General features: G+C 48.0%; 2 long non-coding RNA genes across 2 annotated transcripts; one reads left to right on the forward strand and one right to left on the reverse strand.

Annotated features, from left to right (window-relative positions):
• Nucleotides 1-28822: 28822 nt before the first annotated feature.
• On the reverse strand, nt 28823-47903 carry LOC144375213 (uncharacterized). The gene is made up of 3 exons (XR_013434742.1): nt 47426-47903; nt 34212-37359; nt 28823-33851 (listed from the first exon to the last, which is right to left on the reverse strand). It is a non-coding gene; the product is annotated as an uncharacterized LOC144375213 (long non-coding RNA).
• On the forward strand, nt 45359-52819 carry LOC144375214 (uncharacterized). The gene is made up of 2 exons (XR_013434743.1): nt 45359-46636; nt 50504-52819. It is a non-coding gene; the product is annotated as an uncharacterized LOC144375214 (long non-coding RNA).
• The last annotated feature ends 18905 nt before the right edge of the window (nt 52820-71724 follow it).

The following is a 71724-nucleotide window of genomic DNA, read 5'->3' on the forward strand; positions in this document are numbered from 1 at the left end:
GGGTGGCAGGGAAGATGCTCCCTCCCAGGGAACAGTCCCCATCCTGTGACCCACCTCCTCCAGCCACCCCCCACCTGCCTACTCATGGTCCACCCTCGCTGAGTCCTCTCCCGTCCTCTCCCACTGGTTATCACCCAGTCAGTCCACTTCAACTAGGATGGACTGATTAGGTCACAGCTCTCAGAACCCGATGGTTTCATCTCTGAACCTTCCTGCATGAATGGGAGTTTTGGGGGGCGGGGCAGACACCTCACATCCAAACCCTATCAAGGCCTTTACAGAGGTGATCAAGTTAAAATGAAGTCATGAGGGTGAGCCTTAATTGGATGTGATTGGTGTTGTTATAAAACAGGAGAAATCTGGAGACAGACAAGTGGGAAGATGTCATGTGAGGACAGAGGCAGAGATCAGGAGGACTTGTCAGCGAGGCAAGGGGGGCCAAATAGCAGTTGACCACCAGGAGCTAAGATTGAGGCAGAGAACAGACCCCTGTCACCTTGCTCAGACCAAACCAACCCTGTCCACACTCTGCGGTCAGACCTCTGGTATCCGGAACAGTGAGATAACACACTTTTGTGTTTCAGCTGCCCAGTTTGTGGTACTTGGTTCTGGTCACCTAACAAACAACCCAGTGTCTCTACAAAATACCCTCACCCTTTGGACAGGCCAAGGGAACTTTTTCTGCTTATGGCTCCAAGCACTGAACCAGCTCACATGCCAATAAAGGGTTTGGAGGTGGGAGGGAGGATGGGGCCGTGGCTGACAAGGTCCCGGGCACCTTTTGCATGCAGCATGAGAACCAGAGGCCTTTACCCCGCGCCCACCCCCGGGGGACCCTGATCTTGCTCCCTTCCCCCACTTCGCAGACGGTGAGGCCCCAGAAGCCCTGTGTCTGTGGTTGCCTGCGTTATTGAATATCCATGAAATACAGAATGGCACCGTGACCCAAGGAGGCATTAACCCTGCCTCATTACCACACATCAACCGTGGAAACAGGCCCTCCTTGGCCAGGACTATTTCAAGGAGATTTAAGAAATATTTGAAGCCACTAGAAGAACAGGGACTTTTCTTTTTATTTATTTGTTATCATTTATTATAATTATGAACTTATATTGATTGTACAGATTAAGGGGTTTTCCTGTGACATGTCCACACATGCATATATCATGCTCTGTGCAAAACCACCCTCCCTGAGTCCTCTCCTGTCCTCTCCCACTTGTTTTTCCTCCCCTTAGGTCCCCTTCATTTTTTCAAGGGCTTTTCAAATGGACTAGGAAAGCACAGGACAGAAGTAGCCCAGAAGCCCCCCAAACCTCTAGGGGATCCCTCCTCCCTGCTCTGCTTCCTTCCCACCCCTTCTAAGTCCCATCCAATGTTGAGAAAAAATAAGGGAGATGTCAATAGATCCGAGGTCACATCTCAGCTTTCCCACCCTGAGACAGGACACCAGGGCCTCCACCCTCCTGAGCCCCCTCCATTTCCTCTTCTGTGAAATGGGGATGATTATTGTAAATTCCCCTCAGCTCAGTGAGACCCCATCCTGTGTGTTTACCTTCTCACCCACATATGGAGAGGACACTCTGCCTCACAGTGGACTCATGGTGACTTGGAGCTTCTTCTTTTTTTTTTTTTTTTTGGTAGCAAGAATCAAACCCAGAGGTACCTAACCGTTGAGCTGAACCACATCCCCAGCCTTTTAAAAAATATTTTGTTTAGCAATAGGGTCTCCCTGAGTTGCTTAGGGTTTTGCTAAATTGGTGAGGCTGGCCTCTAACTTGCAATCCTTCTGTCTCAGCCTCCTGAGCCACTGGGATTACAGGTGTGTGCCAATATGCCCAGCTAGGAACTTCTTGAGTTATTTGCTGTTGCTTTTCTTATTCTGATTTTGGGGTCACATTGAAAGGCAACTTGGGTGAGGGAAAAATCTAACAGTGTCAACCAGACCCCCTGAATGCTGCTCCTCCAGATAATGGAGAAGTAGGAGTTCAAGATCCAATGGCCACCGTTGATCTCCTGCTCTGTGAGCCACCGTGTACGTCTCCCTGCTGTTTCTAGCAGGCCGTCTGGAGCCGGTATTATTGGCCTTGCGGAGGAAGCCACGGGTCAGAGACGTTACAGCCCCTGCCTGTGTTCAGCAGTTGCCCAGAAGTGGCAAATCCAGGATTTGAGCCTTGTTCACATGCCATCAAATGCCACGTTTTGTCCATGACACCACACCGGGACCCCTGTTCTCCCAGCACCTTCGTTTTTATCATTCCCGCGGGGAGGAGGTCAGGGGTCCTGGTCTCTAATCCAGTGCTTGGTCTGGTTTTCCTAGGAGGGCTTTTGATCCCCTTGTGTGTCCACCAGTCCCGGCCCCAGTCGTTGGGAGGTCAACGTCCCCCACTACCTGGGGACTCCAGAGGCCAGGAGCTGTGTGGGCTGAGCCTGTAAAGCAGTTTGATGATGTGTTAAATGTCACTGCTTAATGAGCTGCAGGACCAAACACTCAAGGTAGGGACCGGGGAGGCCAGCGCAGCCCCCAGACACATGCTCCTGCCCAAGTTCAATCGTAAACGTCACGACCAAGTGTGGGTCTGGAGCCGCCAGCTCCGAGAACCCGACTCCCATGGCCCCGTTGGTTTGGGCCTAATCCACCCTCCGCTTGGCAGCTCACCCTGGTTCCTCCTCCACCTTCCCCCTCCCCAGCCCATCTTCAGGGCCGTCACCCTGGGAGGTCTCCCTCAGCAAGGTGAAGCAATTAAGGCCAGACGGGGTGAATTAAACCAGAGAGCATGAGTTTCCCCCAGCACCAGAGGGACACTTGGGGTCTTAGTTTCGAGGGAACCTGGGGGGAGAGATGAATGGCGGTTGGAGGCAAGAGGGAGCGTGGCTTTGGAGGACATAAGTTCAAATGGAGAGAGCAGGTCTTGGGAGAGAGGCAGGGCCTGCCATTCATTCATTCTTTTCTACATCAAACCTGGATCTAGGTGTTTGGAACAAACTGGAGACGAGAGTGCATGGGCCAAGAACGGAGGCTTTGGAGCAAGATAGACCCAACTGGTTTCATCTTTCCTTAGCTGGAAAACTCTGGGCAAGGGAACTCATCCCTTGAACCTCGGTTTCCTCATCTGTCAAATGGGGATTAAGTGCATTTGTTTTTCTAGGTCTTTGGGGGAAAGACCAAATGATGTAATTTATAGAACAAGAACATAATAGATGGTCATGAAAATGAATGCACCTGTCCAGAGTCCTCTGTGTGTCTGTCGAATAGTTGGAGCTTTTACTTATTTTTCTCAGTATTTTATGCATAAATATGTAGTTCTTACAAACATACCAAGAAGTTATTTTTATCATCTTTTCTTTAGAAACGAGAAGCCTCGGCACCTAGAGGAGGAGTGGCTTTGCTGAGTTACACAGCTATTAAGTAGCCCAGGGAGAATCTGAACTCGGGAGATCAGCTCCAAAAACTCTGTGCCTAAAAGCCAAACCACACTGCCATCTGGTAATGCAGAGAGAGAAAAAAGGAAAAAGTAATTATACCTTAAGCATTTAAGAGCTGGGAGTTGGGTCAGAGGGTCCTTGCAAACCTCTGAAAAGAATTCTATTCAGTGTCTCTCCTTGCCCTTGGCTGGGAATGGACACACACACTCGAGCACACAAACACACGCTTGTGTGTGTGCGCGCTTTGGCCTCTGCTGACCTCCAGCTGCTACCCGGTGCATGCCCCGCAGCAGTGGCCATTTCCTGGGAAGGGGTGGATGGAGCCGCTGTGTGGAGGCCTGGAGCAAAGGCTGCTGACCCCTGTCACCCCAGCTCCACCCCACACTGCCCTCCCTCCTCCCCACTTCCCCCCTTCCTTCCCTCCCTCCAGGGCCTGGCGCAAACACAGCCTCCAATTTGTTACCTACACAGGAGGCCAGAGCCCTGCTGCCCCCTGCACTTTTCTCAGCGTGGGTCTCTTGACTGCGGCCTGCTTAGGTTTCTCTCTGTTCTTTGAGAGAGTGGATGGGGAGTGGGGAGGGAACTGGGCCCAGATGGTGACTTCAGCGGTAGGACTGTAGGCTTTCCTGGAGTCCCCTGAAGAGGTCTCAGAGTTGTCTAAACAGGGCCATGGGGGAATATTTTGATGTGTCCACCATGGCAACAGGACACACTGCACCTTTTTTGCTAATTAGGCTTCACCAAACTCTATGTGATATTATGTGTATGTGTGTGTGTGTGTGTGTGTGTGTGAGTGTGTGTGTGTATACACTTATATGTGTGCCCAGATGGGCATATTTTTTCTGGCCAAAGTGTTCATAGGTGTCATCAGAATTTCCAGTGGGTTGGAGTCCCCATAGGTGTAAGATCCTCTGCCCCCAATTCAAGGGGGATCGAGGGGAGATGTTCTAAACCTGGGAAACTGAGACACTAAAAACACATGTCATGAACTCGCGGAGTCCAACTAACCACCTAGATTCCCTTGTCCAAGTGGAAGAAAAATCACAGTGTCTGGGAGATACAACCTGGAGAGTGAAATCATGGTAAACCAGACGGCAGAGAGCACTGTGTGTCCCCAATGAGGAGCCACAACCCAGCTGTGCGTGTCGTCGCCATATTGGAATGTCCACCCAGGCTTGCGGGGTTCTTCCAGGGTTTTTGAATGAAGTCAGGAATCCAGATTTTTTTTTTATCTGAAATAGTCCAAGTTACAAATGTTGGCTCAAGTGAAAAACAGAATGTTGGGAGAGAGGGAAGGAAAAAAACATCGTGCAGGCCAGAGTCAGCTTGTGGGGGCCTCTGGGTGTCGGCACCCAAAGGGGTCTCCCCCATTTTCTAGGAAGAGAAATTGAGAATCAGCAAAGGGAAGGGGTGTGTCTCCTTAAGGGCACATAAAATGTGTGGCAGAATCACAACTCAAGATTCAGGCTGATGCCACAGCCTTCCCTTCTACCCTTCGAGGCTGCTCGGGGGACAGCACCCTGGTACCCTATCCATACTCTCAGCTTCTCCAAGGACAGCCAGCAATTGTTCAGGCTTCTTGTTTATCCACTGTGTAGACTGATATGAGTGTTTTTTTCCTTTGATGTCCTTAACTCTTCTCTTTTCATTTAAAGTAAAGGCTTTTTTGGATTCAGATCACGATGGAGGCTTGGTCATAGCAGAGGTCACGCAAGCTGAGACTCAAGAAGCACTGAAGTGGCTGGTTGCTTTGCTCACTGTAGGGTCCCACCATCATCCTATGAACTAACAGGGGCTCCCCGAGGAAAGCAAGGAGGTGCTGGAGAGTCCAGTTGTCCCAGTCAAGGCCAGTCTACATCAGCCAGTCCCCAGCCAACCCCCAGCCAACTGTACCCATAAAAGCAAGGCCACCCTGAGTCAACGGATCCCTGCCAAGATAGACAGACACACCCAGCCTTGATGCTGTGAGTTCCTGAGAGGCCGAGAAGACATGTTGGCATTGGTACGCTCTGGAATTGCAGCCATGGAGAGGAAACGATATTGGGAAGCAGCCTGGTTAGCCAGACAATGGTGCTCTCCACAGTGGCCAAGGGGGCCTGGGTACAGTGGGCATTTGAGAACTGGTGCTCTGCCCCACGATGTAGCTCCTTAACTTTGCCGCTTGCTAATAATGCTAAAGGGAAGGAAGAGATTTTTTTTTTTCCTGTACCATTGTAAGATAGAGTAGTTTTAGAGATTTTTCCAAGTCATAGGAGAACATTTTCTGGACTCATCATGTCCTACCATGGTCTGGAGTCATGCATCCCTCCCCCTGGCCCCAACTTTGGGGTCCCTGTGTCTCCCTCACTCCAATCCTGTAAGCCTGGTGAGGCTGCTCATGATACCACTTCACCACCTCTCGTATAGTTCTTTATTAGATGGCCAGTGCAAATCTGGTTATGGACCCCTTGGTAAACACAGGGAAATGCAGATTCCCCAGGCCGGAGGTACAGGGATCCTGGATCAGGGTGGGGAAGCTGGGAGGAAACGAACCTTTCATTCACACCCGAGAAGGTGGTCTTTGGAACACTCTTTGGAAAACCTTGTTCTAGGATCCTGAAGCCCAAAGCGCACATGCCTGGAGCCCATGTTGCATGGAGGATGTTGGAGGGCAAGAAGAGATATGGAGGCGACCTTCAGAACAGCAGGGTGCAGAGGCCCGGGGACAGGGAGAGTATGGGGAGGAGTCGTTAGACCCACTGGGCTAATTTATATAATTCAGATTATTTCTTATTCCTTCCCAGACTTTGAACTTCAGTTTCTTTCACTTCATGATACCCTTCCTCCGTAACTTCCTCTGCAGGTCACCTCAACATTCCTTGTGCTCACAGGATACTGATCATCCCATAAGGACAACAATTTGCCCTAATTCATAAAGCTCAGGGAAGACCACCCTAAAAACACAATACCCATCCTTTGATTCCCCAGCCCAAGTTTTTGCTTATGCTCTTGGGCTACTCTGTAGCTATGGGGGAAGTGGAGAGGTATACAATAATATGCCAAGGGGAACTGTTTTATTTGCCAGGTAAATCTCTCTGAAAGGATTATCCATGACATTCTGGGTGAAGATTGAATTTAATAACACCAAGTGAATTGGGCAGAATGGGCTAAGCTCTGCTGCTGTAACAACAAGCTCTAATCTCAGTGGCTTAGTATAAAAAGAGATGAGTAAGCTGAGGGCTTTCTGCTCCTTAAAGAATCTTGGAAGTTCAGATTGATAGGGTTTGTCTGGGCATGTGCTTTCCTTGTCTCCAATAAACATGGCAAATCTCTTATCATGACTGTCAAATTTCTGTTCCAAAATGACACATTTTTAAGTCCTTTGGGTATAGACTGAAGAGTGGGACAGCTCGGTCAAATGGTGGTACCATTCCAAGTTTTCTAAGGAATCTCCATACTGCTTTCTGCATTGGTTGCACCAATTTGCAGTCCCACCAGCAGTGTAGGAGTGTGCCTTTTCCCCTACATCCTCGCCAACACTTACTATTGCTTATATTCTTGATAACTGCCATTCTGACTAGAGTAAGATGGAATCTTTTTAGTTTCATAGTTTTAATTTGCATTTCTCTAATTACTAAAGCTGTTGGATATTTTTTCATATATTTGTTGATCAATTGTATATCTTCTTCTGAGAAGTGTCTATTTAGTTCCTTAGCCTATTTGTTGATTGAGTTGTTTGTTGTTTTGGTGTTAAGTTTTTTGAGTTCTTTATATGTCCTGGAGATTAGTTCTCTATATGATGGGAACCAGTAAAAATGTGTTCCCATTCTATAGGCTGTCTCTTCACCTCATTGATTGTTTTTTTGCTGAGAAGCTTTTTACTTCAAATCTGTCCCATTTATTGATTCTTGATTTTATTTCTTGTACTTTAGGAGTCTTATTAAGGAAATCAGGGCCTAATCAGTCATGATGAAGTTTTGGGCCGACTTTTTCTTTTATTAGGCATAGGGTCCATCTGTGTACAATGAATTGAAGAGCATTCTGCTCTCACGTATAACTGATTAGAACAAAATTTTAAAAAAGATCAAATAAAAGTCTAATGATTAAAAAAAAAGATCTATTTTCCTTCTGCTCATATTTCATTGGCTATCCAAATCACATGGTCATGACTAACTTTAAAAAGCAGAGAGAAATATATTCCTTCCAGCCTCCTAGAAAGCAGAGAATGAGAAATATTTGAGGTGTAGTATATCTGGCCACTATGGTGGTGAAATATAATAATATTAAAGTCTGAATAAAAACATAAGCTAGAATATATTGACAGCCTAATGTTGGCCAGACACTTTGCATACCCTATGCCTAAGGCCAGGTAGTCATGGATGTTCATGACAGGTGAAGGGGAATGCTCAGGTTGGTCCCTGGTCAGTGAGTGATGGTTTTAGTTTCCAAATCTTACCTTCTCTTCCAATCCTTACTATTTATCTACTTATTTATTTTTGGTACCAGGGATAGAACCCAGGCTTAATCACTGAGCCACATCCCCAGCTCTTTTTTAAAAATATTTTATTTACAGTTAGCCTCTCACTAAGTCCCTTAGGCTGGCTTTGAACTTGCAATCCTCCTGCCTCAGCCTCCTGAGCTGATGGGTTTTCAGTCATGTGCCACCACGTCCTTCTTCTTAATCATCAAGTTTTTAAAATGTATTCAACACCTTCTTTGAAAAAAGCACCATCTATTTTCACAACTCTGCGAGGAGTAAAGTAGTATTAAGAAAGATAAAAAGATAACTCTTTACGAGCTCACTGTCTGGCCATTAAAATATTTATAATGTGTCTTCCATTGGATAAGAATTCCCATGAAAGGCTTTTCTTAAAATAGAGGAATCACCAATAAAACCAGAGAGCTGACATGAACATAATACGTGACTTGGTTTTCGCAGGGATTTGGTCAGGCGTTCAAGAGCTTATCAACTTTCTCTAGTGAGAACCTGATGTATAGCCTGGCTGTCAAAAAGGGCTTCTGTTTCCTCCTAACCCTTATTAAAAGGGTTATTGATAATTTTAAAAGCCATTTTTTTGTAGTTTTCATTGTTCATCAAATATTCCATGTTCCTTGCTCCTGGATTGCTTTTCCCAGGCCACTGACTTTGGACTTGGGTTGATCAATAGGAGCAGCATTCTTAGAAGACCCTTGCGTGCTTTGGCTTGGTTTGGAGTTATCTTAACTTTTCTTTCTTTCTTTTGGAAGTGCTGGGGCAAACCCAGGGCCTCATGCATGCAAATGCTCTACCACTGAGCTCTCTCCTCAGTCTCTCCTGAGCTATCTGAGTCCACCATGAGAAAAGCATGGCTGGCCCAGTCCTCCATATTCCCACCAGAGTCCAAAATCAACACTCTCATGGCAGACGCAGGACCATCAGCCTAGCCAGGTCTGCATCCACTGAACCCGGATTGGTCCAGACCTGCTTCTTATTCACCGTGGCTGGTAGAAGGATTCATCATGCAGCATTATTATGGCAACACTGAACTGTACCCTGGACCCAGGTGGGAGCCGAAAGATGGCCACTGGGACGTTGCCTGGGTCATTTATTTAGGTCTATTTAATCTACAGAGGTGGAGTGGATTTTCCGAGACCAGGGGACATAAGGAACCCGAAGCTCCTTATTCTGTTCCAAGATGGCCAGGTCACCTTATTCTCTCTGGATTTTGTTTTATTTTAGGTAAAAGGGATCTGCTCTAGATCCAAATGGAAAGTAGGTCAAAAGGGTCCACTAAGGTTGATTAAGGATGGTCACCTTGAGCATTTACAGATTTGGAGGATGCATTCAGGCACAGGATGAAAGTTCTGTGCTTGACTATTGATGTCTGCCACGGGCCCAGGTGTGTGTGGGGGGGTGGGGGGGTTGTGTGTCCTTTTCTTGACTACTTCTTACATCTGAGACTCTCGGGGTCTAAGAAGTCAGCCAGTTGTCCTTATGCCCTTGTGTTCGAGTCAGGAAGAAATCGGATCTCCTGTGAAAGAATAGGAAAGAACAGGAGGGACCGAGTTCACAGACAGGGTGAGGTTAGGGTGACCCTTTTGTCAAATTCCTTGCATTTCCGCAACAGAGGGTCTACGGAGGGCTCCAGCTGGGTTGGTGACGCTGGCGGGCTGCTTGGCATACACCCCCTGCTGCCCTCCAAATGGTGGGGAATCTAAGCTGACCAAGTCCGAGGCTTTAAGAATTAAAGCTGATCCAGGAGCATTCAAAGGGGGTGAGGGGAACTGGCAGCTTTGGTTCCTTTAAGGGCAGGTGCGAGTCCTCACGCTGGGGTGACAGGTACCATTTGGCCAACTCAGTGAAAGAAGCCAAACCTGTGGCCAATCAGAGTGCAGCTACCATCACAGCAGAGGCTCCCAGTTTCCCCATTTGCCCACGTGCTGTGCATCGGGCAATCTCATTGGCTGCTCCCAGGTGCTGGTTTTGAGAACGACTCCTCCTTTTTCAAAATGTGCTTACACCTGGCACCAGAGCTCTTTCTGCAGCTTTTTGGGTTAATCGCCGAGCAGCATATTTTAAAGCAGCTTAGAGAACATAGATTCAAAGATTAGCCAGTGCATAAGGTGGCTGCTGAAAAGGCATGCTCATCTTTTCATGTGGGTGAAAAAAGAAAATCAGCTGAGGTTTGCTGTAAGATGAAGAAGCTCCTGGGTCCCACTTTTCAGTTTTCAGATAGACCACCTGCTGATACATTGCCCCCCCCCCCACCGCTACCTCCAAGGTCTGCTGGGTGAGTGGCCACCCTGGAGCAGGACATGTACCTTGTTTGGTCCTGCAGGTCTGGATCCTGGCACCATGCCTGCCTGGTGGGAATATCTGGATAGTCATTTGCTGATGGAATGATCGCTTGCCAGGCCAGCTGTGCCCAGGACTCAAGCAGGTCTGGGAACAGCAGGAAGCAGAGGGAGAAATAGAAACCCCTGTTGTTTCTTTGATTGGTGGTGGGGGAGTGTAGGTGATGGTTGGGTGCCTGAGGATGAAGATGGAAACTGGGGACATTATAGTGGGTGATGGTGGATTTTATAAAGGGACAATAACCAGGATCAACAAATATCAATCAACAAATATCAAACCTACTGTGTAGCAGACCCTTTAAGATTCTAGAAACAATTAGAGTCTTTGAACTCAACAAGTTCACATTCTTTAGTGAAAAACATTAAACATCATTTATTGACGCTGATTTCGCACACAGGCACTAAATCACACATTTTGCTGATATTTACAGTTTACTCTTAGTAACAACTCTGTGAGTTCGTACCAATATTCTTCCCATGTAACAGATGGTAAAACTGCGTTCCACAGAGATAAAACGACTCACCTAAAATCACTGAAACCTGAGTCTTGATTACTCCCAAGCCTCTTTTACTAAACCAGTATGTTGCACACCATTGTCTTGTTTATTAATTGGAACACTAGATTTCTTCATTGAACTACCGAAGGTTTACCCGTTAGCTGCTGCCACACAACAATCACCAAATCTCAGTGGCATATAATAAGCATTTATTGCTCTCCTCTCTGAGGGTTCTTTGGGGCATCCCTGCTGATTTTAAGTGGGCTTGCTCCTATGTAGCTGCAGGAGGGCTGAGGTGGGCAGAGATTGGCTGGGCTCAGCTGAATGGCTTTTGCTGCAAGTATCAAGTCCTCTGCCTATCTGGGTAGCTCTGCTGTCTGTGTTGCTTCTTTGGGGGACCAGTTATCTAACTAGGACTCCCGCTTCCCCCTGAGGTGGTGAAGATCTGTCAACATTCCTTTGACTGAAATCAGAGTCCATGAGTGAGCAAGTGACCCTGGCGTGTGCGCCGAACTGCACAGTTAGATGACAAGGGAGACAAGTTAAGGGGGGAAAGTTAGAGTTTAGGGCCAATAATTCAATCAACTACAGAGCAATAAGTTCTTTGCGTTCTAAATGTGAAGCAGGAATTGGCCAAACATATGTATCAACGAGACACCTCTGTTCACACCAGCAAGCAACTGGAAATGGCTTGGAATAAAGTTAAGTGTGATCATTCACAAGATGGGGTACTTTGTAGTCACAACAAAATTATTTCACGTTTTTAAAATATTTGACAGCACAAAACACACATGATTCGAAGTTGAGTGGGGAAAGTACAGAATGTAAAACTGCAAACATGTGATTAATTGGTGAATCTCTCTCTCTCTCTCTCTCTCTCTCTCACACACACACACACACACACACACACACACACACACACCCCACAGTGAAATAAAGGAAAGTAACCGTGACTATCTGAAAAGATGCATTTCAGGTTGATATGAACTCTTTGCTGGATTCTTCCTAATGGCAGCTTTTCCATAATGAACAAACACTTCTGTCTGTGAACACAGATGTGCTATTTTAAATACTCTGCCGACGACACATTCTTTCTGAGTTGTCGGAAACCTTTTTCTATCAAGAAAAGTAAAATCACCAGCAAAGATTTTATGGAAGAGAGAGAGAGAGAGAGAGAGAGAGAGAGAGAGAGAGAGAGAGAGAGATACATACAAAGTGGTATCAATCAGACATTTGAAATATTTTTAAAAATCTCGTGACACATATAAATAACTCGAGTTTTATGGCTTTACAAACGTCTGACCATAGTGCCCATATAAATAATTTTGATTACATGGCACAATTATAAATGCAAAATTTTGGAAGTCTGAGATTGATCAATGTTATCTGGATTGACAAGAAGTCCATAATGTAGCATAATGGATTTTTTTTAATGCAGCATAAATCTGCTTTAAAAAGTATCTAACCCAACCCAAGGACAAGGCACATTAAAATTCGCCACCAGCTCCTGGGAGGAGCCCACATGCCCGCAGCTGGCGGGAGCTCTCACGGTGAGGACCCTGCAGAGATCCACTCACGGGCTCTGGTTAGAGGACACTTCTATTCAAGGGGAGGGACGGGGATTATTTTCTCCTTCTAAAATAAGAAAGAAGATGGAAATGTTCATCTGGGCCCTTTCTCCCAAAATGTTGAACCATTTTAAGGAAAAAGTATGAAAGGCACGAGCCGCCGAGACCCCATCTTAAGTACAGACAGGCAGCCGGCAGGGCGGGTGGACAAATAGATTGGGGATACGTCAATTAGCCACAGCCTTTCATTCTAGCAATTTCAAGCCTTTGTCCCTGTGGAAACAGGGATTGCTTTCTGAGGCCAAAGCAAATAAGTTGGATGGATTAATCCCTGAGTTGGACGCTCTGGAAATAAAGAAGTCAATGAGGGGGCACATTACTACTTGGGACTGCCCCACCCCATGCATCTCTGAAAGGCAACTTGGAATTCTGCTGAGTTAGTCACCATCAATATCAAAAAATTATTAACAACAACAACAAAAAACCCATATAAGCTAAAAAAAAAATAATTTAAAACCATCCATCCATGAATTTGTTCAAGTGTTAGCGTGAATGTGTAAGTGTTGTATCTGTTTGTTCCTGTCCCTGCCAAAGCAGACTGGAAGGATGCTTAGTGTACTATTTAGTTTTAAAGTTCTCACTAAAAACGGGGACCATAAGAATAACTCAAGGATGGATTTTTAAAAGCAAGGTAAAAATATCAGTACAATCAAAGGGAGCTCAACGGTTCTCTTCCAATGCATTGGAGCACTTTCGATTCAATCCAAGGATGTAAACTTGGAAGTCTTTAAATAACTTTAAATGACATTAGGAAAAAAAATATTAAGTCTTTTATCTATCAAGTACTTGTCCAGGAGCATGACCATATAAATTTTGACTGTGTTGGGAAGGCTGCAATAGGGAGTAGATCTTTGCTATATATTTTCCAAACTAAGTACATGGATGAAGAAATAAATGGAGGATAAATACTATTGATAGATCCCAAATACCTTAACAAAGTGCCTAGGCAAATGACAGCATGTAACACAGAAGTAGCAGAGTAATAGCAAACAATGACACGCGTTGAAAGAGTTCTTATTATGTGCAAAGCATTGTTCTAAGTTGCTTGGCAAAAACTGACTTGTTTGGTCCTCACCTAAGAGCTCCATAAAGGATGTACTTGTATTATCACATCCGCATTTATTGTTGGAGAAATGGACACAGAGAAGGGTGCAGGATGTAGACCGTTGTTACCGCCCGTGGTCTTAGCCATGAACTTATTATGCTTCCTCTCGTGACTTCAGGTTCGTGACTCCAATAAACATATAAAGTGGGACTTAACGGAAGAGAAAAGCAAGGCTCCGAGAGGCAGGAAAGATGGCACTGGAATTCGGGGCTAAGTTGAGTCCCACGCCTGTCCTCAGGAGGGTTCTCTTCATTCCAAACCTGTGATCCTTTATGGAACTTCCTACAGCCAAATTTAAAGTCATCCGTTTAGAAGAAGGTTTCACAGGAGATCATTGTCCTCCTGGGCACCTTTGAGTTCTTCATACAAGAAACCCACAGGGTGACAGAGTCCATCTGGAACCATGGACAGCAGCCAGGTTTCCTGATGTCATCTCCAGGCTGCAGGAGTGAGGGGGTGGTGGACGCTCTTTTGGACAGGAAATGAACCAATAATCGCAGATTCAACCTTTCTGGTGAGAAAGGAGGTTGTCCCACCTGCAGATGATGCTGAAGTCACCACTTGACATCACGAATTGTGGGGTCCTTGATGTTGACATTCCTTGTCCGTGCCATCGACAGACACATCTGGCCAATCAACAGCTGTTTTCTGGGTAACTGGATAATGCAGTTTCCTAGGAATCAAACGGGAGGTCCCATGAGTTCATGACTCAGGTCTCTCGGGGTTTCATGGATCTCCTAAAACCACTAGCATAAGGACTCTTAGGAAAAGTTTCCAAAACTGTACAAATGCTTGGGATAAGTGACATATTTCCTTACACTTTAACGTTCCTTTGTCAAGGGAGCTGTAAGTGGAAGAGAATCCATACTCTTCACATGAAGGAGGAGAAAACAGGGAATTCAGGAGCACCCACACACTGAGATTTGTAATTGAACCCAGGAATAGCCCTAAATTAGACAATTTGGGTTTCTTGTCCCAGAAAATTGGTATGCATTAATTCTTTCCCTTAAAATGATTTACTGGGGTTCTCTGGAACTCACCACTCCCTCCTCCTTCTTGCATTGTTCAATGTCCTTAATACAGGTCATCCTGTGATTTCTTATTTCTATGTGCTCCTTTTTAGTTTTACATGTAAGCTCGAGGACTAGGTATGTTATCTTATCCTTAAAGCACCTATCATACTTTCTGTCACATGCAAAATAATGCAAAAGTTATTTTAACGTTCTATTGATGAATCAAATAATTAATGATTTTAGCTGAAATTCATTGATTTATTCACACATCCATCTGTGTGTCTGTCTCTATGCTTGCCCATCAAAGTATTCATCCTTCTGTCTGTTCATCCATCCTTTCATCCATCCATCCATCCATCCATCCATCCATCCATCTAACCTCCCATTCATCTACTCATCCACCCATCCTCCCATCTATCCATCCACCCATTCATGCATCCATCCACCCATCCTCCCATTCATCCATCCACCCATCTTCCCATCCATCCATCCATCCATCCATCCATCCATCCATCCATCTTCCCATCTATCCTTCTATCCTTCCATCCATACATTCTTTTCTCCAACTTCACCCTGTTGACAATCTGAATTAAGTAGCTAGAAAACCTCACCAAAAAGATAAGAGTGAGGATTTCCCACCCACTCTCTTTTCCTGTTTATTTTTCTTTCATCTACTGTTCTTCCCTTGTTCTGCTGCACATCTCTTTCTTTCTTTTCCCCCAAGAGATTTATAGGAATGGAAATAAGATGGGTCCTGAGAGCTGGTGAGGGGAGGAAATTGCTTGGTGACAGCTTGGTTTCAGGGACAGATGAAAACCTTCGCCTTAAGGAAAGTTCAGGGAAGCCTAAGAAAAGAGCTGATGGACAGTCTGACTTGTCGAGGGTGAAATCAATTAAAGTACATCCAATCCAGAGTTCATGCTTTCTTAGAGTGACAAATCTATGCTGGAAACTGAGAAAGACGAAGGGAGAAAAATGCCTTTGACCTCTTGGAGACCGGCTGTTCCTCCTGTCAGGGGAGTCAGGCCTGGGGTAAGATGCGTTCATGATGAATTATAACAGCCAGCCAAGCCACCTTAAAAAAGAATGGGGTGAAAAGGTTACCAGAGAGACCCAAAATGTGAGGAATTCCACCAAACATCAAGATAAATCAACTCAGGGCTTGGAGTATTTGTGCCATGCCTCTTCAAAAGTGCTGTGGATAAACTCAGTTTGTTAGCCAAAGTTTTTTGAGCAGATGTATACACACACACACACACACACACACACCCCACTGTTTACCAAGACATTGGGAAGGTCATGAGAAGGGAAGAGTCACAAGATTGTCAGACTACCCTGAGAATGTGGAAAGCATAATGTTTCGGGGTGACACCATCCACAATGGCTGTCTGCAGTGGTGGAGATGTTTCTTCACTGAGTTATCCAATATGGTAGACATTGGTCATAAATGCTGAGCATTTGCAATGTGGCTAGTGCCATTGGGAACTAGGTTTCTATTATTTTATTTTCAATTTTAAAGTTAAAGAGTCACAGGTGGCTAAGAGGCACTGCATTGGATGGTGAATCTCTAGGATGTTTTTACCTCCAAGGATACCATTAGACAGGAAGGGATGGATTTCATATCAGATGGCAATACAATTGCTTGGATCTTTGCAGAGTTCTTGGCAGTAACCTATTGCACTCACTTGTAATTCTTGATCATAAATTTGATTTTTTTCCCCCATAAAATGCAGAGATTGAATCTTGTTTTGAAATTACCTCTCAGAGAGCAGTTTCCTCATCAGTCAAATGGGGCTAAGATATTGAGAGGGCTCAGTAATGTAACATATGCAGTGTGTCTAGCTCAGTGTCTGACAACACTCAGTAAAAGGCTGCTGTGGTTGATGTTATTGATATTGTGATTAAAATCCAAGTAGTTACTGAGAAACAGAAATCCCTTGCTGAACCAGTGTCTTCCTGGTTCCTCACCGAAATGAACTTTCCAAATAACCATGATTCATATTCTTCAGCATCCAAATTAATGTTAATATTTCCTGAATGAGAGACATTCTGCCTGGAAAACATTTTTTTACAAGTTTTAGTATTTCTTTCCTGGAGAAAAAGAAAATATAGAACCAGACTTAACCTTTTTGATGTTTTTTTTTTTTTTCCTGAAGCGAATACACATGCACCCATAAAAATTCATATGACATGAAATTAAGCATTTTAAAGTGAACAATTAGGGGCATTTAGTATGCTCAAAAGTGACACATCCACTTCTATTTGGTTTTCAACACCTTGAATGGAAACCCTGTAGCTGTCAGGTACTGGTTCTAGTATTTTATCCTCACTGTCCCCCACTGGCAAGCCCAGAGCAGGTTTCTGTCTCTCTGGATTTACCTACTTTGATTATTTCACATAAATGGAATCATGTACCATGTGAAGGTCTGGGTTCTCTTGCAGAGTGTTATTGGGCTCTTTCAAGATGTAGCAAGCATGTTCCCTTTCACAGAAGAGCATTCTCCGTAAGCATATATCACATTTCATTTATTCATTCACGGGTTGATAGACATTTGGTGTTTTCAACTCCTAGCTACTGTGAACAGTGCTGCTATGAACACTTGGGTGTAATAATTTATTTTTCTGTAGCTATTTTTCAATTCTTTTGGATATATACCCATAAGTGGAATTGATAGGTCAAATGTTAATTCTTCATTTAATGTTTTTTTTTTTTGCAGAACTGTGAAACCATGTCTCATCAGCGATGTATGAGAGTTCCAGTTTCTCCATAGATCATTAATATTTGTTATTCTCTTCTTTCTATTGTAGCTCTCCTAATATGTCATCATAATCATGGCTTGGATTTCTTTAATGACTGGTGATGCTGGCCATCTGTACATCTTCTTTGGAGAAATGTTCACTCAGAGTGTATGTCTATTTGTAAGTTGGGTTGTTTTTCTGTTCTTGACTTAGAAGTTCTTTATATCTTCTGGAGACCAGACCTTTGTCATATTAAATATTGTATTTTCAAATATTTCTCCCTTCCGTTTCCCCTTTTCTTTTCTTGGTAATGCAACTTGATACACAGAAGTTGTTAATTTCGCTGGATTCCAATTTATCTGTATTTTCTTTTATTGCTCATGTTTTTGATGTCGCATGCTAGAATTTATTGCCAAATCAAATGTCATGCCTATATTTTATTTTAAAAGTTTTATGGTTGTCATTTGTATATTTAGGTCAATAATCTCAATGTTTCAAGTTCACTTTTGTATATGGTGTGAGATAGGAATGTAACTTTATTCATTTCCGTGTGAATACCCAGTTGTTCTAGCATCTTATGTTGAAGAGACGATTCTTTTCCCATTTAGTGTTCATGATGTTCTTTTTGAAAATGAATTGGCCATACCCGTATGGGTTTGTTGGTGAACCTGAACTTCATTACATTTTCTTGTCTATGTTTATCCTTACACCATTGCTATACTCTTGTGATAATTGTGGCTTTGTAGTTAAGTTGAGAAATCCAGAACCACAAGTCCTCTAAATTTGTTTTTTTCTTCTTAAATGTTGTTTTGGCGACTCTGGAACCCTGGAAATTCTTTGTTAGTCAGCGTTCCATTACTGTGACACAACACCTAACACAACCAACTTATAAGAAGGAAAGGTTCATTTTTGACTCACAGTTTTGGAGTATTCAGTTCATAGCTGGTTTGCTCTGTTGCTTTTGGGCCTTTGAAGAGGTGGAACATCATGGCATGAAACAGGCAGTCGTGCAAAGTTGTTCACTTATAGTGGCCAGGAAACCAAGGGAGAAGAATGTAGAGAAAGGGCCATGGTACCAATATCCCCTTCAGGATCACCTCCCCCACCCCCGGGGCCTGACTTCCTTTCACTATGCCCCATCTCTTAAAAGTTCCACTGCCCCCAGTAGTGCCACCAGTTAGGGACCAAGCTTTCAACACATAGGGCTTTGGGAGGCATTTCTGATCCAGACTACAGCAAATAGAGGTTTATGTATGGGTTTCCACATGAATTTAAAGATAGATTTTACCTTATACAAAAAGACTGTTGGGCTTCTGTTAAGGATTCTATTAAACCTGTCAATTTGGGTAGTATTTACATCTTAGCAATATTGACTTTTCCAATCTACAAACACGGACAGTCTTTCCATTATATTTAGCGCTTCTTTAATTTCTTCCAGAAACTTTTCACCTCTTACTTCAAATTATTCCAGGGTATTTTATTCTTTTGGATGCTATTGTGACTTGTATTGGCTTCTTAATTTTCTTTTTTTTTTTTTGATTATTGATTGTTAAGGTACAAGAGAAGCCCAACTGATTTTTGCATGTTAATCTTGTGTGCTAAGTTTTCCTGAGATTGGTTATGAGTTCATATCTTTTTTATAGAGAGAGAGAGAGAGAGAGAGAGAGAATTTTTTAATATTTATTTTTCAGTTTTCAGTGGACACAACATCTTTATTTTATTTTTATGTGGTGCTGAGGATCGAACCCAGTGCCCCGTGCATGCCAGGCGAGTGTGTTACCGCTTGAGCCACATCCCCAGCCCCAGAGTTCATATCTTTTTTATGAAATAGTTTGGATTTTAGATATACAATGCCATTTGTGAGTAGAGAGATTTTAACCCTTCCTTTCCATTTGAAGTTCTTTTATTTCTTCTTTTTTATAATTGTCAAATTGCTATGGCTAAAATTTTCAGTATGGTATTGGAACCGTAGGTATTGTTATCTCATTTGTGATTTTAGGAAGAAATCTTTCAGTCTTTCATAACTCAGTGTGATTCTTGCTGTGAGGTTTTTTTTTTTTTAGTAGATTTCCTTTATTAGTTTAAAGAGGTTATCTTTTCTGAGTTTTTTTTATTAATCATGAAAACTTGTTGGATTCTGTCAAACTATTTTTCAGAATCAATAGAGATTATCATATGATTTTACACTGAATTCTGTTAAACATTTGCATTATGTTAGTTAATTTTTTTTTTTTGGTACTAGAGATTGAACTCAGGGACACTTGACCTCTGATCCTATTTTATATTTTATTTGGAGACAGGATCTCACTGAGTTGCTTAGTGTCTTGCTGTTGCTGAGGCTGGCTTTGAACTCAGGATCCTCCTGCCTCAGCCTCCCAAGCCACTGAGATTATAGATGGGCACGACCATGTCCAGCATATTAGTTAATTTTTACCTGTTGAACCACCCTTGCATTCCTGGGCTAACTCCCAGTTGGTCAAGGTGTATAACCTTCTAATACAAGGTTGATTTTGCTTTGCTAGTATTTTTTGAGGATTTTTGCATTTATATTCATTGCTCTATAATTTCCTCTTTTTCTGATGTCTTTGGTTTTGGTATGAGGGCATTATTGACTTCAGAGAATAAGTCAATGTATGTTTTTCCCGCTTCTATTTTTTTTTTTTAAAGTTTGAAAAAGATTGATGCTAAGTCTTCTTTAAATGTTTGGTAGAATTTTCCAAAGAAGCCAAGATTCAGTGGGTGTTTCTTGTTTGTTTGTTTGTTTTTAACTGAGTCAGTTATAGTTTCTCATTTTATTAGAAGTCAGTTTAGATTTTCTATCTCTTCTTAAGTCAGTTTTGGGTTGATGTATTATCAAGGATTTTTATACTTTGTTGAGGTTGTTTAATCTGCTGGCCTGAAATTGTTCATGGTGTTCTATTATGATCCTTAGTGATTTTATAAGGTGGGAAGTAAAGCCCCTACTTTTATTTCTGTTTTTACTTATTTATGTATTTTCTTTTCTATCAAAGTAACTACAGGTGGGTCAACACAGCTGATCTTTCTGGTGAGCTAAAGTTGGGTTTTATTAATTCTCTATTATTTTTCTAGTTTCTTTTGTTGATCCACTTTTTTCTTTTCCTTTTCCTCCTGCTCTTATTTTTACCTTTTACTAGTTTCTGTTTCAGCTTCCCCGGGCCAAGTTTCTTAAGGTTTAAGCTTGGTTACTAACATACGAACTTTCCTTTTTCCGATGTGGGTTTTATGACCATACATTTCCCTCTCAGCCTGATTTCACTGTATCCCATAAGTCTGGGTAAGTTGTGCTTTTTGTTCTCATTTATTTCAAAGTATTTTATCATCATCTTGGGATTTGTTCTTTGTGTTGTCTAATTCACACACATTTTGGAATTTCCCAGTCTTCTTCCTGTTATTAATTTCTAGCTTTATTCTTTTGTGGTCAGAGAAAATACTTTTCATGATTTCACCATTTTAAGATTTATTCTGTTGTCTGTGGGCCCCCCCCCCACACAGTCTTTCCCAGAAAATGTTCCTCGTGTGCTCCTGCTCCTGTTGAGTGCCATGTCCTCTGTGTGCCGGTGAGGTACGGTTGGTTTATGGTGTCATTTAGGTAGTCTTAAGAATCATCTACTGGTCTTCCGTTGGAGGTTATATCCATACTTTTGAGCAGGGCATTGACATGTCCAACAATTATTGTGGAACTGTTCATTTCACCATTCATTTCTCTTAATGTTTTCTTCACGCACTTTGGGGCTTCGTTTTTTGGTGTATATATGTTTATTATTGTTATATTCTCTAGAAAGATTGACACATTTGTCCATACATAATAACTTCCTTTGTATCTTGATTTTTTTTTTTGCCTTTAAGGATCTCTTATCTGATATTGGCATAGCTACCTCAACTCTTTTGATTACTATTTCCAAGGAATATCTTTTTATCCATCCTTTCCCTCTCAATTTACTTGTATACTTAGATCTAAAGAGAGTCTGTTGAAGACAATGTGTAGTTGAAACCTGTATTTAAAAATCCATTGTGCAAATATTTGCTTTTTTGACAGGAGATTTAAAATCATTTACACTTAAATTACTGATAAGGACTGGGATGTGGCTCAAGTGGTAGTGCGCTCACCTGGCATGTGTGGGGCGCTGGGTTCTATCCTCAGCACCACATAAAAATAAAGATATTGTGCCCACTGGAAACTAAAAAATAGATATATCAAAAAATTCTCTCTCTCCCTCTTTCTCTCTCTCTTTAAAAACAAATTACTGATAAGGAAAGACTCCTGACTTTTAGATATTTGTTTTCTCTGTCCATTTCTGACTTTCTCTTTTTTTCTGGAATTTAATTAAAATTTCATAATGTCCCATTTTGATTTCCTCCTCATTGCCTTTTTTCTGTTTTTTAAATTTTTTTTCAATATTTATTTTTTAGTTTTAGGTGGACACAACATCTTTATTTTATTTTTATGTGTTGCTGAGGATGGAACCCAGCGCCCCGTGCATGCCAGCAAGTACGCTACCACTTGACCCACATCTCTAGCCTCTATTTTTTTTTTTAAAGATATTTTCCTAAGACATTCTATGGATATTGCAACTAACATTTAATCAATCTAGATATAACAGTGTAGAAAGACTCTGTTTCTGTAGTTTTTCCTCTCTTTATTTTATTATTGCCATAATGTGTATTTTTATATATTGTTCATCATTAATGCAGATTGTTTTATACAACTCTATAGGATACAAAATGAGGAGTTTCAAACCCCAAAACACATGACTAGGTTTTATATTTAATTATGTTTTTATCAATTTTATTGCTTCATATGGCTTTGAACTGCTTTCTAATATCTTCAGCCTGAAAGATTTTTGTTGTGTTTTTCTGTAGGGCAGATACGCTAGTGACAAAATCCTTCAGCTATATTCGTCTCAAAATGTCTTAATTTTTCCTTCAATGTTGGAGGATAGCTTTCCTGAATGTGGATTCTTTGTTGACTTGCACTTGAACTTGAGTCCCTGTGGATTCTTATGAGAAATTGATGCTCATCTTTTTGAGGATCCTTGATAATGTCTCTGTATGTTTTCTGTTTTTTTGAGACATCTTTCCTTTGGTTCTCTCTAAATGTTTCACCATGATTTTCTCGGTTCCGCCATATTTAAGAGGGTTGAGTTGAAGTCCCTTTCCAGCTGAACACAGATTCGAGTCCAACGTCTGTGCTTCTGCGGGGACCGTTTCTGCAGGGTCCTCTCCACCCCCGCCCCGACTCTCTCTCACTTCTAACATGTTTAGAAAATTTATGTCGAGTTTATTTTATTCTGAGTTTGCCTTTGTCATTTATTGCTGGGGTTATTTTGTGGGTGACCTTATTCTAAACTATTTATGTAAATGTGTAGCCACTGCTCCTTCAACTTGTGATCAGCTACTGTTTTCAAAGAGATTTCTTTAAACCACTAGGACTCTGTCTCCTCCCAGAGCCCCTAAAAAAGAAAGGAAGAAAAAAAAATAGGAAGAAAAGACAAAAACACAAATCTCTCCGTCTTTGCAGATTGGCTCTATACTGGGTCACACTTTCAGTGAGTAGCCTGGCCATTAGTGTCCACCTCCTGCTCATGGCAAGCCTACAGAGCAGCCAGGGGTTAAAGCACATGACCTTCCTGAGTCCCTTCTGAGCCTGAGCCCTTCCCTACTATGCACTTGGCTTGGTCAATTCCCTAGTCATTGTGGCTGCCTTTCAATGACCTCATTTCCCAGAGAATCCCCCCACTCCTGACCTCCAGGTGTCCCCACTTATTGTTGGGCTCAGCTGCATCTTTTGTCCTAGGCAGCAGTGAGTTGCTCCTCTGTTTTATAACATTTAAGAGAATGTCTTCTGAGTGGTCATCTTCTGTCCTGAGATGGTTCCCTGCTGGAAAACACTCTGACGGCAGAGACACCTTGGTCACATCTTCAGGGTGTCCTCAGACAGGTTGGAACACACACACACACACACACACACACACACACACACACACACACACATTGCTTTTGATCTCAGTAGCTCATGGAGCTGACTGCGTTTTGGAGATGCATAATACAGTTAGGCTCTGGATGGGACTTGGGGGTGGAGACCTTCTGCACATGGCTTCAGGGCTGTCCTCTACACTGCATGACAGGAGCTTAGCCAACTCCAGGCGCAGGTGTGTCCCAGACTCTTGTGTGGGTGGGCCAAGGGGTTCCTTAATGGGACTCTCATGAGAAGGGCGTTTACTGCAGAGAATCATGTGCTTCCGTCTTCCGTGGAGATGAAGATGCTAAGTCGTCCTGTTTGGATTCTTCTACCAGAGTTAGATTTTGTTCTCATTCCCAGTAGGAAATCTGTTTGTCTCTTCCCACTATCACCCAGACTGACCGACTCTAGACCACTCCACTGTAACCTGACTCCGAACAGTGGTTCCCAATGGGAGGTGGGCAGGGGACATCTGGCATTTGGGGTCATCATCACAGCTCGGGGGAGAGTGCTGCTGGCACTGAGTGGGGACGGGTCAGGCCTGCTGCTCACCATCCTGCCATGCAGAGGACAGGCCACCACAGCGAGTTCCCAGACCCCAATTCCTAGGGTGCCCAAGGCAAGGAACCTACTTGAGGAGAGTACATTAGGATATGCCAGGTTGGCAAGATGGAGAAATTTAAAAATACTCACTGCAGTATCTCCCCTATTTTTAGCTAGTTCCATATAAAACAACTGATCGACTCGAATATGCTCTGGCCTCCAATAAAAGGCATTATTTTGGGGCTTTGGAAACTCAAACCTCAGATGTAGTCGGACCCCAATCAGTTGCCCGTACTCTCTCTCTCTCTCTCTCTCTCTCTCTCGTCAGAATATCCTGGTGTGACTGAAAGCAGCAGACACAGACTATATAGTTTTTCATTCACTTTTGTTGAAATAGCCTTTTTTTTTTTTAATGAGCTATTTGGTATCCAAAAGCCTTTAAAATCACATTTATATAACTTTTTTAAAAAATTGTTTCTTGCTGGGCATAGAGGCACAGCTTGTAATCTCAACATCTGGGAAGGCTGAGGCAGGAGGATCACAAGTTCAAGGCCAGCCTCAGCAACTTAATGAGACTCTGTCTCAAAATTTAAAAAAAAAAATAATAATAAATAAAAAGGGCTGTGGATGTGTCTCAGTGGTTCAAGGTCCCTGCATTCAATCCCTGTGACCTCTCCCCCAAATGAAATGAAATAAGAACAAAATAAGATAAAATAAAATTAAAAAGGGACTGAGAGTCACTTGCTGTGTGACCTAAGGCAGGTACTTGACTTCTCTGAGGCTTGGTTTTATACCAACATGGGCGATCAGGTTCACCTTCCCATTTTAGTTACTTTCTTTGCTTTCCGTGTTTATTTAGTTCTTTTAAAAATACTTATCAGTGTGTTCACATCCACCTTGATGATAATTGCCCTAGATTCTCAATGCCAGGATACTCCACTTTTCGGCTTTTTTGTTTGTTTGTTTCTGAAACCAAGATGTGTCTTCCCAGAGTCGTGCACAGTTCAGCTGCTCACATCTCCCATTTTCTTCAATAAAACAAAAGTAGTTTTTGAATCTATGGCATCTGGGACCTGAGCAAAAAGAGCCAGAGGTGTTTGCATTCATGTAACTTGTGATCCATTCCTCCGAGCCCGGGGGGGGGGGGTGGTACAAACCTCAGACATATTTGGGGGGGGGGCAGTGTCTGGTTCCCCCTGGAGGCGGCTGAGCCTCTGGAGGCTGCTTGGGCAGGTGGAGGACAGAGCAGCGGGCACCTGAACTTGGCCTTGGCCTTCTGACGGGCAGCTGGCTCTCTGCAGCAGCTCCTCATCTGGCCTCTGGTCACCATGACAAGGAGCGGCCGCAGGTGGCCTCTGCTCATTTCCAGGTGCAAAAGTGGAGTCGGGAACCACAAAGTGACTCTGTCCCGGGGTCACTTCAAGGAAGCGTGATGGATCCCGGGGCTCCCTTGGAAGAGGAAGCCCGGGGAGGGAGGGGGCCTGGTAGGCGGACAGACATTAATCTCCCACTGACTGTTGGCTCTGAAGCCCAGGGCGCCGCCTCCTCTCTGAGTTTTAAGAGACCCCAGGGAGCCGCTGGGGAGAGATGCTTCCACTCGGTAGAAAGTTGAAAAAGATGGATTTTCCCAGGGAGACGCCTGCAGATGGTCTGTGACATTTGTTCATTCAATAGGCGGTTATTGAAAGTCCCCCCAATGTCTGTTTGGTTCAAGGCGCTTGGGTGAGTGTGGGGGTGGGAGGGTGGGAGGCAGGTAGACGGCCCAGGGTTCAAGGCCGGTTCTGATGCTTAGTGGTCGTGCAACTGTGGACACGTCCCCACCTCTCAGAGCCACAGCTTCCTGGTCTGTAAAACGAGGACAGTGAGAGAAAGCTACTCGTGGCTGGTCTGGGGCACTTACAATTATTCAAGTGAGATGCTGAGCACACGGTTGGCAGATAGTAAGCACTCCATAAACAGAAGCCCCGAAGCATTTATGCATTCAACATTCACGGAGCCCTGGAGTGTACGGGGCTTTGTTTTATATTAATATCAGGTCTTAGTGACTGACCTGCAGATGTCACCTCTCTCCACTGAGGTGTCCGAGAGACCCCGGTTGGATCTCAGCACGGGAGGCGGGTTCCTGGACGGTTGGGGAGGCAGGTCCCTGGCTGGGTTGGTGAATGGGTCTCGCAGGGTCCTGGACAGAAGGGAGGGGAGACGGGGAATTGCTTGTTCCTGGTGGTTTTCTCTCCTTGGGGTCATTTCTGACTGGGTCACAGGAGGGGGTAGAGGGTTGGGTGGGCTGAGATGCACTTGGGGGGTCTGTCCAGTGCACCCCAGGCCCCACCCCTGCACCTGGCCCCACCTCATAGAGCATTTTCATGTCCTGACCCTGGACTAAAGCCCTCCTGACCAAGGAGATGAAGATGCTAAAGTTGCAGATGAGGACATTGGTGACACTGCAGGTGACAACCATGGTGACTGGTGACCACGGAGGGAATGCCATCAGTGCCGTCTTACAGCCCTCTCAGTCCTGCCGACAAGGTCTTAGGATCTCATGTCACAAACCAAGAGTTAGAGGCGGAGAAGGGGGATGTGACTGTGCCAAGGCCACACCACCAGGAAGATGCCCCAGACCCTAGCCCTGAACCTGGAGGACTGAGCGCCCAGCACTCGCCCACTCTTCTTCCCAGAGCTTCCCTCGGGTCACCTCATCTGCCCCTCACCCTCCGCAGGGGTCCTCTGCTCAGTTCTGATTTACAGAAAGGGGCGTGAGACACGTGGGTTGCCTCGGTCAGAGAGCTGGTTGGTTTGTGGGTCTTATTTTTATTTAAGTTATTATTACGTTTTTGTTTTTATGAAGGTCTGATGGGTAGAGTCAATGCACAAATGTGAGCGGCGATATATTTTTGTCCCACGGACACACCATCACAGAACAACTCTGTGCTAATGACCCGCTAAGCCACGTGGACCCAGCCCCAGAGTTCCACTCTCTCTTGAAACGCTTGAACGCCACTTACCACGTCCAGATGCATCTTCCACACTAACCCCCCTTTAATCAATACTAATTACGAACTCAAAGGACATCGACTGTGTCCTAAGCACCTCACAGACGATAATCCACGTCAGCTCTGTAAGGTCATTACCATGCCCAGGATAATCCCCTTTTCCCAGAGGTGAAAACTGAGGCACAGAGAAGTTGAGTGATTTATCTGAGGTCACACAGCTGCCAAGTCATAGTGCTGTTTGGCTTGGAGTCCTTCACATGCTTCATTTCCTTAACACACACATAATCCCCACAAAGAAAGTGCTGTTTTCAATCCCACTTTACAGATGAGACAACTAAGCCTCAATAAGATCAAATAACTTGCCTAAATACCTCCACCAGTGAGCCACAGACTGGGGTCTTCACTAAAGTCCACATGTCTGTGTTTCGCCCCTTTGCTGAGAGAAGTCTGAATGTCTCTGGGTTGGAATTATCGATGGACCATGTTTTCCCTTTCTGGGAATTCCAAGTTGATGAGGAGGGCGAGCCTCATGGGGTCTTGTCACCTGTGGTTCCTGGTACTGCGCCCCACACCCCGGGGGACCTTGGAGAGAGTGGAAGCAACGTCCATGATGTGGGGGGTGGCCGAGCCTCAGGCCCCACCTTCCCGAGACCATGGCCAAATAAATGCTTGTCTGTCTCCCGGACTCACTTCCATACCCCTCCCAAGCTCCTGGGTCCCCCTCTTCCTAGCTTTTCCTGGGGGGATAGTAAATCTTGCGTTTCCCATTTTCCTCCAAGCTCAGAAGGATATGAATTCCGTAAATCTCAGCCTGAGTGACCATCAAGATGCATAAAATATGGCAGGAAGGGGGCCAGGAGGCAAGCTCACGAGAGGACGGCAGCCAGCCGTGGGGATGGGCAGATCGGGGCTCCTTGGGGACCCCTGGGCTGGAGTTCCGCTGCAGAGAAAAGCCTCAGCCATCCTGGCCATAATGGATGGGGATGGTCCCTGCCTAGCCAGGGTCCCAGGGGCCCCCCCGCCCGGCTCCTCACTCTTGGCCCTTGACTCCAAAGAGCTGGGGAGGGAAAGGAGATCCATTCACTCGGGTGACAGGGCAGCAGGAAGGACTTGGCTTCGACCAGAGGAAGAACTTCCTGCCCGGGAAGGTTATTGAGCCCTGGGATGAGTTATTGAGAGAGGTGGTGGAAGGAACTTCCTGATTTTGAGACCAAGATGGATCGTTATTGGTCTGCGAGAGTTGGGCTCAGACTGTCGGGCGGATCCGTGACCCCTGGCGGTGGGGGTGGGGGACCACGCATCAGAGGCATCTGCCTGCGAGGTCTCTGGGCTCTGCTTGGTGTGACGCACTCCCCTTCCACAGCAGCGGCTGCCTGAGTTCTGTGATTATGATTATGACATCTGTTCCGCAAACTCATTGCACATTCGTGATGAGTTTTAAAAATCCAAATCGTTTGAACAAGGAAAGGGTCAGAAGGAAAATGTTCCTCTTACTTCTCTACGCAGACCCCTTTCTGCTTACCCAGGATGTCAGCCAGGGTGGGGAGGAAAGGACCCAGAATTCACCAACAGTGGAGGAGCGCTTCCAAATGTCTGCCCAGGACACTCGCAGTTCTCCTATTCCTGATGAGATTGAGCATCTCTCTCTCTCTCTCTCTCTCTCTCTCTCTCTCTCTCTCTCTCGACTACTTACATCTCTCTCTTATTTATTTCTATCAGATTTCTTTTTTATCTGTTTAAAAGGATGCATTGAAACTTTTTATAGATCTGGATCTATCTTCCTTTGAGCAATATCTTACACGTTAGGAATATTTTCTCTCATTCTATGCTTTATTTTCCTCTGTACGTCTTGTAGTTGCCATTTCTCCTGCTTAAAAAGTTCCAGAGGGGTACATGCAATTGTAATATGTCAACTGAAGCAATTGGGGTTATTTGTATAAAATGTAGAGAAAACGAAAAAAAAAAAAAAAACCCACCAGGGCAAAACACATAATAAATACATGTGATGCTCCTGAACTGTAGTCTTAAATGGTCAAGGTGGCGGATGGTTCAGCTTTTCGTTGCTGTGATGAAATACCTGAAGCAAGCTGGTTATGTTTTCAAAAGGGTTTATTTAGCTCCCAGTTTGGGAGGTTCAGAGTTGAAGATTGGGTTGTCCCATTGGCGTGGCTTCTGCTGAGGGCCGTGGATGGTGTCACTTCATGGTGAGCGCACAGGTAGGACCAAGTGGTCATATACCAATTCAGGACTCAAGAGAGAGCACAGGGGAGGTCCCACAATCGCTTTTGAGGGCAGCCCCAGTGACCTTCCAATAGGCCCTGCCTCTTAAACCTTCTCTCTCCAGACGCCACCACCCCAGGGAACCAAGTTAACATGTAAGGGCTATGTTTTGACATTAAAATGTCCTCACCATTACTAATGGCTTCAGGTAAAGGTGAATTTCCTAGGAACAGGTTCCCACGGAGAGTCGCCTGGTGCTAGGCGTGGTACCGGTGTCCCTCTTGGACACTCGGGTCATCTCCACAGCTCTCTGAGGGGTCGCGATCATGGTGCTTCTTCCCATGAGGACACCTGGGCGGAGTCGCTCCCCGCTGGTGAGAGACAGAGCTGAACTTGAACGCAGCCCCTGGGGGGTCACGGTGCCCTCCTTCCCAGGTAGTGCCGGGGCCCATGGCGCAGCCACAGTTCTCAATCCCAGGGTGCTGCGGCTGCTTCTCAGCCCACCAACTGCAGCTGCCCTGTGTCCTCTTGTCACCATCTGGTCCAGCCTGTCTCCTTGACCTGCCCTTCTCCTGACCTTGTGCAAACACCACGAGGAGCCACAGAGGGTGGGTCACGGTCTAGACTCCGGAGGGAGAATCCTGGGGTCTGGTGCCCGGGTCACCCCTTCCCACCTGTGCACCCCGCAGCCAGATAGCTAGAGTCTCTTTGTCTTAATCCCCCCACCTGCAATGAAAAGGTGGTGAGTGCAAATTTACACACAGGTGCACACACAAACGCGCACACACGTGCATGTGCACACGTACCCACGTTCACACACGCATATTGCTATTGCTGTTATCCAACTGCCTTGCACTGAGCCCTCAGACAACTGAGCCTCGATCCTTGCCTCTGCCCTCTTACCTCCTTTTCTGCTGTCACTTTATGTCCTGCTTCAGGGACAAAATGACAGCCATGACTTCTTGATGCTTTCCCCTTTTCTAACCCCATCAACAACCATAATTAAAATTCTAAAATTTCCTACTTATTTTTTTGCCAAATTAACAGGGAAATCCCTCTCCAGTCCCAGGTGAACACCTTTACTTTCCCAGCACCTAATCTCACCTTCTTAGGGAGACGTACAGCATCCCCTACACCAAACAGTATCAAATTGTGTTTTACAAATACTAAAAGCTGGGCGTGGAAGGGCACCCCTGTAATCCAGCGACTTGGGAAGCTGAGGCAGGAGGATCGTGAGTTCCAAGCCAGCCTCAGCAAAGGTGAAGTGCTAAGCAACTCAGGGAGACCCTATCTCTAAATAAAATACAAAGTAGGGCTGGGGATGGGGCTCAGTGGTCAAGTGCCCCTGAGTTTAATCCCCAGTACCCCCACCTCCCAATACCAAAAGCCTGTAAGAAACTCCTAGGGGGAAGATATTATGTCTATATAGACATATGTATCTATCCATCCATCCACCCATTCATCCATCCATCACATCCATCTATCTCTCTACTAATCATCTTTCTATCATCTTCTGTGATGAAATATGTTGGAAGCCAACCTGCTTCCTCCACCTACACACACACACCCTCTATATCCCTCAGCTTGGCCACCAGGAACATCCACAGAATATACTGGCATTTTGCAGGGTCTCTGGAAGAACTGCAACACAAACAAAACCAAGCAAAGGCCAAACTCAGTGATGCACACCAGTAATCCAGGTGACTTGGGAGGCTGAGGCAGGAGGATTGCAAGTCGAAGGCCAACTTCAGGAACTTACTGAGATCCTAAGTGACTTAGTGAGAGCCTGTCTCAAAATAAAATAAAAGGGTTGAGGATGTTGCCCAGTGGTAAAGTGACTCTGAGTTGAATCCCCTAGACTTGGGGGAAATAATAATAGTTTTAAAAAAAACTAACCAAAGCCTATTTATTATTTTTGTCTTTCCCAATAGCAGTTCCCAAACTGAATTGAAGAAATACTCTCTGGGGCTGGGGATGTGGCTCAGTTGATTGAGTGCTTGGCTTGCAATGCACAGGGCCCTGGGTTCAATCCCCAGCACTGCAAAAAAAAAAAATAAATAAATAAATAAACACTCTTTTTTTCCAAGTGCAGAAAGCCTGTGGCTAGTGTTCTTTGGACTACCTTTTGGAAAGCACCAGGCCATGCACTTCCTGTGTAGTGTTCCTGGTGGGGCCACCACCTGCTTGCTCTCTGTCCATGGGTCTCCAATGGCTGCACAAACGGAGCCTACATCCTGCCCCAACCACGTCAGGAGCACTATGATCCCACGTCTAATGACTTGGTATAAAAACACGTTTCTGTACTCATCTCACGGATTCAGGAGGAGAGGCTCAGAACTGAAGTCATTTGCCTCCAGTTGACAGTAATCTGGGACAGAAACCAAGGTGTTCTTTTGAACCCAGGGTCTGTGATCTCACCTTCTGGTCCCCGAGGCAGAGAAGCCAAGGGCTGAGCTTTTATCTTTTACAATGTGGGTGCTTTCCCTCCAGAGACGTCTCCCAGTTAATTTCCTAAAAATCCTACCTGTCTCCGTTCATGACGAGCTCAAAGGGCGTTTGAAATCCAGAAGGAAAGACCAACGGCCCCTCTTCTTTGGTGGTGCATTTATAAACAGCCACAAGGCAGGAAATAGGTACCCTCCACCCCTGCTCTAGGGTGTCTGTGGACAGAACAAAGAGCAGGGTTCTGTGCCCAGGCGCAGGCAGAGCCCGGGACGTGATTGCTGCCTGATGGCGAAAAATAGATTCAAGGCCCAGGTCCATCTGGTTTGTGTATTGGGAACGAGCTGTTAAAGTGTCAGGACTTAACTTCTCTGCATTCGAGGAAGTCTCATGAGGTTTTATGGAGCAGTTAAGATGGGTGTAAACCTCGCTGGCGACCAGCTTCTCCTATGTGATCTAGGACAGGCACAGTTCCAAGGATGGGGGAGCACCAGGTCAGACACAGGAGGATGGACCCCCAGCAGGCTGAAGAGCCGAGACTTGGAAGCCGGACTTCAGAGTACGCCCTACTGTGAGCAGGTCCTTCTCTGTCTGAGCCTCCACACCTCCTTTGGGAAGTGAGGACCATATGAACTTGACCTTGCCTAACTCACAGACGTGAGATTCAGATGTGAAAGGTAAATGGAGTTGTCCAGTTGTTCACGGATGGGAGAAGGGGTCCTTAGCTGCTTTTCATTCCCTCCTTGGAACAAGAAAGGGCCACAGGGACCTCGTCTCCTGTCTGTCTGTCTGTCCGTCTGTCTCTCTCTCTCTCTCTCTCTCTCTCTCCTGGTGAGAATTGGGCCATGCGTCAGTGCCTAGCGTTAAAAGATGACCTAGAATGAGTTGCAGCTGCTCCTGGCTCTGCAGCATTGGCTGCTTCTCAAGGTCCCCTGGCCTTGGAAAGAACATTAAGGACAGGGCTCCCGGCTGAGGAAGGGGCCACAGGACTTGTGTGGGTTTTTAAAGCATGTCTGTAAATTCTTTGATATACCTCTCATCAAAAGATGGAGTCTAATCCCCTTTCCTTGACGATGTGCCAGCCTTAGTGACTCACTCCTAATGAATAGAATATGGCGGCAGTGATGGCCCGTGGCTGTGGGGCTGGGCCAGGAAAGGCCCTGTGCCTTGTGTCTGGCCCTCCGGGACCTTCAGGACTTGAAGTATCTCATTTTCTCTTCCTTCTATCCACATCTTGGTTTCCCTACTCTTTCTCTCTTCCTCAAACTGGGTCTTCTCTGGGTGGAAGATGTCAGGCCAGGCCCCTAATTCCACCTCCACCACTTCCTTTCTCCCAGTCTCCTGATGTCAATTCTTAGGGAAGAACTCCCATTGGTTCTGTCTGGGTCACATGCTCGTTTGTGAACCAATCACCATCACCAGCGGGATGAACTGCTGTTATTGGCTGTCACAGGTCACATGTTCAGCACTCAGGCTTGGAGTGGACAAGACAGGATGTTAGAATACCAGGTTAGAATATGTTAGAATACTATAGGGCCTGGAGAAGGGACAGTTCTCCCACACGTGTGTGCTTTATGATGCGTGTACTTAAAACACAGGAGTTCATGTCAGCAGATAACAAGGATCATTTTCTATTTGTCTTTTCTGCTCAATTATAAGTTCCAGGTGTCACAGGCTACATTCCCAGGGCCTAGCATAGGACCTGGCATATAGTAGATGCTCAGGAAAAACTTTGATGTGTTTTTTTTTCTTTTTTTGTCCTATTGAGCTAGAATTGGTGTGAGCTATGCAAAAACAGGTGGCGATTTCCTTGGTGAAGTTATCAAGGGCGAAGATCTTTTGGGTGGGGAGTGCTTAGCGGACCTACTTCCTCCTCTCCCTGCTATCATGATTCACCATCTGGCCATGTGGACCTTTGGTTCAGCATCAGAAACTCAGTTGGGAAATCGATTTGGGGGAAAGGACCTGGGAGAAGAAGGTACTTTTCGATTTCCAATGGCACTTTCCCAGCCACTGCGTCCTCCTGGATTCCGGCGCACTGGGGAATCCAACTTGAAACAGTGGATGTGGTGGGAGGTTAGGATCCTGTCCTGTGTCGAAAGCCAGCTGCTCCAGCCCACGCAGGAGCCTGGTCCACATTGCTCCTGGCCTCCTTACCAGCCCTCCTTCCTGCAGGCTTGAGCTCGCCCCCCGGGGGGAGGACACCCAGCCTCGCTTCTGCCCGAAGACTCCCCGGCTCCAGCTGCACTCCAGGGACAGGGACAGTGGGCTGAGGTGGGGAGGCGGCTCGGCTTGCAGGGAGGGGTGCCGTAGGATTTTTTTCTGCTGCGCGCTGAGTGGAATGGCCCCGCGGCTTCTAGCACGCTCCCTTTGCCCAGGTGTCACTGTCCCTTGTGGCCCGTGTCCCAGGCCCCAGCCTCTCGTCTCTGCCTGGCTCCTGACTCCGGGTGGGAGTAGCCTGCAGCATGAGAAGACCCACGCCCCACCTCACTAGCTGATCCACTGCTCTGACCTGGGACTCCCCAGTGCTTTGAGGACAAGGAGGTGGATGTTTTGCGGGGCCTAGAAGGTCCTGCCCACCTCTCTGCCCTTAACAGCGGCTCTGAGCCACTGGGCACCTTTTTGTTCCTTGAATGCCATGTGTCCCCAGGACTCCAGGCCTTGGCCATGCTCTTTTTTCTGCCTGGCCTGCTGTTTCCCTTCCTGGGTAACCTCTGTCAGGTCTCAGGGCCAGTACCCTTCCCACAGGAAACCCTCCTGGGCTTCTGGGTAGCAAGTGCTCCAAGAACCACATCCTTTCTCTCTTTCGCAGACTCACCAGGGTGCATTGAGCTCTGGGCTGACGGACATCTGCTGGCACCACTGGTGTTAGAGTCCCCGTGAGAGCAGGAGAGCAGCCCCGCCCACTTGTCTCTCCCCAGCACATTGTAGGTGATGAAGAAACTGTGGAATCAATGATCCGACACAGCTTTCTGGGTGCTTGATCTTCCCATTCGATTTTGTAACCAGTGGAACCGTTTGAGAAAAGGCAGGAAAAATAAATGCAGTTGTAAAAGTGGGCTGATAGGTTCCCACCCACCATACTTTGCTTGTCTTCATCAGAAACCTGCACCCCAGGCTCGGTGGCTCACGCCTGTCATCCCAGCGGCTGGGGAGGCTGAGGCAGAATTCCGAGTTCAAAGCCAGCCTCAACCACTTAGTAAGGTGCTGAGCAACTCAGTGACTCTCTATCTCTAAATAAGATACAAAGAAGGGCTGGGGATGGGGCTCCGTGGCCGAACATCCCTGGGTTCCATCCCTGATACCAAAAAAAAAGAAAAGAAACCTGCAGGACTTGGGAGGCACAGTGCTGAGTGGCAATTCAGGGTCACCCTGCCTGGCTTGCCTGCCGATTCTACTACCTCTGTGACCTGGGACAAAGTACTTAGGGCTTTCTCTGTCATCTGTAAAATAGGGAAGATACTCACTGTCCCTCCTAGGACCATTATGAGCTATAAAGGTTGGTCCATGTACAACACTGGGTCTGGATCACGAGGACATGCTCTGGGTGGGCAATGACTGTGGCGCTGGTGGTGGTGCCGTTATCGTTATTAGTAGCAGGAGAGACTCAGCTTTGCCGGCTGGCCCTCTGTCCATGCCACTGCCTCGTCCAGATGCCTGCATACCACTAGCCCTGTCCTGTTCTGAAAACCCCTGGACTCTAGAGCTTGCTACCCAGGAGCCCAGCCCTGGAGAGTGACGTGACCTGTGGAGATCTCGTCACGCCTGTCAGGGGCCTGTTGTTCAGCAGCTGGGGAGGCGGTGCCCTGCTGGGAGCGGTCACTTCCCAGGAAGATGGATGGCCTCCCCTCCTTCACACGGCTCTGGCTGAGAGAGATCAGAGCCCCGCAGCGGGAGGAAGGGCAGTTTGTGTTAAGTGGCCTCTGGGCCCAGTGGGGAGCCCGAGGGGACACGGAGGCTCATTTCCATAGGTTTCAATAACGCCTGTTCTTGCAGACTGGGAATGCCGTGTCCCCCAGAGTGGCACCAGCTCAGAGTGGCACCAGCTCAGAGGGCCGAGCACTTCTTTGAACACGGTGGAGCTCAGGGATATTACGCCAGGATCCGGGCTCCAATGGCGTGAGGACAAGCCTTGTGTGGTCTTTCCTTGGTCACTAAACTTGGACTTGGTCTCCGTTCCTCCATCTACGGTATAGAAATAGTAACCTCACCTTATTAAGTTATGCGGTACCTTCCAAGAAATGTGCTCAGAAAGCCCTAGAAGAGGCTGAAGGACAGGATCATCCAATGGCAGTGACCATTCTGGGCTGGGTGCCCTGGAAGGTGTCTGTCATGCTGACCCAGCTCCCTTAGTGCAGCCGCAGCTCGGTGGATGAGCAAGGTTGGGTTCCGGGGAGGAAAACCTACTCATCAAAGCAGGTTGAGCCATGGTCCGCTGCAAGCCCTGGACGGAAGCACAGTCCTCGGGGACAGTCCCTGGTTGAAATCCCGGCTCTGGAGCTCCCGAGCTGCAGGACCTTTCTTGTCTATTGGCCATTGTGAAAAATGATGAGCTTTACCTTGATATGCCAAGCACACTCGAAAGGGTATCTGGGAACCCTTAAGTACAATAGAGTTTCTCACGCTCATGGTCACAGCACGACAAAGACGCGTGAAATGTGGGCCCCTCCCTGTGGGAGAAAACGAGGCACGGTGGGAAAAGACAGCACCTGGCTGACCATGACAGGCAGGCCTTAAGGTCAAGTGTCAAGGGAACATAATGGAGGGAAAGGTTCCTGCATCGTGGGGAGGACTCGAGAGAAGGGAATATTTGAGTGGGGTCTTGAAGGATGAGTAGGAGTTGGCCAGGTGGAGAAGAGGACCAAAGAGGACCAGGTAGAAAAAACAGAGCAGCTAAATTCACAGAGACCACAAGGACCACAGCAGAGGCTCGGTGGGGAAGGGGTTTTGGAGGAAGCAGAGGACAGGTGACTGGAAGCTGGGAGCCTGTACCCCACCCGGCAAAGCCTCAGATGCCTCGAGGAGACACAGCGCCCTCCTAGGGTCTCTTCATGGTACAGAAGACGGGGACCTCCTTCCCCGCAACTTCCGCTTCAGGGAACCCTATGTTCCTTGATGGGTTCTGGCTCTTACCTCTCCAAGGTGAGGTTCCCCAGACCCTTCCATGAGGATCCTGTGATTGACGACTCCTCCCAGGAGTGAAGGGGAGGCGGGTCATGTTCCAAGGGCCTGGGGCACAGAGGTGTGGACAGTAGAAACAGACCTGTCTAGAAGCAGAGGGAGGGCAGAGCCAGCTGGGGGCGCTGTGGAGCGCTGGGTGGCACTCTGCCTGGCAGACAGCAGGCCTGGTGCTCTCCACACAGCACCTAAACCTTCTGACTCTAACCCTACGGCCACATCCTTTAGCCCAAAGTTTCTGCTCGGTTCCTTTGTACCCCAAAACACAACTTCCCGGCATGACCCTCCCCACCCGTTCGAGTGTCACTCCATCCACCCGCCCATCTTCAGTGGGGACTTCAGAGCTAACCTCTGGCTGTGGGGCTGCCCCGCCCTGCCCCTGCCAATCATCAGTACCAGCCTAGGCTCAGGGACAGTGGCTGGAGGTCGGGACTTGTGGGGAAGGAACCAGGGTGAGGGAGCATCACCCTTTGGCTGTGCTGAGTCCCGGTCCCTGGCATCTCTGGCCCTCTCTACAAACCAGGGAGCTGAGCCCTAAGGAGGTGATATCATGGCCCCAGGTACCCAAGAAGCAGGGCTAAGATTTTGGAATACAAACTCGTATGGTCCTAAATCGACTTTCTTCTTCTTCTTCTTCTTTTCAGAACCAGCTGTTCGTAGGTGCAAATTGAGATTTTCATAGAGTCAGAGCTGGGGTGCTCTTGATATCCAAGTAGAGCTCTCCACATACCCCTGTGTATTTTTCTAGAATGGCTTCTTCTGCAGATCTGTGATCTGGAACTCTTCCACTGGATTAACATAAAGAAAAGACAGGGGAAGGGAGCTGGGTGATTTCATGCCAAGGAGAAGCCGTCTGGAGTAAGGTTTCTTAAAGATTGCCCTGGGAATCGGATCTTACTATGGGGAAAACCCAGCAGTTCTTACTCTGAGGAATTCATAGGATGTTTTGATTTCAGTATTTATAAAGAGAGGTGGCACCGTGCTTGTGATCAAAAAGATCAATCAACAAACTCATTATGATTCCGTGAGCATTTTTTTAAAGAAAATTGCTTCAATGTATGTATTAAAAGGCACTAAGTGAAAGCAATCCCTCATTTGAAATCAGAAAGAAAAAGAAAAAAAAAACACTTTTGTTCAGCACCACCATCTGCTTCCTCTTAGGACTTGAACTGTGAGGGAATCCTTTGGCATCAGATCCGTCAGTATTCCACTCATCAAACTGGGCCTTTCATGGTTCTTGATTGGCATATGGTGCCTGACACTTAGTGTAGACCCCAACCCCAGGAAGTGTAGATGCTGCGGCTAACATACACATATTAACTGACCAATCAGTTCACTTCATTTCCCTGTAGGTCAGCCAGCACTCACTAGAGACCTATGCAGGGAGGGAGGGAAGGAGGGAAGGAAGAAGGGAGGGAGGGAAGGAGACAAGAAGGGGCAGAGGGAAGCCACCCCTAGATGCACAAGATCCTACCTGGAGTTGTCCATTTTCTACTACATGACCCTAGGCACATTGTTTAAATTTCCCAAACCTCAGTTCCCTTTATTGCAAAAGATGAAAATAAAAGATCTACTTAGAAAAGTGTCACAGTGCAGGAGATAATGGAGCTCTATGAGGTCCAGCGGTATCAGGTGCTCAATGCTGATTCCACCTTCATTAACCACGTTTTTTTTTTTTTTTAAGAAAAATTATATATATATATATCTCCACAACTCTCTTAAACAGAGGATCACCCAAGACCAGTTTCTTTGCACGTGGTGTCAAGTGCAAGATCCAGTGTGAAATGAAAATCTGGGGGTCCCTTGTTCTAGAAAGAAAGGGCAAAAGAAGGAAGGGAAGAAAGCCACCTGCCCAGGTGTTGCAACCAATGTGGAAACCGGCGGGGCTCACCCCCGACACACCAAGCTCTTCTCCTTGGTGGCCCCTCAGCCTTCACTTGCAAAATGCAAAAGTAGAATCATGGAGGATTTTGAGGTGGCCACAGAAGAGCTTCCCACCAAAGGAGGAGCCCCTCCCAGGGCAACACCCACTTGGGTGGGTGACACCGTCCAGGGGCACAGACTCCTGAATAGGCTGGTGGGGGTGGGGGTGGGGGCCTCCCCAGCTTCCTAGAACTTTCTCTCCACCCTGGAAATCAGCCCCTGATTTCTAAAACGCAGAGGAGATGTCTGTGGTCGCCAACCCCCGCAGGCTGCATTGCAGGCGCCTACGACCATTGGCCCTTGTCAGTCCCCTAAGCGGTGGTGACCGCTATTATGCCCAATTTACAGAAAGGGAAACTGAGGCGGAATGCAGCAACGGCGCGTGTCCACAGTCAGGCAGTCACTGGGTGTTCAGGCCAGGATTCAAACCCAAATCTCTTCGGAGCCAAGCTTGGGGTTTCATTTTACTTGGGCACGGAGGCTCCCAAACCCACACTTGTGTGCCCAGATCTGCACACGGACACAAGCCCAGTGCAGTGTCCCCACCAGCCCTGTCGGTAACCCAGCTCTGAACTTTTCAAAGACAATAAGCCTGAAGAGCAAAGCGTTCACTTGTCTCCAAAAATAAAGCGGGTGCCGTGGATGCGGCTGTGATTGACACGGCATATTGGCTGGTTTCGCTGCTAATTAATGCAGAGAGGAATCATTAAATCAGATCAAATTCATTTTAAAAATGTCCGTCTCTGCTCTGCTCCCTCTCCCCCTAGTGCGAGAGCTGTGTGGACGGCAGGGGGAGGGAGAGGAGAACAGACACACCGATTTAATTTTTCAAGTAACACTGTTCAAATAAAAATACATTTGTTCGAATGAGATTGCCCTGAAACAGCATTTGCATTGATGGCCCTGGAAGTAATTCTATTAAGCCGGAGCATATTTTTCATCGGGAGGCAGGAAAAGAGGGTGAGAGAGTGAAGGAGGGCAGACAGAGAGCTGGACGTAGCCTACGGACCTGCGGAATCCAGTGCTTGCTCCCATTCTAACTCGGGTCTCCCCACTAAAGCTCCCCACTCCAGCTCCCGCCATGGGATTCGAGGGTCCAAACTTATCCCAGAGGCGCTTGCATTCTGCGGCCAACTGGGCACTTGTGCTAAGTATCCGCTGGTGCCAAGGCTGTTGCCCATCATACAGCATCCGAGAAATTTGTTCCTTCCATGCTCCCACAGAGAAAAGCAGCCCAAGAGCGAATTTTGTGTGTGTGCATGTGGGTGCACCCATGTGCCACACCCCACACGTGGTACACAGTAGGTGCACGGCCTAACACACATAAATACACACTTACTCCTGCATACGTGGAAACATGCATATACGGGCTGGACACCCGGAATGCATCATGAAAAACGTCAGGTGATTTTGTCGTGAACGTAATCGTGCGCTTGCACAGACCTGGAGGGTGTGAATCACTATGTAGCTAGGTGACACGGGCCCATTGTGGCATAGGGGGCCCATTGGGACCAAGATGTTGTTATGCAGTGTATGATAATCCTAAAACTCATGTTTGAATGAGACTGTGTGTATATTGTCACGCCTCCTCACTCAGATATGTGTGAGTGAGCCATGCAGGGAACATGCTCACGCAGCCTACACAGACAGACACATAACGTGCATGAAACAAGCACACGTACAGCCTCACAGGTGTAGTCTCCTTTGGTGAGACTCTGCATGCGTTCACACGCACATACAACGCACATGTACACAATGCAACACGCATAGAATACAGGGTCCCCTTTAGATGACAGTGCACGTGCGTGTTCTCACACAGACATGTATTTGGCCTCGCACATTTGCCAGAACTTCTTCGAAATGGCCGATGAGTCTGAAAATGAATTGAACTCCACTTGCGGAGTGATCTCTGGGTCCAGGACAGCCAGCTAAGTGCCTTACCATGGGGCTCCCTGGGTCCTGGCCCTGAGCTGCCAAGGGGCTTCATCTCCGTCTCACAGATGAGGACACGGAGATTTGCAGAGGGGAAGTGGTCTCCCCAGATCTGCAGTTGGTAAGCGTGGAGCAGGGGCTCAAGCCAGGCCTGATTCCAACCTCAACCTCGGATTCTTGTTCCGGGTTCTGTTTCTGAATGATTTGGCCTACGTGTCAGGTTTGGATGGACCACGATGGTGCTATGGTGCTACCCCGTCGCCCGGTTCTAACTTCTCCCCTTTAAAAAAGTCCCCCCGAGACGGGATAAATAAAATAAAGAAGTCGGCGTCTCCTTGGGGGCTGTCTGGGCATTTGTGACTTGTTTGCCAATGTCAACGTCTGTTTTTCCAGGCCGGTCCCCAGAGGGCTCTTCTCCAGTCACCCACCTAAAGCACCTGGGTGTGTTGCAGGCTCCCACGGCAGGGCTGGAGTGACATGGTGACATCTGCATCAGGACTGGAGGCTCTTGATGCCACAGGTCAGACTCCAGGTCAGTAGCGTCTCTGGGACACATCCAAGGTGGTCCAGAGTGGGGACAGCACAGAATGACAGGAGAGATGCACCGGGAACAGTTTTCATGGAGAAGGGAGACGCAGGACGCTATCCACGCAGGTTGGAAGCCGGCCAAGATGCTCCTCATCTGACAGCCCAGGGACAGTGGCTCCACGGTGTCCTCCTGCAGCTCTCTTCAAAGGCACCAGAGAGGTGAGCAGGGTCTGGCGGGAGAGGACCCTTCCTCGTGGAGCACTTTCTGCTACTCACTGGATGGATTTTAGCCCCGTCTGCCTGGAAGAATCACGCAGAGATTTCAAAGAACACAGCATGCCCAGGACCCAACCCCAGAGATTCTGAACCCACTGGCCTCGGTGGCCTGGGCCAGGGCGTGTTCCCGAGCACTTCAGGTGGTTTTGATAAAGGGAGGGGGTCGAGAATCGCTGGTTTAGTCTTGGCCACGGTTCTGCAAGAGGGACACTATTTTTTCATTTGCCTTGTAGAGATCAGAGGACCAGGGCTCAGAGAGGCCAGGAACAAAGTCAAGGCCACACAGCCAGCATGCGGCAGAGCTGGGATTCATGCCTGGGGAGTGTGACTCTCTGTATTTGGTGCCTTTTCTGCTGCCAAAGTGGCCGGGGTGAGCTAGCCCTTCAGTCCCAATCCCGGTGGCCCTCAGTCACGTACACCTGGGGAGGATCGATGCCACCAGAGTCCAAGTGGCCTCTCTCCAAACACACTTATTGAGAAGAATGAGCTTGGGGACCTGCTTTACAAACTCATAGTGGACTCCAACAACGGAACTAATGATGGAGGTTGGGTGGGTCGAGAGTGGTGTATTCAACCCAGTGTCTAGAACTTTCCATCTTCTTACTTTTTTTTGGTACTGGAGATTGAATCCAGGGGCACTCACCGCTGAACCACATCTCCAGCCCTTTAAATATATATATGAGAGACAGGGTCTCGCTGAGTTGCTTAGGGTGTTTCTAAGTTGCTGAGGCTGGCCTTAAACCCACAATCCTCCTGCCTCAGCCTCCTGAGCTGCTGGGTCTTCATCCTCTTGCTGGGACCTTTCTCCATATCCTTTGGAACTGTGCTTCCAGGGAATAAGGGAACTCGCAGGGTCCCACCAAGAGGGGGAAGGGGCCACTGAGCTGTCCTGTCTCCTCATTGCTTCAGTTGGCTCTTGGGTGACCTGGCGGTCTCTTTTGATTCTCGTCCAGTGTCAGCCTGTGAGATACGGGGCGTGCTGGTCTCTGGGCCAAGGGTCGGCCCGTCCAGGCTGGCTGCTGATCCGCCACGATTGAGCCATCTGTCCCCTCCCCGGGGCCAAAGTGTTGGTGGCGTGTGGAGCATGGCAGGTGGCTAGAGGAGAGGTGACAGTGTCGAGGCCATTGGGCACAGACTTCAAACCCGAGGCCCCGGGGTAGCAAACAACAGGGAGAAAGCTCTGTCCAAGTTAAACAGATGCAGCAAAGCCCGGCAGAGGAGGCCAGCGAGAGGGCAGGGCAAAGGGGGTCTCGGGGCACCCACGGGGTGTAAGGCCAAGGGTGACCTCATCTGCTCTGGTGGCTTATGGGAACCCAGAAATTGTCCCTAAGTCATGGCAGTGGCACCTGGTAGACCCAGAAAAGCAAAAACTGCAAGTTGTCGACAAAGAGCAGAGTACACTAAAAGCATGATCCGGCTAATCAGTAGGTCCAAGTGACCTATAGATGCATTAATCAAGGTGAACTCACTGAAAGAAAGGAGGGGACTCATTAATTTCCTAAGAACTTATTGAGCATTAATACAGGGTCATGACTTGAATTCTAACTGCTGGGGATACTAAAGCAAAGAAGATGCGAATCCTTGTTCTCATGGAAATTTTAAGGTACTGGAAACCCAATTAAAAATAAGGAGTTAAGTTTTAGCATGTGTCCAAAAAAATGTGCATTAAAGGAGTTTAGGGAGGTGGCTTGCTCTTTTAAATGAGGTTAGAAGGGAAGAAGTCTAAGAGAAGGTGACATGAAGTGGCAAAGAAGGAGAGATGGCGGGGGTCAGATGTCTGTGGGGTACAGGCCTTCCAGGACAGCCAGTGCCAAGGGTCTGGGGTGGGGGGTCTGTCTAGAGAACTTGAGGGATTTCAAGGAGGTTACTGAAAGCGCGGAGGCAGGCAAGGGCGGGAAACTGGTGAGAGATGAACTTGGAGGCGTAGCGCAGGCCGGGGTCTGAGTGGGAGGTGGAGCTCTGAGGGAGGCAGACTTGGGAGGTTTTGGCAGAGGAGTGTCGTGGTCCAGCTGAGGTGGAAACAGCATCCTCTGGCTGAAAGCAGATGCTGGGAGGCCTGTTTGGAGGTCCCCAGGTGGCCTTTCCTAACAGAGGTGGCTCGGAGTCTGTGTCTGCCTCATTCTCCACGTGCAAGCACCCTACAGACGTGTCTACAGAGAGGCATATCTACAACCTGCTTCCCGCAAGACCACGTGCACACACCTACTCACAAGCATTCACATGCACACACGCACACGCGTGTGCACACACACGCACAATAATCACCTGACTGATTGTGCCAAAGAAGAGAAACAGAAATCATAACTTACAAGGATAGAGGGGGGGAAATGTTCCCTGGGAAGCATTTTGGGAAAAGGGATGTAGAGATCCACTCAAGAACACCCTGGAGAGCCCTGCTGGGGTCTGGGCTGGATCCATCTCTAGGCACAGAGCAGCCGTGGAAGATGCTAGAGCAGGTGAGGGTCCAGCTCCCTGCACCATCCTCTGGTGGGAACCACTGAGGTGGCTTTGGCCACTGTCCTTGTGGGAGATCTTGCTCGTCTTGTCTCTGGGGTAATGGTGGGATGGGAAGATTCAGCCGTGAAATACTAAATGAAAGGGGCTGAGCTGAGGGCGTCCGACATGATCTCTGTAGAAAGTCACAAAGCAGCTGCGCTGGGCTAAGGCAGCACCTGCTGGAACCTCCCACCTTCCTGCTGACCCTCTCCTCTCAGGCTGCTCTCCACCTAGAAAGGCCTTCCTGTCCTCGTCTCTCTGTCTCCCTCTGCCTCCACGCCCCGTTCAAGACCCAACCCCCATTCCTCCTCCATGATGCCTCAAGGGATGCATCTAGACTTGTTTCCTTCTTGCTGGGACTTGCTCCGCTCAGATCTCATTGGCACACTGTAGGGATCACTCTCAGGGCTGCCACAGAAGGTGGTGCAGATTGGGCACTGAGCAAATGGCCGGGCCACAGTGGCCAATGGAGGATGAGCTCCAGCAGGGCACCAAGGCCTGGCTGCTCCTGGGGGAGGGGGCTCTTTTTCTAATCCACAGAAACCTTGCGGCGCACCATCCCCGATGGCTTCCCGACGTCAGCCACGCTCAACTGCAATTAAGTTTTCACTTTCCACGTTATTCCTTAGACTTAGTGTACGTCTCTGTCCCCAGCACCAGAGAGGGTGCGTGTTTATGGAATAAACAGAGGACGAATGGACGTACAGACGGGTGGGTAGGAGAAAGGAAGCGGTTCTCCCCAGCAGGGCAAATCCACCATCTCAGAAAAGTAATAGTCAGTGCAGTGTCCAGTGGCTCAGGAGCATCCCATGGCCATCTGGTCAAGGGGCCGCCATTCTTCACATCAGGAGCTGATCCGCTTTGTCTTGGGAGACCCCACGGTCAATATTTCGGGCTCTGCAGGCTGCGAGTCTCTGGGGAAGGTGTGAGAGTGGCCACAGCAGCTGTGTGGGCCAAGGCGCAGGGCCGTGTTCTAATAAAGCTTTATTTAGAAAGCCAGGAGGGGAGTCCGCTGCCCTTGCTCCAGGTGTCCCCTCAGTCATTGCTTCCTAAGGGCTCCTTGTCCCTGTGTAGCAGCTGCTGTGTGTCGACCCTGCGTCGAGCTCCGTCCTGAGCCCGTTCCATGTAGTACCTCAATTTGCGCCCCTGCCACCCTCGCCCGTGTCACCACCAAAGAACAAAGGCACAAAAGACTGAGCAGGCCCTGGGGCGCTGAGTGAGGGAGACGACAGGCGGCCCCGGGCATCGCTGGAGCCACAGGAGCAGGACAGCCAGGGTAGCCGAGGGTGGCCGAGGGTGGCCGAGGGCCTCCACTGTACAGGGGCACACTCATCTCCACCATGACCCCTGAATTTCCGCGGCCACCTGGCACCGTCTGCATCTCACCCGGCACACAGCCGCATGGTGGGCTGGCACAGCCTGCGCTGGCTGCAGGGAACTTTCTAGAAAATGGACTCCTTGACTCCAGACCCAGCTGCCCGGTGCGCCCCCGGGTGCCCGGTGCCTCTCTCTGTGCGCGGGCCGTGCCTTTGGACTCCCCGGGGGCCGGTTATCTTATCTGGGTCCCTCCCGCTGGCTTTGCTAAGCTGTCACGTTTGTTATTCTAGGATAAACTTTCGGCCGAGAGCAACACGTACTTTGGGGTCAATGCCCTGTGTTACCCTAAGGATTGTTCAAATATTTGTGACCTTGTCAACCTCCTGCTCACGGGACGTGTGTCCTGCAGCCCCGGGAGGGGCCTTTTATTCTTGGAGACCCGGGTGAGCCTGCCGGTGGCCAGAGGCCCAGCGGGGGAGGCCAGGGAGGCAGCTGCTGGAGGGAGGGTGCTGGCACCCAGTGGGTATCGCCCCGTGCCCGGCACCTCCCCAGATGGTCCCCGCGATCTTTACAGATGTGTGGGAAGGGCTCTGTGACCTTGTCATCGGCAGGAAAACGGAGGCAGAGAGTCTCCCAGGGGCTGGGATGGAGAGGGGGGCCCATGCCAGAGGGGTGCGTCAAACCCCATAAGGACAGATGAGGTTTCCAAGGAAACCCGAGCAGGGAAAGGAACAAGGTGGCCTGGTGACACCCGAGCCTCTGTGCCTGGCAGTTCCCGGCAGCAGGTCTGATGAGAGCCAGGAGGGCAAGGCACGGGGGCACCGGGGCCCTCTGTGTCTCGGCTGGGCCGCGTGCAGGGTCTGTGGTCTCCAATGGTGTCAGAGGACAGCTCTGCCCGGGCTCCGGAGAGTCCACTGCCCACGTTCACGATGGACAGAAGGGCCGTGCTTGCCCCACGTCACTACCACGGAGACGTCCCGTATTTTCTTTGTGCCCAGATTCACGGGTACCCCGACGGCCATCCCTGGAGCCCCCGAGTGACACCCCCCATGGGGGTGAGGGGTGAGCCGGGGCCTGGGAAGCCAGCAGTGCCACCAAGCCCTGAGCTGCTCCCTGCCCATCCTCTGGCCTTGTCCCAGAGTGGCCGTGACCCGGGCAGGAGGGCAGATGGAGCACGCTGCCTTTGAAGCCTGGCTCTCTTTGATGTGCAGGGTTTTGCCAGATACTTCCTGCGGCGGGCAGATCCCGGGTACCCTCCCCCCACCCTCCCCTCGTGGACGGGACCCAAGTGTCCCGAAGACCTCCCTACCGCTTCGGTGAGCTTTCCTTATTTATTTCTTTATTTATCTACCTATTTATTTAATTATTTTTTTGCAGATGAAAGCTTTGACCTTGTGGTTCAGACACTGAATTTCAGAACTTTAGGATCTAAGGAGGACGTTGCTCTCAGAGAAGCCTCCTTCCAGGTCTGGTGTCCGGAACACCGGGGCCTCAGTTAAGAAAACCAGGGAGAGGACCAGAACGTGGATGCCTAACGGTTAGGCAGTCGGGCTTCTTGAACTGACGCCAGTTTGAGCTGACATTTCATACTGGGTACGTGATTTGGGGGAAGTTACACAAGTTTTCGTGACCTCTCTTTTTCTAACAGGAAACGGAGTCAAGCACAGAAAGGCTGAGCAACTCCTTCAAGGTGGCACAGCTGGAGAGGAGCTGTGGGGTGGGGAGGGAGCCTGTCTGACTGCAGAGGTGATGGAGGGGCTCGGGAGAGACCCCCACCACCAAAGACACATGTCAACAAGAAGGCAAAACCAACAAAGACCCCCAAACCAGAATAGCAGCAACATTCCTTTAGGAAGAGCAGGCTCACGCCAGGCACTACATGTGTTTTCCTTAACCTTCCCCGAGTCCTGCAAGGTAGAGATCTTCCCCAATTTGTACTAATGACAAACTGAGATCAGAGACACAGTGTGATTTTCCCAAAGTCACACAGCTGTGGATGGCAGAACCCAGGTCTGGCTGAACCAGAGACCTTTCCTCCACAGGATCCATGAGCAGAGGCCCAGGGCCTTTCACAGAGGCACAGTTTCCAAAGAGAACTTCAAGCAGTCCCGCTCTGAGTGAGCTGAAGGGGCCACTGTTCTGGGATAAAGGTCCAGTCTGGCTGTTCTAAAAACAGCATGGAGGACAGAGATCCTAGATTTTGGAACAGGCTGAGGAGAACCCGCAGAGCGCGAGAAGAAGGGGCCATTCGGTAACCGCGCAGCCTTCTGGGGCTGGCTTTGAGGCGGTGGCTCCTTTCCAGGTGACCCGAGGGCTGCAAGATGAGAGGCCTGAGACCTTCTCTGACAAACAGTGACCCGCGCTGCAGGAGCAGGACGGTACCTCCAGCTCCACCTGCCTGCGTCCAACGCGGAAAACTTGAACTCTCCGCCTGCGTGATGTTCCCATGGCACCACGGGGCGTGGACGTGGGGCTTGAAATCCCAGGCAGGGGAGGCTGGCCGGCTCCCCAGGCCTCCGCGCAGCCCAGCGCTCACATCTGCAGCCCATCTGGCCGGGCTCGGGAGCACAGTCCACGGTCAGGGAGAGGAAGTCTCTCTGTGGGTATTTCTGGCCTGGCCTGGATGGCCTACCGCTCCGCCCAGGCCAAAATCAGCAGAGCAGCTCAGGCCAGCGGCTGCTCCTCAGAGAGGCTCCTGGCGCTGACTTTCAGATTCCTGAGTCATCTCTCCTTGGGCCCGTCCTCTGTTGGACTTCCTTGCAGGGACCTTCGATGAACAGATAATGAGACACTTTGAAGAAGATAAAATGCAACAGGCGCCACGGATTGGTCAGACCCTGGCCTTCCTTCCCATCCAAGGGGAAAGGGTCCTTCCACGCGGCATGTCCAGGACAACTGGCCCGCTGTGGGCCCCACCCCCACCCAGGGTGATGAAAGTCGCCAGCTGCTAGCAGCATGGACGGTCCAAGGGTGGACCATCCATCAATCTTTGGATGATCCGAACTGTCATGAGATAAAGGTACGGATCTGCCCATTTTTATACACAAGAAAACCGAGGCACAGAGACATCCCACCATGTGCCCAAGATCTCACAGCTCCTTGGTACAGATCCAGGATTTGAGCCCAAGTCAGCTCATTCCAATCAACACCCAGGGGAGCACCAGGGATTTCGTTAGGATGTCCTCAGCTAAGACAAAGCATCGCCTAGTTAGGAACAAGAAACATGGTTTTTTTCCAAAACAAAAAAATGTCCCCGATAGCTCTTCCAAACTTGTAGAAATGATGACTTCCTCTCCTCACTGCCACTGGGGCTCTTGGCCGGGCCCAACCAAGTGGAGATCAGTGCAGGGACACCAGAGATCGCAGCCTTGCACTGTTGGCCGAGTCGGTGTGAGACCCTGTCTCTAAATAAAATACAAATGGCTACCCAGCACCAGCATCCCCTCACGACAGTCACGCCAACAGGCTGCCCAGCCAATGCTCGGGCACTTGTGGAGGCAGGGAACGTCGTCAGGCAAGGTGGCCAGTCTAAGGCGAGAAGGTTTGGAGAGAGCTCAGGAACTCCAGAGAGTTCAAGGTTTCCTTGCAATTGCTGGAATCTGTGAAAGCAGGAAATGTAATTTTCCTTCCCCTTGGCAGTTGTGCCTTCCACCGACCGGGATGCACGGGGGAGTGCACTGGGCTTCCAAAGCCACACTGTAGCAGCAAGAAGTTCCAACCAGCCTGCCAGTCCCTAGGCAAGGGGTGGATGCATGGCAGGTCCCACGCTCCTTCAATGGAACAATGTCATAAAAACACACAAAGTCCATGCATAGCTCTACAGCTGACCTCAGGAACCCACTGGTGAGTGGAAAGGGGCTGAGAATTTCCTACAAACGTTTTTTAACAAATCAACAGAGCAGGGTGCAGTGGCTCACTTCTCTCATCCCAGCGGCTTAGGAGGCTGAGACAGGAGGATCTGGAGTTCAAAGCCAACCTCAGCCAAAGCGAGGCACTAAGCCACTCAGTGAGACCCTGTCTCTAAATAAAATACAAAATAGGGCTGGGTATGGGGCTCAGTGGTGGAGTGCCCTTGGGTTCAATACCTGGTTCCCCCCCAAAGAAACAAATCAACAGAACATGAAGCTATACGTTCTATACAGAAAATATAAATGCACAAAGGTGTTTAAAGGGTTTCACAAGGGCAATTAGCAAACTGCAAATATGGGTTACATGGCAGGGGAGGTGGGGGGAAGAGAACTCCTGAGTCATCCGTAGAGTTTAGTGGTATTTTTAAGGATGATCTGTTACTGTAGAGTGTCGGTTATTAAATTTATCTGTCTTCAATGAGTCCTTCTCGGTTTGTGCTGAAATCTGACAGGTCTTGAGCGTCTTCGATGTGTTCTGTGTTTTTTTCCCCTTGGAGAGTATGTGGAGGTGCAGTTGGAACCGCCCCTTCCCTGGACTCAAAACCTGGATTCCTACCCCTGCTGCTCCCTCTGCCTGGGTCCCCAAGTCCTTACCTTCCCAAGTCCTCCCCCCCATACCACAAGACCTGACTCATTCTACTAACCTTGCTACCCCATACTCCCTCCCCTCTGTCTAAGTTAAAGTACCTCTATTCTTCTCTAGCACCCCCCGCCCATTGTGAATTAGCATCTGCACATCAGAGGAAACATTGACCTTTGTTTTTTTTAGCGTGCTTATTTTGCTTAGCATGATATTCTCCAACTCCATCCCTTTACCAGCAAAGGCCATGATTTCATTTGTCTTTAAGGCTGAGTAATACTCCATCATATATATATATATAAAAAATCCATGCATGTGTTGAAGGGCACCTAGCTTGGATCCACAGTTCAATTATTGTGAATTGAGCTGCTATAAACATTGATGTGGCTGCATCATTGTAATATGCTGATTTAATTTTAAAAAAGTACAAAGAAGAAAACAAGGCCCATTAATGATCCTGCCATCCAGAGTTGGCCAGTTTGAGCACATTGGCAGATTTCCTAAACATCTCTCTTTTACATTAACACATTCTACAAACACTCTAACAGTGCATGGCGACACTGTTCTTCCACACACCTGGGCATGGTGGTGCACGGGACACCTGAGGCCAGCCCGAGGGCTCCTAATTCTACATGGCCCCCAGCCCCACACACATGCGCACTGCAAGCTCGGAATCCACCCTCGCATTTCGACGTGATTTCACACACATGAACTTGAAGCTCACAAATAGAGAGGGCCTCTCCGTCATCCTTATTTCCTTGGGGGAGATGTGAATCGCTTTACAACCAGAAAACTTTCTCCATGCTGTGCTTTTAAGAAACCTTCGTGTAGATGCCTCCAACTCTGGTTCCTGCACTTGGATTGCACCTGTCCACATCCTGGTCCTGTTGATGGCCATCCGGGCTGACTCTGGGGTCTTCTGTCCTTGGCAATCCCGTCATGACATACCTGTCCATGTCCCCTTGTGCACAGGCGGAAGAGGCCTCCTGAGAGACCCTCGAGGAGTGACACACACTTCTTTCCTCTGTGAACAAGGACATCTTGGAGAACCTTCTGTGGGTCACGGTTGACACTGATGTCCCAGAACACCCACGCAAGTGCAGTCCAGTGATGGGCTGAGAAGGACGGGAGTTGAATCACAAGGAGGATGCACCCACCCGACCCAGGGGCTGTGAAGGCTTCCTAGAGGAGGTGACTTAAGTGCTCAAATGATGGGAGTGAAAAACAGCAGTTGATGAACCTGTCATGGGAGGATGTCCAGAGGTGAATGAGAACCAGCAGTGTGCTCCTGCCCCAGGGCCTTTGCACCTGCTGTTCCCTCTGGCTGAAATATTTCCACCAGGTTTCCTTGTCAGATGCTGCAGACTCTGCACCACAGAGGTTTGTAACCTGTGTGTCCCTAGCTGCTTCTTCACGTTGATTAGGGCTATCGTGACCCCCTGGCTTCATCCCCTTGGGGAAGAACAGAGGTGAGCAGCCTGCTAGGCTTGGCCACCAGACTTCATCAAGAGAATCTCTTTAAAACATCTGAGGGCTGTAGCCTCAAGCACAGGCTGTGGAGTCATACATCGGGGTTCAAATCCCAGGCCTACCACTTTTTAGCTGTGTGTCCCAGGACAAGGGAATTACCATCTCTGAAGAGGCTGTAAAATAGGGACAAAAAATATCCCCTATGCCGAGAGTCACAGGGAATATTAAATGAGGAACTACATTTAGAGGAAACACAACAGCAATCATGTGTGGCTATGTCTTTAAAAAGGAAAAGCACTCAGACACTCTCCCTGGGAATGAGAAAGGAGAGCATCCCATGGGAGAGTTCCAGACTGTCCCCTGAGACCAGGTGACCGGCTACTGGCTGATGGATAACCTTGACCTCAGCCACATTTCCCAGAATCCTTTAGCCTTGAATGGGAGGGGTCTCTCCAGCTGCACTGTGGGTGTGAGCTGAGCACACCCTGCACCCTTGACCACGCCCTGTGGACCAGGTTCCCCAGGGACCTGGGCAAGGTGAATGAGAGGTCCCCAGGTCCCCAGTGGGCCTGGCAGGCCGAGGAAGCCAGGAGAAGCAGGCAGGGTGGGGGCTCTGGGAACCCTCTCAGCCCTGCCCTTTGGGGCCTCTGCTGTCTGGAATTTACTCATTATAACTCTCCAGATGCAAACCTCGGGGATGGTGAGAGTGGGCCCCTGGGCCAACCACAGCCCATTTGCTCATGACTGCACTTTTCTTAAACACTAATATATCATGCTAATTGCTCCTCGCACACCTATCTTGCTAAACCCTCTGCCACTCTGTGAGGAGGCTCCTATTTTATTCCCACTTTCCAGATGGGTAAACTGAGGTGCAGAGAGGGGATGTCACTTGCCCAAGGCCAGTTCTGTCAGCTGCCAACACAGGTTTTTATCAGTTAAGCCACCTGTTCTATTCTCCGCCCTCAGCCCCAAGGTGCCACTCATGAGCACTGATCTGTGGGCCTTGCTTTCTTGGATCGTGGTTGGAACAGAAGGACCTGCCTCCCAGGGTTGTCAGCAGATTTAAATGTTCCAGTGGGTGACCAAGGCTCACGGCAATGCCTGGCCTGCCACGGCGTGCTGCTGTGGATTGTTTGATTATGATGCTATTTTGTTGTGTGCTGGTCTTTGGTGCTTCTACTTTGCAAATGGCCCTGCTCTAGACTTTCTTTACTAGATTTGCATTTTGATAAGGGGTCCTCTTTGCTTCCCCTGAAGTGAAAAGGACCGCACTTGTACTCAGCACCAGTACCGAAGTCCTGTGCTTGGGGGACAGGGATGAGCCATTAGTCAGTGCAGCTCTGGACTTCAAGTAGCTGTGCCAGGCCATAATAGGGCCTCAAGGAGTGTCCTTTTGGAAAAGGCCAGTTTGGTGCCCCAAGCTGGGAGACCAGCAGGAAGGTCCCAGAGAGAATGCTGACTCCAGAGGTCACTCAAGTTGGAGTGGAGCCCCTTCCCAGGGACCACCCAGAAACCCATCAGCCTCATTGCAGAGATCCAAGGTCCTAAAGAAGAAGATCCCTCCCTCTCCCTTCTGCGGCTGAAGAGCCCTGAATTCCCAAGGGGCCCTTTTCCTGGCTGACTCCTGCCTGGGACCTCTCCAAACCCTCTAGCCTTCAACCAGCCACCAGCAATCCCTTCCAATATCCGCTCCCTCGGTGCCCCTTTGCTCCTGGCCCTGTCCGGATCCTGGCGACATCCTGTTCGTCCCCAGAACTAAACTCCCCTCCAGCTTCCCAGTGCGATAGCAATCTTAAATAAATGCTTCCTGTCTCTCAACCACCTTATCTCCCGCTCGCTCTCCCGAGTGGCTGGCGTTCAAGAACCACAGGCCGCGCTGCTGTCCCTTCTAATTTTAAACCTGCCCTCGGACGCTCTCCTCTCCCTTCTCAGGGTTCCGGGAAAGGCCAGGGGGTGTCAGAGGGCCCCGCTGAGCCGCTGGGTCTGCAGAGGCAGTGGCATCCTTCTTGGTTCCCAGGGAGGGAGCCTGGAGCCAGGGGTCCCGGGCCAGGCCACTGGGAGGCCTGCCCTGGAGACAGCCATGGTCCGCCCAGGGCGCATGCTCTGGGCCTCTTTCTCGTATTCCTGACCGTGTGCTTGAGAAAGATGGCAGCAGGCAACCCGGACACGGTCAGCAGAAATTGGTGCCCATGCATTCTGAGTGGTCCTTTGACTGGACCCCAGGGCCAGGCATTGGTCATCTGTTAATGGAACTTCGATTCTCCTCTGAGACACCAGCCGGTATCCACTCCGAGCCCTTGAGGGAGGGGCCTCAGGGGATTTCCGCAGTGGAGCATAGCCAATTAGTGTGTTGCTAGCCAGCGATTGGTTCTGGAGGAGCACGTGGCCCAAGCCTGGCCAATGGGGTCCCAGGCTGAGGTTCCTTGTTGGAACCCCTGAGAGGAGTTCATTCATGCCTTGGGGTGGTGTTGCTCAGAGGGCGGGAGAGGCTGACTCCCGAGGCCCTGCGGTTTCCTGGGTATGAACGGATCCCCTGACCCGCACAGCGGTGGATATTTACATGCACAGCTTTTTAGAGTGACCCTCAAGCACCCAGGGAGTGATTATTTTATTTTATATTTTTAAGATGTCCAGCAAGAGCTGGAGGTGGATGGAGCCTAAGTCAGGAGAAGCCTCGCCAGGACAGAGAAAGAGCAAGCAAAAAACTTGGTCCCACCCGAGTCCTTGAGCGCAGCCCTGACTGAAGCCAATGCTCCTAGAATTTTCAGTCATTGGCGTCCTTAAAATCCCTTTGTTTTAGGTTTCCTTGGTTGTAACCAGTGCCCCGTTCCCCCCACCACCACAAAAATGCAGTGGGGATAACAAGGAAAGACGTGTCCTGTAAACATATCTTGGACCGAAACGTCTCTTTCAAACAGGTCTCTGAGCTGCCTCCCCTTAGTTCCATTTCTTGAATCACAATACTCAAACTCAGAGAGGTTAAGAAACCTGCCTAACATCACCCAGCTGGCTTTTAACCTGCCTCTTATATGCGTCTCCCTACATCTGCTTCTGAATGCCCCCCCTGGTGCTCTGAGCTTGGACTCCCCAAAAGGGAGCTTCTCTCCTTCCCCCATCTTGGCTTCTCCAGCTCATCTGGGGGGTGATCAGCCATCCGCTCAACCACCTGGAGGAGTCTTATAGTCCAGTTGGACCTCACTGTGTCGCAGGCCAGTCTTCCCTGTGACTTCCGCTTCCTGTAGAATCCCCCAGAGCATCTCCATCCCATCCCAGTGAGCCCAGCACATGGGCTGTACGCTCTGGGAAACACTCTCAGTACCCTGGGACCCCTTTCTCTATCAACTGTGACCCAACACAGGGGGCCACCACCGAGAACCGTTGTCTGTGCTGCTCTCCCCTGGAGCTGGTGGTACCTTGTCATGGAAGTCACGACACTCCTGAGCATGCTGTGCTTGATCTAAAGCCAGCTGTCTCTTGGCTGGACATATTGGATGTGGACATGTGGGAGCCTGTCTGCCTGTAGGTTTCCTACCATCTAGTGCCCGTGACCCCGCCCTCGCAGGCTGCATCACATGGGGAGAATTCCACAGGCGTTTCTTCTCCCAACCCCAGACTGGCTTCCTTCACTGGTGTTCTCCATGTGACTTTTACAGTCTGTTACCCGTCTGCCCTAAGACTAGTTTCCTCATCTGGAAGTCGAACACAACCTGGGTGTTTACCAGGGAGGATGAAATACAAAAACGCCCTCAAAGCACCTAAGCCATACCTCGCACCTGGACACATCCACTACATGGTAGTTTATTGCTACCGTGTTTACCATTATTATAAGGAAAAGTGTTTTGTGTGATCGTGTCCTTTTTGGGGTCACTTCTTAAGATGCCACTTCTTGATCAATCATTACAGACAGCTAGAACAGAGCTGTTGCATCCTAAAAATGAGCAGCACTTCTTTAATTAGCAGCCACAGGAAAAACCAGAGTGTCTCCACTCACACTGTTTATATTAACAGCTCTCAGTGATCACACATCACATAATAGACATTCCCATCCCACCACCCACGTGTGAAAAAAAGCCTTCCAGTTAATTGTATCTGAATAGATGTCTGCACCCTTCGAGCAAATGTTCAGAAGGGAAACTATCCGAAGCTTCCCTTTTCCTTACACGCTCAGAGTTGAACGTTGGCCCATTGAAAAAGCCCCAGAGAGGGGGACTGACTTTCATTGTGTTTCTGTCCGCGGAACGGTGGCTTCAGCGGTGCCAACTTGGTTTTTTGCAAAGCCAGACTCCTTCTCTTTTGCCCCACTCTCACCAGACAGCAGAGGCTGAGCCACCTGCCCACAGTGACACAGCCAGTGTCTCCCACACGAGGCAGAGGGTGCCAGGGTCGAGAGCGTGGGCGCTGGGTAGAGGTGGCTTGGGGTCACCTCCCAGTCCTGCCCCTTGCTGATTTCGATCTTTAGCAGGCTGTTGAAAGGTGTTCAAACAATAGTCATTCACAGCCTTATGTTTTCTTAAAAATGGGGATAATAGTGCCAATCTGATAGGGTTGTCATGCTAATTTGACAAGACAGTCTGTGTAAGTAGCTAGTGTGGCAGGGAATGAGAGCTGCCCTCCCTTCCAGACTAGATATCAGCTGTCATCTGGCCTCAGGGCCCTTGCACATGCTACTGGTGCTGCTTGGATGCTCTTCCCTCAGTCTTCTGGCTCCTTCTCATCTCCTTGAACCCTGCTTTGTTCATCCTATCAAGTGTCTCCCCAGACTCTTGCACCATATCACATTGAACTGTTTCCCCTGGGACATTAATTCGGACATCAAACTATCACATTGATACTTGTGTTGGTTGGTCCCCTGTACCTTTCCCCATCCTAGAGTCTGCCTCCTCAGCACATGGCACAGGTACCAAGTAGTAGGCACGTAGTAGGTGCTCAATAAATACTCAAATACTGAAAGAATGATGAATGGGGGGACATCCAGGGTATGAGCTAATGTTTGTTGGCCTCCAAATCCTGTGTTAAGCTACTTCGAAGGGGACAAGACCCCGAAGGAAGGAAAAAGCCCTTAAAGAGATACCCAGAGGGAACCCTTTGCAAGCCCTGTGAGGATAGGAACCCAAACTTGTGAGTCCTCCATGGGAGCAAGGCTGCTCTTAACTGTCGTAAACATTTACTTCTTGACAAGAGAATAATCTCAGGTAGGACCAGCATGTGTCAGTCAGGATGGGTGAAGTTTTGGTGCATCAACAAACAGCCCCCCAAATGTGGCAGCAAACCTGATGTATTCATCCAAATTCAGCCTGAATTCATCCGTATTTTGGGTTCCAGGCTAGCAGAGCAGTCACCTTGACATAAAGCAGTGAGAACCTGGTAAACAATGCCGTCTTAAGGCTTCTGCCTGGAAGTGACAGGTAGCCCTTTGTTCACATTTCATTCTATGTCTCCATCAAATTGTATTGCAATCATTTTAACAATCTGGGCCAGAAGCTGGGCCAGGCAACAGAGATATGAAAACTTGAGGAGTTTTCTTTTTCGTATAGAAGATTTTTAGTATGTTTGAGCCGTGACATTCTTTAAAAACTCATGAAAACTTCAGAGTTCCTATACCCCAAATTGCACCTTTGCAAACAATTTTGCGAATCATTTCAAGGATGGATAGCTTTCCTCAAAGTTCTTCCAGTGGCTGCTTAGGCTCCTGGGTGAAAAGCTTCTTGTCTCTAGGGACAGACCTGCCTAGTGTAACAGATCATAAATGGTGTATCTCAGGTGCACACAAATCAGAGCATGTGTGCAGAGGTGGAAAAGCCACACTGCTCTTTGGGACACAGTGGAGTAGGGAAGACGCCTGGTAGAGATTGGGGCTTGAGGGAGGTGCAGGGGTTCTCTGGCTGGTCTGTGGATAGGGTGGGCAACCCTAGCCAAAGAGGTATCAGTGAGGGTTTGGGGACCTCTGAGAAGATCCTAATGCAGATGCCCAGAAGTCTGAACTATTTCTGGTTTATCACTTGATTGGGAAATGAGAGCCAATGTCTTCCCCTTAGTATTCCCTGCCATCTCTCCAAACCTCCACGGCCGCATCAAATGAATGCCCCCCGCCCCTCCCTCCTTAACATCGTCTGAAAGCCCGAGATAAAAGGCTCCATGTTAATAAAATATCATCATGAACGCTGAAGAACTCCAGTCCTCTGGTTTCACCTTTCAAGGCTGCAGGCTTTGGGCCCACGGTCTGCTTGATAGGAGTTTCAGGTGCAGTTTGGGTGTCTTTGTCTTGTTACTTTTTTTTTGAGAGTCAACAATCCTATAAAGAGAATGGATGAGGAAGGCTGGTCGTTCCACGCGAGTGGCACGTGTGTGTGTGTGTGTGTGTGTGTGTGGTGTGTGGCCTGTGTGTGCAGGTGTACATTTTTTTTTTTTTCTGAAAACGAGAGTACTCGGTGCCACTGAATTTGGGAACATATTCTGAAAACGTGATTTGTAGGTTAGGGGTGAAGAGGTGGGCCTGGCCCTGCATTCAGGTCCTCCCTGGGCCACCGGGTCTCGTCATAGGATTTAGGGCCCCTGAGTCCTGGGTAACCCTTTCCATAGTATTTCACGTAATCCTACGTTTCAAAGGCCCTATTTCCATATAAGGCCAAGTTGAGCTTCTAAGCAGATCTATCTTTTGGGGCCTTCAGTGAGCCACGGCTCCGTCCTGTGAGCGTCCTCCGCTGTTTCTTACGCCGAGCTGTGCCATCGTCTCATCTGGGAAACAGGGCCGTTGATGGAATCTCCCTCTAAAGAATACAATGATGCGCTTGGAACTCTGTGCACCAGGGCCCCGCGCACGCAGGGTGCACAGACAACAGGGCAGGGCTGTTGTTATTAGTAGCAATAACCATATCAGTGTCGCTGTCTCCCAGCCAGGGGCTCTGACACTGGGAGGGCGGGACGGTGCAGCCGGCCTCCGCACACATCTGGAGAACAAGACCACGTTGCTTTCCAGCTCTGGGTGTTTGGCATTCCACAGCCCCAGAAGCAGATGACAGATTATCAAGATGATTGACAGCCAGGCTCCTTCTCCCCCAGATACTGTCTGGCAGGTTGTTTGAGCCTAAATGTCATGGACCTCTGCCCCCCCCCCCCCAAACTCCTATCCTTGTTTCCCAAAGTGGGTTGCCAGTGATTCCCACGGGTCCCGGGTTGGAGTCAGACACACACACAGTCTAGAAGCCCGTCAGGGTGGTGGGAAGCCCCATGCACTTGGAGTCACAGAAGCCCGAGTTCGGATCTCGGCAGTGCCACTCAGGAGCTCTGCAGCGGCCGAGCAGGTCATTACGACCCTCGGATTCTGACCTCCTTGTTCCTAAACTGGATCCGCAACAGCCTTTCCCGAGCTCGCTCTGAGCCCCGACTAGAGCTGTGTGTGATTCCTTTGGCACAGGCTCTGGCAGACGGCAAGGGCTCCATGATGTGTACCCTTCTCATTGCTCTTCATCATTTATACGGGGGTGGACGTGGGGCTGGTTCAGATGACTTACAGGGAAGGACCGTCCATCTCAATAGAGTGGAGTGTTTTGTTTGCCAAGGAGTTCAAGGTCTCAAAACACCTAGGAAAATACCAATTCAAACCCTTGCTCCTCTCCTTCCCAAATAGGTCACTTCAGGTCTTTGAGCCTCAGTTATGGCCTCTGTAAAATGGGGACGATGAATCCAGCTATTCTTAGGAAATGGGCGCTCTGGGACTGGAACAGGAACCTGCAAACCTGTGTGCACTCAACTATGAAGTCTAGTCTGTCTCTCCTTCCTTCTTTCCTCCCTCTCTCACCCCTCACCCTCTCTCTTTTGCTAGTGAGCAAACCCAGGGTCCTGTGCAGGCTGGGAACATCCTTCCACTAACCAGCGTCCCCAGCACAGCCAACCCCTAGCTATGGATCCCCCACCGAGTCTGAGGTCTCTGAAAGGCGCGCAGCTATTGTAAGGAACAAGACAAAATCTGCTCTTACTCTCGGAGAGCTTAGAGAGGAGTGTGTTCCGTGTTTAAAATAAATGTATAAATGTAACAGTTTTGCATTCTCATTCATCATTTTTATGCTCTTATAGCCAGATACATGACAGTGTAATAAATTGCACACAACTTGTGTGACTCTTGCTTGCCTCTGGGAAGTCCTTGTCTGCCCTGGGTGTCGGTGGTGAGCAGTAGTGACCACTCCCTTTTGAATTCTCCTTTCTCTTTCCCCTTCTCCTCCATCCATTCAGCAGAATCCGTGGTCCCGGGAGCATTTTACAAAGGCTGGGCCATAGATGTTGAACCCAGAGCATTGGCTTGACCCGGATTTGGGCTTCTGGGTTTCCAACATCTAAGTCTTCATAAAAGTGGTTGAAAGGGCAAAGTTGACACTTTATCACTTTTCACGAGAATATTTTCAAAAAGGTTTCTAAAAACCTAAGCACTGCGATATTGTGGATACTATATATATTCTTCTACTTGGTGTCTCTATGAACTCTTCTGTTTGTAGATATTTTTTTTAAAACAGTGAAATTGCACAATTTTATTCTTTGGCATCTGACTTATTTCACTTAGCAAAATGTTTTCAAAAGTGATCCAGGCTGTAGCATGTATCGGAATTTCATTCCTTTTTATGACTAAATAATATTCCATTGTATACACCTACCCCATTTCTTTATTAATTTGTTGATGGAAATTAAGGTTGTTTCCACTTCTTGGCTATCACAAATAATGCCACTATAAAAAAAATGTGTACAAGCATCTGTTTGAGCCCATCTCCAATTTTGGGGGATCTACCTGGAAGTGGAATTGCTGGGTTATCTGGTTGTTGCATATTCACTTTTTTTGAGGGATGGCTGGACTGTCTCCTGGGGTAGCAGCCCCATTTTTACATTCCTTCCAGCAACACACCAGGGTCCCAACGTCTCCATCCTCACCAATAATTGTTGTTTTTCACTTAAAATACTGTAGCTACCTTAGGAGGAACAAAGTAACCACTCATTGTGGTTTTTACTGAGTTGCCCTAGTGACCAAGGCCATGGAGCATCTAAGTGAGGGCTTCGTGGCCACTTGTCTATCTTTCCTGGAGATGTGTCTACTCATGTTCCTTTGCCCCTTTTAAAATTGGGTCATCTGGGAAAACTGGGTATCCATAGGTAGAAGAATTAAACTAGATCCCTATCTCTCACCCGGCACAGAAATCAATTCAAACTGAATTGAAGACCCAGGAATGAGACCAGAAACTCTGAAACTCTTAGGGAAAAAAAAAACCACAAGCTCCAGGGTCCAAGGCACAGTCACTGACTGGCATAATGAGATTCCTGAAACTCAGGAAATAAAACACAATCCATAAGTGGGATGGCATCAAATTAAAAAGCTTCTGCACCACAGAGGAAATAATAAAGAGGGTGAGGAGAGAGCTTACAGAATGGGAGAAAATCTTTGCAGCTACTATTCTGATGGGATTCATATATAACATACATAAAGAATTCAAAACAAACAAGCAAACAAATAACCATGTCAATAGGAGGGCAAAAGTTTTTTTATTTTATTTTATACTGAGGATTGAACTCAGGAGCACTGGACCACTGAGCCCCATCCCCAGCCCTATTTTGTATTTTATTTAGAGACAGGGTCTCAGTGAGTTGCTTAGGGCTTTGCTGTTGCTGAGGCTGGCTTTGAACTTGTGATCCTCCTGCCTCAGCCTCCCCAGCCACTGGGATTATAGGTGTGCGATAATGCACCCAGCAGGAGGGCAAGAGATCTAAACAGACATTTCTCAAAAGAACAAATACAAATGGTCAACAAATATATGAGAAAATGTTCAGAGCAATCAGAGAAATGTAAATCAAAGCTGCATTGAAATTTCATCTCACTCCTGTTAGAATGGCAATTATCAAGAACAGAAATGATATTAAAGGCTGGTGAGGAGGTGGGTAAAAAACGCCCTCATACATTGTTGGTAAGACTGCAAATGAGTGGACCACTTTGGAAAACACTGTGGAGATTCCTCAGAAGACCAGGCATGGAACCACCCTAGGATCCAGCTACACCGCTCCTTGGGATTTGTTCAAAAGAACTAAAATCAGCCTGCTATGGCGATGCCCATGTCTATAGCAGCGCTATTCACAATGGCCAAGTGATGGAACCAGTCCAATTGCCCGTCAGCAGACAAAGGGATAAAGAAAATCTCTCCACGGTGGAGTTTCACTCAGCCATCAAGAAGAATAAAATGAGGTCATTTGCTGGTAAGTGGATGGAAATGGAGAGCATCATGCTAAGAGAAACAAGCCAGACCCAGAAAGTCAAGAGTCAAATGTTTCCTCTTGTATGTGAAGATGAGAGAGAAAAACAGAAATAGGAATGGAGACCAATAGAGTAGAGAAGGAGACCTAGAAGGAAAGAGGAAGGGGGTGGGCCGGGGAAGTGCTGGGGGACGAGATCCACCAAACCCTGCTCTATTGTGTACGAGTGTCCCACAGTGAATCCCGGTTATGAATAATCACCATTCGCCGATTAAAGTAATAAGAGCAGCAGGTGAGAGGCCGGTAGCGTAGAGCACATCAAGGGGGAAGGAGGGAGGAAGGGAAGGGCAGGTGCTGAGGGATGAGACTGAGGGGACAAGTACATGTCTGCACATGGCGCAGGGAATCCTACGGTCACGTGTGATCACGGTGCACCAATGAGAATAAAATGGAAAATCCCAGATGGCTTGCATTTCAGTTACCGAGATTTAAGAGCTCTTCATGGGATCTGAATATTCAACCTATATCAGAAACATAGTGTGCACACCCCTCCCATTGTGTAGATGGCCCTTTCACTTCCTTGATGGTGTCCTCCGGTGCGTGAAGGGTCTTGGTTTTGAGCGGTCCAGCTTATTTTTCTGCTTTTTTGCTGCTCAGGTTTTCAATGTCCATTTTTGCCACCCACATCATCTTGAGAGTTGATTGCCAGATCCACGGTTGGGAAGATCGACCACAGTTGCTTGCTCAGCGTTGGGTGCTTTTAGCTCTTCTACTTAGGGTGTCCCTCCATTTCTCCAAGCACCTCACTCTCAGCATCATGGAGGGTTGGGATCTGAGGACCAGAGCCTCCATCAATGTCTAACCTTCCATCTGGTTCTGTTTGGCTTCCTTCAGTTACCTGGCCCTGGTGCACTGAGGAGGGCCGCTGGCCCTGGGGGGTCAGAGGTGACCAGCTCACGGACTTGGAAAGTGCCTGAGTCCTCCCATGGGCCCAGGGTGGCACAAGGGATGATCAAGACACTGGAGTCCCCAAATAAGCTGATGAGAAGACACACGAGTGGTCCTCGTGGACTGTTCCAGAAGACAGAGCAAGCACTGAGAACATGACCACCGAGCCACGGGCCTGCAGTCAGGCCACGGCCTCCGTGACCTCTAGATCTCAGCCACATCCCTGGAGTGAGCGGGTGAGCAGACCCCAAGTCCTCCAGGCCACCCTGGACCGACTGCAGCTGGCCTCACTGAACAGAGACGATGCTCGTGTGACCCAGTGCAATTAAAGCTAGGAATGAGGTTCCAACCTGGACACGGTACCGTGAGAGTCCCACGGCCCTTAGAGGTGACCTGGGGGTAAGAACAGAGAGCTTGGATGGTTTTGTTCCATTTTCTCTTCATATTCTGCATCCCTCCTCCCCAGGAAGGAGAACTGTCCTCTAGCTGATGTTTTCATTTAGGGGCATGTAATGCAACAAAGCTTTAATGAAGAGGAGGACCCTCTACCCACCCACCCACAGGACACTTGGCAATACCTAGAGGCATCCCTCTTTGTCAGAATTGTGGAGGAGGGAGCAGGGAGCACCTAGGAGAGAGGCCAGGGTGCCGGGAGGCCTGCTTCAATACTCCGCCCTGCCCCCATAACAAGTCCACTCGTGTCAGCTGGGCCTTGGTGAGGAACCCTGATGGACAGTGGCAGACGTTATCCAGCCCCCACAGGCCGCTTGTGTTATTTCTGCAGCTTTTTGGTCAGCGAGCTTCCAACGGTGAGCTGTGTGGCTCAGTTGCCTCTAACCAGCTGGAGGTCTCAGGTAGACTGCTCCAACACCCAGAGACTCATCTCCACATGGGTATTTAGGTACCGTGGCAACTGCCCCTCCCTCTTCGAGGCTGCAGTGAGAACTGCCAAATGTGAAATTCCCAAGTGTTCCTTTATCATGGTTACCAATGTGAGGACAAGCTGACTAGTTTTAAAAAAAAAAAAAAACACTGGAAAAATCCAGTTTCCTATTCCAGACAGACTTTTAGATGTTTGCATTATCCCGAATGAGTCATACCAGCTGCTATAACAAATAGCCCCAAGTCTTAGTGGCTTGAAACCAAATAGTTCAGAGATTGTTGATGTGTCAACCCAACTTGGTTGGATGGACCTCCCAGGAGACTCTTAGTGAGTAGCAACTGGGAGATCCAGGCTCCTTTTCTCTCCCTCTCCTTTTCCTCTGTCTTCTCTTCTCTTGATGTCTTTTTCTTCCCTCCTCCACCTCCTCCATCCCTGGAGCCTTGGAGCCCTTTTTTTTCCAGCTTAATAGATGGGAGAGAGAGAGAGAAAGGAGAGAGAGAGAGAGAGAGAGAGAGAGAGAGAGAGAGAGAGAGAGAGAGAGAGAGAGAGAGAGTCCAGACAGAATGCGGCTTCTTGTTTTCCAGAAGCCAGCCTAGGTCACATGACCCCACCCGTCTGCAGGGGAGGCTTGGGAATGAAGTCAATCTTTGTGCTGAGAACAAAAAGAAAACAGGTCCCGTGAGCATGCAGGGGCTTCCGTTCTGCCCTGGCCAATGCACCCATAGGCAAACTCCGTGTGGCTAGAGGTCTGAGGTGGGAGGTGGGGAGTTCACCTTTCCTGAGCCCCATGAGCTCTCCTTGAGGTCCCTGCACCTTCCCCACATCAGGCTTAAAGTGCATCAGCCCAGAGCTGGTCTCGCCCTAGCGGGAATCTCTTCTTGTAGTCGCCAAGAATTTCAGGTGCGGTTTAACAGAGGAAGGGTTCCACTCGCCGTGTCCTGCTGTCGTAGTGAGGTGGCCAGCAGGCTGCTGGGCCCAACCTTCACCCCAACGTGCATTATGACTGTGTCTTAGGAGACCTGTCTAGATACAGAATCGCAGGTCTCAAATCGACAATAGACACAGGCTGAAAGATTCGACTTCTGCAGTAATAAGATCAACCTAGCAACAACTTACCGTATTTGATCTAGCAGATTAGCCATTTTTGTTTTTAATGAATTAAAACACCCAGTGTGGGGGCAAGGCTTGGAACAATGGACTTCACTACAACCTGTGATGGGAATAGATTTTTGTTCACTGTCCACCTACACAAAGAACCGAGTGTTTCCCCAAATTCCAATGCAGGAAATCCACTGTAAGGAATTTTCTTTGGGAAATCATGGGAAAACTCAAATGTTTAACTACAGTGATGTGCATGGCAATCACATCTGTAAGAGCAAAAATGGTAAAAGTCAAATCCTGGCAGTGAGGAATTATTGGATAAGTTATGATAGCTCCAAAGGAGAGCCTGTTAAACCTTTACAAACCTTAGTCATAAAAGTCTGTTAAAGGGCCTGGAAAGATGCTCACGGTGTACTTTTCAGTGAGAAAATGAGGCCGTAAGGCACAACAGAGAATATGATCCCGTTTTTAAAAAAACCATAGGAAAAACACATAAATAGCGAGCATTAAAATAGAAATAGAGGTTATCTGCAGGTGGTAGGCATTAGACTGGTTTTCTGTTTGTTCTTTTTCACTTAAATTAGATAATGTACAATGCTTGGCACGCTGCCTGACATGGGAAAATCATTAACTAGATAAATACTCACGATACACACTCCATCAATTGAAAGGAGTAAATATCAACTGCTCAGCTTTATTGTTAGAAATAAATAAGATCCAGCATCCAGTGGATTTTCAATAGATGATTTTTTTTTTTGACAGAGAGACTTAGATTCAATCCTGCCACTTAGCCATTTGCAAGCTTATGAGAACCCCTTCCATGAAGTTCCTTGTGATGCTCAGTGTGGGGAATGAGGATTTGGAGGCCACTCCTGGATGGTGGTCCCAAGTTTCACAGAAGTCTGAGAACATGCTCACCCCAGGTCTTGACCCCAGGGGTCTTGCTGCCCAGCGGTGGCTCCTGCCTGTTTCTCAGACCCGTGCAGGTGCTAAAAGCAGAGACCCAGTGCAGCAGCATCGACCCAGACAAGCCCAGAGAGCTGCCAGGAGAGGACAGACTTCCCAAAACGAGGGCATTTATTATTTAAACATTGATTGCTCTGTTTAAATCATACCGATGGAAAAGAATTTCCATTTGTAAAAGTCATTTTTTAATGGCAGATCAAAGTCAGCTGACATTTTGCTGGACCACGAGTTCTGGTGGGTGCCAAAGAAGTCAGCCCCGTCTGCCAGGGCAGGATGGGGAAGGACCAGCCGGGGGCAGGGCTGAGCTCCCCTCCTTCCGTCTGGCAATGGAGAAAACAAGCTCCTATATTCCCTGTTCCCATCAGAGTCCTATCAGCAACATAGAAGCCATTCTATGGCCTTTACACGGAGAGGAGCCGGGTAGAGAATAGGTGATCCAGGGGATGGGAGGGTGTGGAGGTCACTCCATCCACAGTGAGGCCACCAGAGACGAGCAGCCACCTTGCAATCTAGAGAAATAAGCAGAGACATGGAGGCTGCCTGGCAGGACTCTCATGTGTGCAAGGGCAATTTTGTGAGCATTGGAGCCAAGAAGAGAGATTGGGTCAAGGTGTGTCACCGGACAGCTCAGATTCAAAAGGAGAAACAGACTCTACTTCCTGAGCTGTGGAGTGACATGTCATAGCAGGAAGGAATGGACGGTGACTCTCTTTGGAAACTCTGCTGTGTGGGCTTTTAGGATTCTCCTGCTGCCTTAGCAAATTCATGTTTTTGACCCTTTTATCATTCTAGGTCCTGTTTGTTTTGAATGCTACGCTGTCCAGTATTAATAGAGCCACCTTACGATTTTTGTGCTTACGTTGTTAATGATATCTTTTGAATCTTTTAGCCAATCTTTGTCTTTACATTTACGATGACCTTTTCCAAACAACTGATAGTTGTTTTCTTTTTAATCTAGTCAAACAATCTCTGCTTTCTAAGTGCCGTATTTAGTCCATTTATATTCATTGTAATTATTCATAGAATAACTATTCATACGACTGGGTAATTGTAATTGTCCATATGGCCTACCATCCTGGTATTTGTTTTCTATTTCTCCCAGCTCTTTTCTTTTTAATTTTTATTTTTGGGATGCTGGGTAGTAAACCGTCAGGACCCTGTGCATGCTAGGCAAGTGCTCTACCACTAAGCTACATCCCCAGTCTAATCCTGTTTTTTTTTTTTTAATAATTATTTTCCCCTTCTGCTGCCTTCTTTTGTACTGAATGTATTTGCAGGACCATTATAATTTCCTCTTTTGAGTTTCGAATGCTTTCTCCGAGGATTATAATATGCATCTTTAATTTATCATGATGTAATCTGAACTAACATTTGTCACCGCCATAAACCTAGAATCAATCTGAACACGCTGTTTTTCTTCTACCTTGAGAACCTTACGGCTTTCACCTCTATTTGCCTCACTTGGTGCCATTACCACTTATCTCACTGTTTTAGATGTTGCGGGCTCCACAACACGTTGTTAACTATGTTTGCTCTAAACAATTGTCTTTTAAAGAAATTAAGGAATTTTTAAAGGGGCGCTAATATTTATCCTGTCTGATGCGTTTCATATTTCTGTGTAGATTTAATTTTCAGTCTAAGGCACTTCCTTTAATTTTTCTTGTGGGCAGGACTGCTGGCGATGAACCCTTTAGGGTCTGTTGCTTTTCTTTTGTCTTTGTTTTGAAAGGGCATTATCCACAGAGGGAACCTTTTTGCCTTGCTCCTTGTAGTATGCAAAAGGTCTCATTTTTGTCCTGGTTCCTGTGAAGATTTTTTTTTTTCTCCTTGATTTGGGTTTTCAGCAACGTGATGGTCGTGACGCCAGCTGTACTTTTTACATGTTCATCTTTCTTTGGGGTTTGTTGCAATTCTTGAGTCAGCAGGTTATTTTCCTTCGAATTTAGAATATTTTTCTGTCACCATTGCCTCAAATACAGTTAAGAATTGTTAAATAGTGTCCACTACCCCAATGTCTGTGTCCTCTTCTCCTGGGACGCCAGTCACAACTGCATTAGGGTATTGGATATCATCCTTGGGTCTCCAAGAATCTGCTAATTTTTTTTTCTTAAGTGCTTCAGTTTGAATAATTGGTCTCCGCCCATCTTGAAGCTCAATATCCTTTCTTTTGCGGTGATTTAATATCTAATCTGATGATTAAACTCATCCAGTGATTTTTTTAAAAATTCAAATACCATATTTTTAAGTTTTTACTTTTCTTTTGATTTTCCTAGTAGTTTCCTTTCCTCTGTTGAAATTCCCCCTCACATCCCTCCTTATTTTTTGTTCTCCTTTCTTGAATGTGTTCATAATAGATGCCATAAAGTCCCATGTCCTAATTCACATCTGTGTCACCCTGGAATATATTTCTGTTGCCTTTTTCATCTTGATGATGGATCATGCAATCTTGTTTTTCATGTATCTACTCGTTTTTTATCATATTTTGGAAACTGTGGCATCCATATTTTTTAAAATTGACATTCTTTTGTCTTCTTTAAAAGAGTTTAGTTGTTTGGGCAGGCAACTGGTTTTGTAGGGTGCTGGTTTGTGGTAGCAAGCTGTAAAAGTTTTGTTATTGTAGGCAAGGAGTAGCCCTTTCTCTAAGGCTGGACTAGTTCTGCTCCTGACGCATTAAATTTCTAGAGGTATCAAATGATGTCTGGGTTCTGCCTACAACCTCTTCTCTTTTTCTAATCAGATCTCCAATGTTCCCTACCCTTATGTAACCTCTGGAATCATTGTTTAATTTGCAACACCCTGTCCCCACCCCTGCCAGTGGCTGCTCTCTGCTAAGTTTCAGAAACTTAACCTTGCATACACAGAGTTAAAACTTTGGCCCAAACTTAGGGGAAACCTATGCAGATTTCTCATGCTTCTTATTGCTCTCAGCTTCTCATGTCACCCACAAATTCCAGCTGCATTGGTGTCATCACACGCCAATCTTTTGATTTTTATACAAAGTGATATGACCTGTTTGGGCTGAATTTCTCTGTGCTTTGGGTGGAAAGCTGGGGTGAACATGGAGTGAGCCCAGGTGTTCTCTTTCCTCAGCCATCACAGCTCGGCACTGTCCACTGTCCAATGTCCAAAAGCAGTTGCTTCAAATATTTGCTTATGAGGAAGGGTGAGTTGGTATCAGTTACTCCCTCATGGCCAGAACCAAAATTCTCACAGCGTTCTGAGAATGACAACCCACAGCAGGAAAGAGAAACCTTTGGCTGCATAAATGTCGCCTTAAGAATCCATCTGAATCTGAGACAGGCATGCCTTTCTGACTTCCACCCCGGTGATTCTGCAACATTCGCTTCTTTCCTTCCTGGACATCCACCGCTAAACCAGACCACAGAATTTGCTAGGGCAAATTGGGCATTTGGAATCACCAGAAGCCAATGCCTGATTTTTTGATTTGTCCCTTTTACATGGTCAAATTTCTCCCCTCCACATCTAAATTAAAGATTCCCTTTAATTTATTTAATTCTCCATGGTCTGAATCCTGAACAATTCTCCTTGACCCTCCATGGATACCAAGCCTTGATTTTCTGCTAACTTCTAGCACTTGGAGTCTGCACTTTTCTTTTCTCCCAGTATTGGGGATGGAACCCAGGGCCTCCCGTGTGCCAGGCAGGCACTGCACCATTGAGCTCCATCCCCGGCCCCACTTCTTTCTTTCTCAACTGAAGGAGTTCTCACCCTAAGCCAGTCTTCCTCCCTCCCACCAGCACCCTTCTCTAGCTCTGACCTGGCTATTGTGAGCAGAGCATAACCCTGTGGAGAGTGGGGGCTCCATGCTCTCCAGCTCCTCCCCCACTTATCCCAACTCCACCCGCAGGACCCAGGCAGGGAGAGAGAGCTCTGTTTCAGAATTAGGTCCGGATTCAAAGCTCGGCCCCGAAAATGCTGAGGAGAGTGGACTTGTCTAAGATGTGTCACGGTCCTTAGCTCAGGTCTGCATCTGGAAGGTGGGGGAAATAAATTGTTACAGAGGGTTAAACAAGATGGTCAGAATAAAACACCCAGAATAACGTCGAATGCTCAGCCAAGAGTGTTCTGAAAAAACTCCTCCTTCCTTTCACATTTTGGGAATGATAATAACCACCTTAGCTACGATCTGCCGCGCCAGGCTTGGGGGATTTCAAAGCAATGTGCAGGAAATCTCGACGTGGTGTCTATGTGGGCTCCTTTATTGCCCAAATGGATGGCTTATTACGGACGACTTCTCATTTAAGGATCATAATACCTCACTCCCTCCCCTAGGGACTCTTGTCTCCAGCTGGGAGAAGTCAGGAAGAACCGCAAAACAGTGGAAACCATTCCCACCATTGCTCAATGCCATCTGATGGTGCCCTGGCCCCGGGCAATGCTGCTGATGCAGGGCACACACACGGCGTGTCTCCACAGGAACAATGGGATCCTTCTGAATTGCTCCATGAGACAGATCCCTGAATCCTCTGCCCTGCAGAGGGGTTGTCAATATTTCCAGAACTGTGTCCCGTGACCACTTCCATGGGGGGAACTCAACTCCTGTGTCAGGCATTGGACTGGACCCTTTCTTAGAAGACCATTTCTCTTGACTCTTCTCTCCCACCCTGTGAGGTCTTCCTTAGTCCCATTTCACAGATGGGGAAACTGAAGCTTGGGAAATGTTGGTGATTCGCCCAGAGCTGGTGGCTGGGAAGTGGTGTGTCCACTTTCCAACCCAGTCCTGTCTGCTTCCATCAGCCTCTACCAGCTCCTTGGAAGGACCTTGAACTTCTAAAGCCTCCCTTGTATTGAAAACTATTCTACCACACTGTAATATTTCTATTTTTTTAAAAGCAGTTAGTTTCCGTAGCCTCCTCCCCTGCCTTTGCCCACTATGCTCATTCTTTTATAGAACATTCAATGCACGCAGCCTTTGAAAGGAAAAACGAACCCAAAAGCTCTAGTGAAATGAACACGTTAAGGCTGCTTCCCGGCTTAAGTAGCATCGGGAGCAATTACCTTTGTGCAAATGCAGAGGGGCTCGCTCAGACCCCCACCCGCGGCAGGAACCTGGGAGCAGGCTGTTAACTATTGCTGCGCCTGGGCTCTAGCAAGATCTGCAGTTCATTTCTCACCTAGTGTCGATGGAAGATGGCCCATACCTGTTTTGTTTTGTTTTTTTTCCCAGTGTGAAACTGATATCTCTTTCTTCCAGTTAGTGTTTTTATCCAAAAAGATGCTTTCATGGGTCAGAATGGCATGGCTCATCCATCCAACTCTCCCTAATCCAATGTACCCTGAAATCTTTACATTAGTTGCAAATCGTTTGTGTTTCTTTCCCTTTCTTTTTATTCCATGTGTCACCTGTTGATTTAAACCCAGTACTGTTTCTACAAACACACAAGAGTGTGGCTAAAATGTGGGGGTGAAGAAGAGACCATGTGAAATGCGTTTTAAAAAATGTACAGAAATGTAAATAAGATCTCATCCAAAAAAAAAAAAAAGAAAAGAAACTTGTCACATTTCAGAGAGGGGGGGAAGGACCTTTTTGGGCTCGCTGTCTTTCAGTTATCTATGGCTGCGTGACAAATCGCCCCCGAATTTAAGGTCTTCAAATGACCAACTTTTTTTCCAGACAGTTCTGCAGTCTGAGCTGGGCTGGGAGGTACAGCTCTTCTGCTCCATGCGGTGCCTCTGGGCCTGGCAAGTCCAGGGTGGACGGGGAAACTCTTGTGGCTGGTGTTCTGGCTACAAGGACTGGAGCAGGCAGGGCCTCCTGGGGCATTGCTGTTTCCCAACTTGGCCTTCCTCCTGTTTGGACACCTGGGCTTCCTCATGAGTGGTCAGCTCAGGGTAACTGGACATCTTAAGAGCTGCTTGCTGGCTTCCAGGAGGCAGAAAGTCCTATTAAGGTCTGGACTTGAAGTTCTCAAAATGGCATTTCCTCATATGCTACTGGTTAAGGCAGGTTCCCAAGGCTGTCCCTGATTTGAGGGGAGGAACACAGAGTCTGCCACTTGGAGGATGGGACTCGGGCAAGTACCCACAGTGATCACCTTTGGAGACTTCACCACACAGGAGCAAGCGAGTTGCTTGCTCTCAACCATTTCAAGTTCTGAACAGTGGAAGAGTCCACAGCTGTGGAACTGAAGGAGCTCCAATCACATGCTCCTGCCCCGGACACCATGACGGGCAAAGGCACAAGGTAAGAATGAGACTCACTTTAGAAAGAAAGCATGCCCTTGTGAAAGAAATGCACTTTATGAAATTCCAAAGCCGGCAAAAGTAAACTATATGGCTGATGGATGCATATGTAGGTGACAAAATGTTTCAAAAATTATTCAGGAAATAATGATTGTAACAGGTTGGTCCTCTGTGGGATGTGGGTAGCTATGATCAGAAAGGGACAGAGGCCGGGGACAGGTTTGTTCATTGACTTAAGTGAGGTTGCAGGCACGTGCCAATCCACTGCTAAAGTTACCATGTCCACACAGAGTTTCTACGTTATATTTCTGAATTGTTTAAAAAAGTCAAAAGTCACTTTCTGGCTAACTTTAAGTCTGGGATAGGCGTACCTGCTATGTGAGGCTGGAACCTGCCC

This window comes from Ictidomys tridecemlineatus, chromosome 2, assembly GCF_052094955.1.
Source record: "Ictidomys tridecemlineatus isolate mIctTri1 chromosome 2, mIctTri1.hap1, whole genome shotgun sequence".
Classification (NCBI taxonomy): Eukaryota; Metazoa; Chordata; class Mammalia; order Rodentia; family Sciuridae; genus Ictidomys; species Ictidomys tridecemlineatus.